This window comes from Dromaius novaehollandiae, chromosome 2, assembly GCF_036370855.1.
Source record: "Dromaius novaehollandiae isolate bDroNov1 chromosome 2, bDroNov1.hap1, whole genome shotgun sequence".
NCBI classification, from domain to species: Eukaryota; Metazoa; Chordata; class Aves; order Casuariiformes; family Dromaiidae; genus Dromaius; species Dromaius novaehollandiae.
The window spans coordinates 91,388,189-91,460,277 of NC_088099.1; the positions used below are offsets into that span (position 1 = coordinate 91,388,189).

The 72,089-nt window shown below is 39.4% G+C and overlaps 1 pseudogene; it reads left to right on the top strand.

Moving 5' to 3' along the window:
• Positions 1-12,233: 12,233 nt before the first annotated feature.
• On the top strand, positions 12,234-53,390 carry LOC112992508 (glutamate decarboxylase 1-like; annotated as a pseudogene).
• The last annotated feature ends 18,699 nt before the right edge of the window (positions 53,391-72,089 follow it).

Here is a 72,089-nt window from a genome sequence, read left to right on the forward strand (position 1 = left end):
CCTCTGTAGAAAAGGTACTGCTCATAAATACACTGCTCATAATGGAAATGGGAAAAGATGCAGCAGTAGAGACTAGCATTGGTTGAGAGTTACAGTTTAGCCAAACAGTCTGCCCATGGAGGAGAGTGGGAACTTAAGTAAATTATCAGTGAACTACTGCAGCAATAAATTAAAATGTTTTAGGGAAAAGTTAGGGTTAAAATAATTTATCTACTTTCTTGGAAACTTTCAGTGATCTTAAAAGCTTTTAAAATCATCTGTAATGCTCAGTTATAATGGAGAAGAGAGCAGGAAAATTTAAACTGCATTTGAATGAGTCTGTCGCTCTCTCCCATTCAAAAATCCAAGCCTTCCTCATGGGTATTATGAAACTGTCATACAGATATCTCCGCAAGGTAGAAAATAGTTACAGAAAGAATGGTTAGGACCTAAAAGGTATGATCTTGTTAGTGTGTATGTCGTAAGTTACACAGCCAGGGTAGAAGTCTGCCAACTTTTCTCTTCTCTCTGCAGTGATGGAAAACACTCATGCCAGATGGGGGGGGGAAAAAAAACACTTCAAAAATAGCTAATAAAATTTGACAAATCACTGAGAAAGTAAGCAGGACATCTCTAAAGTATCTAGAAAACAGTGAGACATAAGAACAACAGACATTTTCCATTTCTCAGTGAGAAATCGGGCTCATTGAAAGAGACTGAAAAAAAAGAAAAGCAAGTGAAACCTTTTACTGAGTCAACTTTATTTTCCTTTTCATGAATAAGGAGTGAAGCATAAGTAAGTGAGTCAATATAGTCGTTGGTTTGAATTTGTGGAATACTATTCATGCCACTCGAGAGAAAGTGGCTTATGTTTCTTTTGATAGCATTTTTTTATTCTTTGCCTCATTAATGTCTGAGTAAAAGATGCTAGTCCTTTTTTCAAAGCAAAAAGTAATTGTTTACTAAACTAATGATGTTCCTTGTACCTGGCAACCTGTTGCTATGGTTTAGTGGTAAATATGTCTCTTTCAATACCTACTTGATAATGGATGCAGTGATATCACAGATGTTTTAAAAATCTATCATGTTGAGAAAATCTATCATGCTTTTGTATACAAAACTAACCAAAAGTAGATTTTTCCCAAAATTAGATGATTTGTCAAAGCCCTAAGGACTGAAAGACTTTTGAGGCTTCCAGGAGGCTTTATCTTCAGTATTTATGTAAATCTTATTGCCATAAATTTATACAGTTTTTAATATTTTTATCTTTATACCACCACAGGGGTGCCTATGTCTTGCCTAGAACCACAAAAAGCTACATCCTGTCTAAATCTAAAATTTAGATCCTCAAAAATTCTGCCATTGAACTACCACTTAAACTCTACAGGCTCAAGATCACCATGGTCCTGACACAACTGATCTGCCTGCCTGCCTGCGTATGCTAGGATCTCCAGGAACCTGTTCATGAAGGGAGATGTTTCAGATACCTCACCCAATTTCCAGCCACCTTAGTTGATCCACACAGTATTTTGGCTTTGGGGTATGCTAAGAATATAAATTCTACATGTTCAGCTGCGTGTAAGTCTGAAGCCAACTAAACTCTCCTTGCCCCTTCTTCACACTGCCCCTGCCATCCAGAGAAGCACAGGCATGGATTTCAAGACAATTGCTATTAAGATAAGTAAGTTTAAAGATGTCATTAAAGAACATCTCCCTGGCAATGACTGTATTAAAGATTCTTAAAAAAAAAAAAAAAAATCATCATTTTTAGCGCTCAGAGTCAATTGGGAAAGTAATGAAGCTTATTATTACTTTTAATATGACTTTAGCTCTGTGCAGGTAACTCAGGTTATTTTTGCATGATCTGTATTGCTAGAGTAGAAACTTGGGTCTATTCCATCCTTTTAAGTTAACAGAATCCTAAAAACTCTTTTGGACTTCAAATTTTTCTGTGCTTTCTGATATAGTGAAATGATATAGCAATGAAGAAAGAAGAGAAAGCAGGTAGGTGATCAACTTTTGGTGACTGATGTTTATAATATACATTACTTACTCTTGCCAAAAATATCCCAGTCAGTTGATAAGAAATGTACTTCTCTTTTTTTTTCAGAAAGAAAACATATACATTCCTTAAGCAAAATGTATTTCTGAAAGTCAGTCATATATCTGCTGGGTTGCTATTTGAGACAAAACTCTGAAAAGTCCAATAGTACCCTTGTGTTGAGTTGTACTTTTATTTGGTTGCTAAACTTCACTGCTTACTGTGGACAAGTTCAGTTCTGCACTCAATCTCTGGCTAAAATTGCATCTTTATTGCTTTTTTGACTTTGGTTTTCAGTGTTTATGACCATTAAACAATTTTTTTGGTGACTTTCCCTAGAGAGAAGTTCCAACTTCATTAAACTTCATGATATCATCTGATGAACATTAGTATTAGAAATATGCCCTGACAGAATTGTCTAACCACTTAATGAGAAAGTTCCCCAGCCTTGCTTGCTGCAGCAAATAACTCCTGCAAAGTTGTCATTGTTCTACTGAAGTAAGTTAGAACAGAGAAGACATGAGTACACATATTTTATGAATAAACAGTGTGTGGAGCATGACTATATCTTGCTTGAGAGCATATGGATGCTTCCTAACTCTAAGCATCTTAGATGCTTTGACTTGCCTTCTGAAAGCTCCACTGCCTTTTGGCTCTTTCCTTATTCAGTCATGTCAGTAAGATGAATTAAGTTTTGACTGTGTAAAGTTGAATTAAATTTAGACTGTGTTGTCCCTTCCAGTTCTTTGCATTATTTATTTATTTATTGAGAACAGATTAGACATCAGTGTTTTGTGCCCACAAATGCCAAGACTTATTATATGTGTGTGGTGTGGCACCCATCACTGTGTATGCAGCCTAGGAGCCCTGCTTATAGACCAAGCCCTTGTTATGTTGTACAAACAGAAGAAACAAACCCCTCTGTGCTTTGCCACCAACGTAAGTTATGGAGAGAGAATTTGTGAAAACCAGCCACGTGCAGGCCTGTCCCTAGACTCACTTTGTTCGATTTGTGCTGAGTAATTTGCAAAAGGAATTTCGTTTAATATTTGGTGACTCGTAACAGGAAAATAGTTTAATTCCATTGAAGGTGTGGTGATAGCCTATTATTATTCTTGATTATTCTGGGCTGCAAATCAAAAGACATTATTTTACTTAATTAATTTATTAAGCACCCAGTCTGTAGAAACAAAGATACCTTTTGGAATTAATAGGGAGTTGAGGTAAAATATCTTAATGTCTTTAATCTTGAAAACCACATCTGTGTTTCTCCCTGCTGCAGTGAGAGTGCACTTCTGCATTTGGCTAGAGCTGACCAAAGTTTGCACTGCTGCTAAAAGGGGTGACCCTGCTTTCCTCATCTTCTCCTCAGCCCTGTGTTTCAACAGTGCTGTAGTGAAGCAAGATGAGTCAGCTGCTGACCCCTGCAGGTTTCATTTCTTTTCTTTTTCCTTGGAAGAACTAGCTTTTGGTGCTATCAGTGATCTAATCTGACTTGCTGCTGGTGTCCTGGTTCCCTGCCCCTCATGGGCTGGTGCCCTATGCGGCCATTGAGAGAGCGCACTCCTCCTTTCTCTTTTTCCTCCTGCTTCCCTTGCCAAAAGATTCAGCCCTTGCATGCTGAGAAGGCTGAGATGAGATTTAAAAACAAGTCCTCCATGCTCTGCTCACCAAACTACTGAAAAAAGGAAAGATGCCACCACTTTGCCTGCCATGTGAGCTTGACACAGATTTTTTTCCTTTTTGAGGAAAAAAAGACATAGGAGGTTTCATCTAGAAAGCAGTTCAGGGTTGAGTTTTTTTCCCCAAGGGAAAATGTTCCTAAATCCATGGGGTGTAGACAGGAGGATTTAAGGGGGGCTATGTTTCCTGCTCATCATCTTAAACAGCTGTGTGCACTGCCCATCACGGACTATTGCCTGGTCCGAGTCTCATGGCGTGGGCAGGCAATATATCAAACAGAGAGGTGCGGACTCTGCTACAGTGCGAGGATTGACACCTTTGATAGCACTATGCTGCATGGTGTGATGCTGAAATCTTTTTTTATGGGCTTTACTGTCTCTAAGGGCTGAGTTTTCCAAGTGGTGCTGCTAAGTTTCCGCTGTTAGCAAATGTGCCGTCAGTTGGAAAGCGGAAGTTAAAGGCATGGGACAGCTGCATTGCTCTGAGAGTGAGTAGAAGATATAATGAATGTATGTATGAATCATTACAAGGAAAGAAAAATGGAGCCCTTTTGTTAATTTAGGCAGCCAGAAGAACTAAAGACATATTTTTCTTTAAAGAGTATTTCCACAGCTTATAAGGAATGAGATACTGAAGCATAAATTCATACCAAAACTTATTCTCCTGTACCCAAAGAAATCTGATAACGAGCCTTGATTACGTAGTTTAAGTCAGAACTAGAGACAAATCAAACAGATTTACTGCAAAAATATGGAGGATAGATTGCAAAATATCACATAAAATTCTATACAATTGCAGTAAACTGTGTTTGCACAGTTCTAACTTCAGCCATATGTTTACCTTCTCTCCATATACATGAAATAGGTATAAATAAGTTTATCCTTTTTTTCATCTGCATCACTGCAGTTAAATGTCTGATTCATGGGCACAGTTATGTTGTTAGACTTGTGGCTATTGCCATTTGTGCCTGAGAACAGTGCTACAAAATTTGAAATCGTAATTCTACATCACTATGTATATAATGTTTATATGCAGCAAAAAAAGTCTGCTATTATAAAACACAGATTTCAAAGAAATTTGAACAATCTTTGACTTAGAAGTTGAAAAACAGAAATGGAAATTAAAATCCACTCTGAATTTCCAGACGACATGACAAGCACCCAATTATTGAATTTTGGAGTTGAAGAAATTCTGGCAGTTGCTACAGAAGTTGCTCTGGATCCTGTATGTCTGGTTTTCCACGGACTACCAGATTGACCAGTCTCATTGTAGGCCAACATTAACAGCATCCCCAGTTGCTTTTTTTGCTTACATTCTGCTGGTTTGGTGAAGCAAGTGCTAGGTTACTTACCATAATGTTGTTGTTTCGCAATCAAAAACTGCTAAGAGGAAAGGAGATTCAACTGTCCAGTAAGGACTGTGGTGCTGTTGTGACAGAGTGAGGAAAAAAAAGTCTTGATTCTGTTCTTTTAATTATCTTAAAAGCCAAGTGACATTAGCTGCATTCCTTACCTAGATCATGAAAGCAGAACCTGAAGTTCCATCAAGGCTAATTATTTAATAAAAGTTCCTGTGAATCAACCTCGTCTGTGTAAAACCCAAAACATCAAAGCTATTCGATCATGAAACTAAACGCATGGCCGTTTGAGGAATGTAAGACCTGTTCTTGATAGCTTTTCAGTTATTCCTTTATCCTTAGGTTTTAAGCATTAGCTCAGCCTGGAGGTTAAGCAGATCCCAGGGCTTAGCTTTTGTTCTTATTAAAATAAAATAAAAATTTTAGCTTAGAAATAAGAACAGAAGAATGGCCCAATGGGCAAAAGTCTATCTCACTATCTTGCCTGTGCCTTTTCTGTAGTCTATGTTTAGTAAAGAAAATAATGCAGGACAAGCTTGCAGTGATACCCCCTCTAGCATAATTTGCCAGCTTCCAGCAACCTTCAGCTTGGTGACTTCTCAAACCACAGGTTGCATCTGTGTGTTTAACCTGTTCCCTACCTCACAGCTAGGATTTCATACTCATAAATCAGGTGCTCTGCCATGACACTACAATCCTTCTGGTTCAGGCCACCCTGTTTTGCAGGGTTCAGCAATCTCACCTGAGATTTTGTGGGGAGAGGGGTGTTGGTTGGTTGTGGTTTGGAGTGAATCAATCACTAGTCACTAAGAAACCAGCGACAGTAGCCTCACAGCACTTCTTAGTGACCACCATTACATGTGACAGAGGAGGAAGAGTGAAGCATACTGTGTGTGAAGATTCCTTTTTCCCAGTCTCTGTCTCTGTGTTTCATTGCTCTTTGCAGTTCTGCTCAGTCTCTTTTCATCACTGTTATATCCTCCTCCTTCTCAAAGCTTACCTGGAAACAAAATTTCCTTTCTTTCCATCAGGCAAGACCTCAGACAAGTGTATTTTCTAAGGTGGTTGCTTCAGTCAGAAATGCCAAAAGCTGCCAGTGATGTGGAAGCACTCCAAGTTCCTAAGACAGTTGTATATAGCATTGAGGGAGGCTAGCCAGGCCTTGGAAATCTCTTCCCACCCGTGGGAGGTATCTTTCCTCCTCCTTCCCCTGTAAATACAATCAGAGGCATTTCCAGGCACACAGCAAGAGAGAGAGGATGTTCATCTTCTGTGCCCTCCACTTCTTCTCTTGAAAGTACAGCAGCCACTGTGGCAGCCACCTCTTCTGAGAAGTGTGAGCATTTATGGATACTCTCCATTTCTTGCTGGGGCAGGCTGAACCTCTTCTGTCATTGCTGCTGGAAAGGGGAAATTATGAAGGAGTGGTATGTTGTTGTATCCCTGGACAACTGAGAACAACTGCAAAGCAGGACCAGCAGGGAGTTAATCCTCCACTTCTCATTCCTCTTCACTCCACTCTCTCAAAAGTGGTCACTCAGCAAAACATCCATTCACTCAAGAGCTAGGTTTGTGCTCTGTCACATTTTTTTATGCCAGAAATAAGTATAACATATTTATGAGTGCTGCAAAAATTCTTGTGCAAAGGCCCAGACTTCTTAGCCACGTCTTCGCCTTTCTTTACTGCTTTCTTTTATTCCTGTGTCTGTTTATTTGTGAAATGGATGTATAGGGAGAAACTCAGCAGAATATGCACAATCACTAAAACTGTCTCTAAGCAGCCTGCCTGAGCAATTATAAAACTTAGTATTGATTCATGTGTTCTCCTCATTTCTGCCTAGACTTGTTACCTGCTAAGAGTGGCGAAAGCATCACAGAGCAGTTCTTGCTCAAGGTGGCAGAAATTCTCCTGAGTTAAATTAAAAGAACCCATGATGGAAAAAAATAAAGTTCTGGACTTTCATTGCCCCCATCAGCTTCCTGAAGGTTTGGAAGGGTTCAGCTTGGAGCTGTCTGACCAGCCAGAGCCTCTGGAACGAATACTTGTTGACTGTACAGACACTTTAAAAAATGGAGTTAAAACAGGTAAAGTAGCAAAATCATACATATCTCACATTGTCACATCATTTCATGGACATATGTAACATTATTTGATTCATGAATTGGACTGGATTTGTACAAAAATCTGGGTTTTACCATATATGTGGGATATTTTTGGTTGCAGTAGTATATTTTCAGTAATGTTCATAATGTTCCGAAAAGGTTTTTCTGCTGTAGAAGACATTTGATGTGAAGAAATGTACTACTCTGGGACTGATTAATAGGTGGGAGGAGTCATTATGTCGTGTGATTTTGAGGCCCACATATGGTCAATGAAGAAAAATAAACTCCTAAATTAGGTACTCTAAGTATTACTTCCTTACTTAAATGCTAGAGTTTCATATATATGAATAAAAGTCGGAGGGGAATGTTCCTCTTACTCTGTCTTTAATGACAGTGTTATTTGAACCAGTAAAGCTTTTGGCAGGACTGGATTGTTTTCTGCTTTATTTCATCCCGCCCCCATTAAAGCATTATTTATGAGAAGTTTAACTGACTTCCCATGTGCATTTTTTTTCCTCTATATCTTCAGCTAACCTGTGTTTACTGATACGGTATTTGCAGAGGTGTTAAATGGAGTACTTTGAACTAGTACATTCTTAGATTTGGAGATGGCAGTCCAGGAAGAAATAGAAAGTTGTATAACCATTTGCATTTGTTCAGCTATTTAAGGCCATCCATATGAAGTTCTGCCTCCGAAGATGCTAGGTTGTGTCTGAAAATCTGCCAGACTGAGCAACTTCAGCCAATACTTGCACAAAATCATGGTGCAGATAGTAAATTTAGTTGAGTAATTTAATTTTAATTTTTTGAATGGTGCCTAATGCTTTACACTCTCATTATATCCTTTTATCAGTGATGTCTGTCTTTCTCAATGATAGCATGAAACATACTTTTTCTTGTATCCCATATCGATTCCTATGATTAACCTTTTCACAAAAGATAATAGAGACTCAGCTGAGCTAAGTAGCTATTACATAGAGTCTGGTTTCCTTGCATATCATTTCAGGACACCCTCGCTACTTTAGTCAACCTTCTAGTGGCCTTGACATTATTGGTCTAGGAATGGCTCACAGCTGCAGCGAATACTAACGTGTATGTACTGTGAATCCCAGTCTTAGGTAGCAAGCCAAATCATAGCAATTATTCCAATTTCTTTATCTTTCAGTGCCTATAAAACCAAGTTGTGGTCACACCTGTCTTTCTCAACAGCGCTGGATACTATCTGTTTAAAGAGTTTCTTGCTTGTCCATGTTCCTGCTTCTTCTCTGCTCACTAAGCGGCATGCGAAAGCAGTAGAGGAGAGTATCCCTTGCCTCTGACAGGGCAGATATAGCCACGTGCAGCTCAGAGCAGCAAAAGTAAAACAAAAAAAGAACCTAAAAACACATGCATACGTACATGCATATATATATATAATTTCTCTCTCCAAAAATAATTTGTCTTCGTAATATTAGTTTCTGGTTTATCAGAAAAATATTTTTGGTATAGGGCAATCTTTTCTTTCTATACTTGAAAGATATTTGTACTAGATTCCTTCCCCCCCCCCCCCCGCCCCTTTCATGAAATCATCATGAATAAAAGGAAGGGTTTTTGTCAAAGATATTTTAATAGTATTCAGGACTGAAAAGACAGCTTTTGAGAAGTGGGGAAAGAGTAAGAATGGACAGAGAGTGGCCTTGAATGCATTAGCAAAACTATTTTACTTGGAGAAAATGAGTAGTGCTAATAGATAAGATAACGGGGAAGAAAAAGTATAAGATACAAGTGTGTTTATTTCAGAAAAGAAATCACAGAGTTAAAGAGAAGAACTTCAGTAGTTGCCAAGGGGAACAGAGGGAAGAACTGGTTTAGCTGAAGTACCAATAGGATGTTCTGTCCTGACTATAATTATATCTTATGTTCTGAGGCACGTATCTCAAGAGTGGTTTGTAATTTATGGGAGAGGGAAAGCTGCCTATATTTATATTCTTGTGAGGTTCTTTTTTTTTTTTAATTTTGAGATGCTGGAATAAAGTTTTATATTCATGGAAGTGGCCAGTGGTTTTCAGGTTTTAATAAATGACATTCCTACCTCCGTTTCCCAGTCAGAACATTCTTTCAGCTCTTCGCTATGTAGACAAAAAATGGAACAAATTGGAGTGGAGAAATGTAGATAGTTATAGCATACATAATTCCTTTTGAAAGGCTGGCTAGAAAAAGAGCTGTGCAGAGTGTCTATGTGCGATAACATTGTTATCCTCTTTAAGACTGGGGATGTGGCCATTCTATGTAGCAACGTTACCGTGCCTGGTATTCTTTAAGGGGATTATGAGGCTTGCCTTCTATGAGACCTCTTCTGATTAATATCAGATGAGGACTGTAGACCCAGTCTGGTAATTCTACTCCATCATATCTTTTGATCATGTAAGTAGTCCTCCCTCTGGAGTTGAACTACTTGTATTTGCATGGATTGAAAATTGGACTGAAAATGTCTCTCACTTGCCTCTTTTAGACCATACCGTAATTTGCGGGGTGGGGAGTGTGATGGGCCACATGCAATGAAATAGTAGGTCCCACTTGGTGCATGAACCACCATTTTTCATTCCTAATGTTTGTGATTAAATTGAGTATGTATTTGGCTGGATCAGGGCCAGCCAAACCATTTTTTATAACTAATTTGAGCATCATTCTGACAGTCTGGCATGCAAATGAAGTTTATTGCTTATTAACCTACATTTTTGTATTCTAGTCAAATTTGGCCATATGCAAAAAAATTGCATGCAGAAGGCAAAAAAAAAAAAAAAAAAAAAAAACCCAAAGCCCTCCAAAACCAGAATTTTGCCTGAAGTTTCAGAGATCTTCTTCTTCTTCTTCTTGTTTTAAAACTCAGCTTCTGATTTCTGTCCTCCAAAGAAAATTCCTATTGCTGCTTGTTACATAAAGGCTGAGGTTATTTTGGTCTAGTTTTCTGTCAAGTTGCTTTCAGTTTGGGTGGTGGTGTGATATATTAATCCAGGCTGGTTAGAGTGGATTATAACAATTTCCTTTGACATTCTGAGCCAAGCTTATAGGACCATTGTTTTACAGACTTTGGTTTAACTAGAAAATACCTGTGCATCAGTGTCATGTCTGGTAAATCAAGATTAGTTGTAATCATGAATTTTAAAATAGTTGAAATGTGGAAAGCTTACACGAAGTTTCATTTAAAACCCTCTTAGGCTCTAGTACTAGGCAATATTGCATAGCTATACCTTATAATCACCTTTCTCAGAAATTTATTTTCTGGTAAAAATCTGTATAGTTTCCTAATCTGATAAAGCAGCTTTTTGCATGTTATATAATTCAGTTTTGCCAAACACAATGTGTAAACCCCTTCTTTATGGGGAACAGAAAACAACCTGTGAGCCTTTCTGCAAGCCCATGTAAATATTTAAGTTACTTGCCAGGAGTTTTGTGCCTGATATCAGACTTGTTCTTAGCTGTACGATGAACTCAGCTGGTACACTCTGATAATGTCCATGTAATGAGTGGACCTTATTAGTCAGTATTGGTTTCCTGCCTGTCTCTCTGCAGCTCAGTTTCTGTTAAAGAATCTTTATCTCTCTGAAGGGGTTGCTGTCACGCCCCCCCCCCCCCCAACTCCACAGGGCCTAATTTGACAGGACTGTAATTTTACCTTAAATCAGTACTTGATGCTTTGATGATATCGCAGTCTCTGGGTTTCATTTTGGACTCCATGCAGAATGTCTCAAATGTGATGGCATGATACAAAGACTGCGATACGCAGTCCAGTGCTAATTTTGAGCACAAATAACTTGAAGTATGACTTTGAAATGTTGGAATGTTTCAGCCCACGGGTCTATGGTTTAGAGTTTACTCACACATAAATTTAGTTAATTTAGTAGTAAAGATCTGAATGTGAACTACTGGTTTAGAAGCAGTAGGTACAGTCCCAGGCTGGGCAATGACCCCTTCACATTTCTATCTATAAGAAACTCAGTATCTTTTGTTTGGTGCAGAAAGGCCACTAGTGCTCTGTGGTCTTCCCTCCATTTGCTTATGTTTCTTCTCCATCATGAAATACTTTCAAAATAAGTTGTTGCTTTTTACAAAAAAGATATATCTAGGTTTACTTATGAAATAGCTCCCGTGTTCACTATCACGGAGCAGATTCTTTGGAAGAAAATGCATGAAATGTTTGGGTGGAGCGAAGTTGAAACGGATGGCATATTTTCTCCTAGTAAGCAGAGCAAGGTAATTACCGCTGCTTATAGATCATGTCAGCCTGGAAGTCTTCCAGTCCCACTGAAGTGAGAGAGCCTCTTGGTATCTGGATCAAGCTCTAGAGGAGGATGAGTTTTGGAGAGGGCAAAAAAAGTTTATAATAAGTTGAACTTTCATTTTATCCTCAAAGCAATCAGCAACGGAACTTTTTCAAAGGCAAATAACTTCGGTTATATTGTTTTAAAATATTATCTATTATTTCAATATATAAATTGTGACAACTGAAATGTAAGGGCAGTAAAAATACTTTCTCAGCCTAAAGAAAGAACACAGAGAGAAGTATCTCCAGTCTCCAGATTTGGAAGTATTATATTAAACCGTCCTTCAAATTAATTATCAGAAATCAGCCTCAGGAAATGAAACAATAAACTTTGAAAAGGACACGAATGACAGGGACAGGGACTTGGGCGCAACTAATTCCTGCTTCTCAGTGCTTCCACGTTCTGTTAAAAAGTAGAGCTTGAGGGTGAAGGAATAGGAAAAGGGCCAAATGGGCCTGCAAAGCACAACTGTCCAAACAAACAAGCAAAAAAAATCCTTTCCTCCCCCTTCCCTAGACTGTTGGAAAACTAAGTATTATCATAGAAAACTAAGTATTATCAAAACTGGGGAAATACAGAATGGGCTGAAGAGTGGAGAGGAAAACCTCTGATCTGATGTCAGCTGGCAGATTACACAACTGCCGGCAGACCGAGTGGGAAATGTGGAGAGGAACAGTCTTTTGCCTCCCAAGAAACTCATACATGGTCAGAGGAGACGGTTTACCCTAATTGAGGGAGGATCTTGGCCCTAGATCTCCATGATGTAATGTGCACCTTCTGCGAAGCAAAACCTACTCAAAATTCAAATTCTTTCTGTCATTTTCACACCATTACGTGGGACCATATCAAACTGTGCAGTGTTTTAGAGGCTCGCTACAAGTGCTTCCCTGAGGTTAAGACTAAAGGCATGGCTGCACTTCTCCAGGCTGTATTGTTTCTTACACCGCGGCAGTGTAAGAAATGCTGTTACACTTGCACTGGAGCGCATGACTTGTGATTTCTGAGAATCCCAAATGTTTTCCAGTATACGGAGAAAAGATCTTTAGTGACTTAGGTCACTAGGGAACCTCAGGGCCCACATTCAAGCCAGCAGTGCTGTGTACTTCTGAGTTGCTTGGACTGTGACGTTTAATGGCATTTCAGTATCTACATGCTACAAGTATTTGGACCTTAGATGCTTCCTAACCCATACCAGATGGAATAGGGGAGAATATTGTCTTCATAAACTCTAGAAATTATTGTTACTGGATCCCTGAATTGAGCCTCTTTTCCTGTTTTCGACTGCAAGGAAGGGAAGGAACAATAGCCTCTTGCTGACTTGTCCTATTAGCAAATTATCCTCTAAGGGAGCACAGATAGCTGCTTGTTTTTTTGTTTTTTTTTTTTTAAACTAGTGGTGTAATTTTGACAGTTTCAGAAAGTAGGAAAAAGAATGCTTAGTCCTCAGACAAAGCCAAGCATTTCTATTTTCTTCACAAATAAGAATATCATGAAGCAGCCATTTGTTTGAACTGAATATTTCTTTGCAACAAGGTAGAACTGTTAATACTGAATTTGAGAATTCTAACAGTAGACAAAACTGTTGAATTTGACAATTTTTACAGTAGAAAGATATAAATACACTTCAGAATTAAAATTATTCTCAAAACAAAGTACTTGATATCAGAATATCAAGTACTATCAGAATTGTTTAGCAGCTTTCTTTTCAGGACTTTTCTTCCTGCTAGTAAGGAACAACTGCCAAAACTGTCAGAAGGTCGTGAACCCAGTGGTATCACTGAATCTTCGTTTTTTTTCTTTCTTTTTGCATTTTCAATAAGAAAACCATCAGCGTTCTGCATGTTTAGAAAGAGAAGGGCTCAACACCTTGCAAGGGAGCAGTATGGACAGCCCAGCCCACCACCGCAGGGGCAAGGAAGGGCGAGCAGAGTGTGTGAGCAGGCAGCCCCACTCGTAGCCACGCAGTGCGAGCTGAGTACTGATAACGCACGTGGCATTGCTCTGCCAAGCAGGTGCTTTGCCTAAGCCACGGGTTCTTCGCCTTGTGTTGCTGCTGCAAGTAAGTTTAAAACAGCTGTGTTCTGCAGTGCTGCTGCCATGACATGCAGGTGCATGGGGTAAAGGTGAACATCACGCTGATGGGTGGCATTTGGCTGCAGTTTGGGATGTCACTGCAGAGAATGACAGTCCCTCACTAACTGCTTTTCTTTCTGTCACTCTGAAGGTATGTAATGAAACAGATACCAAGCTTTTTCACAGTTTTAGTTTTCCTCTTTAAAGTCAAGGATATCACTAGCCAAACAAAAGCAATGCAGAGTAGCTTAGGTTAATCCATTTGTATACTTTATGCAACCCCCCCCCCCCCATGTTTGATCTGAGAAATTCCAAATTGTTACACATCTCAGTGCTTTTACCTTAGGCTTTAGGACTAACTGCACTAACCAATACTCCAGTAACCAACCACTTATTTGACATTCATGGTACAAATGTTGTCTTACTACTGTAATTTAAATGGTTAATGACATCACATGGATATACAATAGTTTTGCTCAATAATATCATCTTAGTAAATCACAAGTGACATTCCAAAATTGTTCCTGTATTACTGGGGGAAAATGGTTCGTAAATTGCTAAGTACCCTGCTTAAGTAAATTATCTACGGTTAAATGTATCTACGTGAACTCCTTATCATCAGAGTGTATTTCTAAACCATTTGAGGACAACTTCTTTTGAAGGATATGTTGCTTTTCTTGCTGAAGGCACAAATTGACAGGATGTTGGTAAATTTTAACAGGGCTCTTGTTTTTCTCTGGCATCCTAATGGAACTGAGTCATGCACAATATATTTCTTTAGGCAGAAAGAATGACTGAGAAGCATATACCGTATATAAATAAATATATACATATATATGCACACTCTCTCTATATATACACACACCCCAAATATCTTTTGTGAATGTACAACCACACTTAAAGCTCCATCATAAACTTTTTGTTCTTTATATTTAAGAGCCATTATTCACTAAGGAAAGCAACAGCAGTTCTTGGACTTGGGACAGATAATGTAATTGCTGTGAAGTGTGATAAAAGGTAAGACATGCAATGCCTATCAGTAATGTTGTGTTGCACTTAACTTCCTTTGATGCAGCATGTCTCTGGCTGTGTTTCCTGGGGGGAAATCCCATTTTATAAAATGAACTCTGAATGCCTTCAATGAAATTCACTGTCCACAAAAATAAGGTTCGTGTTTTACAAGCTGATTTTTGTAGATCTTTAATCAGGTCTTGCTCTGCTCAGTGAAAGTAAAAATAAGTGTCTGTTGTGCTGGAGAATGAATGCAGTTAAAAGGACTGATCGGACTCTTCCAGATATATTCCCCAATCCCAGAGTGTGTTTGCCTGTGGAAGATGGTGCTAACTGGTGCAAGTCAAGGCAGCAGAAAGCGGTTTAGCAGGAGAAGGGGATGCAGAGCTCTTACCACTATCTTCTGTGCACTGGGCATCACGTTGCTCAGCCATGTCAGGAGCCGTGTGGGGAAGGAAAACAATGTGAGAGACGATAGGCTTGTTTTTTACACCAGCCTTTCCATGGGTCTGATAATTTTCCAGCTGCTCCTGCCTGTAATACGTTAGTCTTGTGGGGCAGTAGCACATCAAGAGTTTGGGGTAGGGCGGGAGCTCAAATCACCCTGAGTGCCTCCAAGGGGGTGCAGGCAGGAGTGCGAGAGCCCAGTGCTCGCTTTCCCTGACAGCTCCGTCCAAAGAGATCTGGGTGCATGGGGGAATATGGTGGGGGACTGGCCTCTTAAACAACTGCAGCCTTGGCCAGTCAGGCTTGACTGCCATTTTCAGTCTATCTGAACGACTTTCATTTTAGACCTTTCCTGTTTTGTTTAGAAGGTGGGTTTTTTTCCTTCTTACTGGAATGTGATTTTTTGTCCTCTACATAAGAATAATGGAACAGATCAGGAGAGGTTTTAAGGAGAGGTTTGCAGATGTATTTCTTTTCTATGCATTGCTCTAGGAATGTGTGCAGGGCCACAGGGCACATCTTTTTAGCTCTGCTTCAGACTTTTTCTTGTTAATAGAGCATTTGGGCTGCCTGTAGCTGTGCAAAAAGAAAAACAAACAAACAAACCTGCTACTGAATTCTTTATTATTTAGTGGTATTGACAAAATGCAAACTGGGGATCTTGTGGAGATAAAACCTGCTTTCTTCTAGTGAGAAGCAGCATGAAACAAAGTAAGGAGGTTTTCTGTTTGTTTTTAGCACTTACATAACAGATGCAAAGCAAGTGTTTGAGCTTAAACTTTGATATTTTTCTCCGCATATTTTTTTCTCACTCAATGCAATGTGTTGTGAAAGCCCCATGGACCTCAGTTCATAGCATCTGTATTTAAAGAGCAGCATTCCTTTCTGTCCCTCTCTCTAAGGATTAGCATCTTTTGTGCTATTGAAATATTAAGATTGCAGATGCTTAAAAGGGCCACTCCTACACCGGCACCCACACACATGCTTCCCTCCTCTTCTCCCACTGCCCAGAAGTTCAAGACATTGCCAAGGGCTCTGCTTGGCTCCTTGACCCTACTCACTCACAGCAAGGCAGAGCAGACTTAAGCACTGCCAGAAAGTGCATTTCTCCGTGTTTGGTTTCTGTGCAACATGGAAGATGGCCATAGTTATATGACACAATGCTGATGCATGGTCATATCATGAGACACAACATTGAGATTGAGGGAAGGAAGGAAATTCAGCCCACAATGGTGCTGTCTCTGTCCTTGGAAGCATGAGGTGAAGGGATAAGTATCACTAAGATGTCTGGGAAAAAAATATAGTATTTCTTGTAGTGCTTCATTTTCATATTGCTGTCATTGTTACACTTATTTTTGAAAGGTCACAAATATCTGATAGGGATTTCCATAGGGGAAATATTAATGAGGAGACTGGCTGCAGCTTATGAGGCGGTATTTCTCACAGTACCATGAGAAGCAATGCAGCAGGTGGTGGGTTGCTAAATGCTCCAGCTCCACAGCACCCACTGGATATATATGCGCTGATAATCCCCACCGGTGACTCCCTGGGGCAGGCTGTGACCACAGCCCAGCCTGCACGCTCTGGTTTCGTTCTGCCGAATGAGATCGTGTGAGTGATGTGCCGGGGAGGCCTGCTGCACTCTCGGCAGGTCGTGTCCATGTGAAGGGCTGGGGGCTCTGACCTGGGTCTGGGCACCCCAGGCGTTCCCTGACCTATAGGTGATTGCAGACATCGAGCAAGCCATGAAATGCCTGCAAAAGGATCATAAGGATCTCCATGCACAAACATCATACAATCACCTTTTTTAAAAAGTTTAGGTAGTCCTGGATGAAAAAGGGATGAGAAAAATGATCTTGGCACTCAGGTCTTTCTCTAGTACTATTTTTCTTATTTTTCTCACTGTTTTGATGATGAAATTATTGATTGTAAAATCTGCAGATGAGATGAACTTAGTAGCGTAGTAAATAATAAGGAGCACAGTTACAGAGCACTATGAATAGTCTTGGGAATCGACTCTGATACCTGATTTTCTGCATATTTAAAAAGTAATCAAAACAATAAATGAGATTATTCTCTTTGTGTGTGTGTGCTTTTTCCCACCCCCCTCCCCATATTTTTTTACAGGGGGAAGATGATTCCATCTGATTTGGAGGCAGAAATACTGAAAAATCAAAAGACAGGTTGTTCTTTTCACTCTCATTTTTAACGTTAATGTTGGGTTGAATCTGACAGATCTGAAATCTGGCAGCACTAACTCATATGAAATTGCCATTGATACTGATTGTAAAGGACAGAGCAGGATATATTTTCCCCCGGGAAATGATAAAATAACTTAAAATCTGTTTTTGAAGAGAACAAGAACTGTCTGTTAAATCGTGTCAAATTCTGGCCTGCTGTTTCAGCCAGCTTTTTCCAAGCGGAAAAAATTTGAAATGCTTCACTTTGATTTATTTTAAAATGAAATATTTTGACTCTGTTGGCTCACAGCTAAGGTATTTTTAAAAGTAACTTAAAAATAAGTATGGTACTTGAAGCTTAAATATTTTGTGATCTGAAACGACGGCTTTTTTTGTTGAATTGTTTTCCACACTGCTAAAAACTTGTGGCAGGGCAGAGGGAATCAAGAAAGCTCAAAATAGGTTCTTCAGATGTATTGTTACCACAGCAAGAATAGGATCTACATCTGCAAAAGCACTTAAGAGCTTGTAGTTGCACTGGATAGCTTCTGATCAAAAGCAGTGAAAGTTTTCTTATGGATGGCAATCCTTCGGTTATGTCATGTGGCATATCCTACCTTGGGATGTATAAGATTGTTTTACAGGTAAAGAATAGAAGCAGCTCTACAGAAAAAGTGACACTATATTGTTGTTTTGATTCTTTTTTTGGAAGATAACCCTTTATTTTCCAGTTCAGTCTGAACTGGAATAGGAATTTTAGAAACGGGAAGAGATGGGATAGTAAAGAAAAAATGTACTTAATAGTAATTATAGAGATAGGTAGTGTTAGAGTTGTGAGGAAAGTAGAATATGTTTTATGAGATGTTTTTTGAGTTCATGTGGACTTGCACAATCTTGTATAACTTTCAGGGTCATATCTCACTTTATGTCAGTGCCACTGCTGGTACCACCATTTATGGAGTCTTTGATCCCCTTTCTGAGATAGCTGACATACGTGAGAAGTACAAACTCTAGATGCATGTGGACGTAAGGCTTTCTGGAAATTGTGCTTGGAATTTTTCTTATAGGCTTGAAACCTGGAAACAGTTCTGTAGGAACCGCTTTCCCAAGTTTCCTGAGATTACGAAACAAATGGCCTATTTGCATGAATGGATGCTGTTGGGAAAAAAAAATATGTAAGAGAATATAATCTTTCAACATAGGTTATTATGCTTGTTTACAAAAAAAAGGGAGGTTGCCTGCACTCATGCAGTAATGCAACACATGCAACTTCTAAGGTCATTGTTTTTGCACCAGCTCAGCTAACTCCAAAAATTAAACACACCACCCATGCAGCATATAACTTATGAGCTCCTGATTTAATATCCTTTTTTTCTTCAGAGTATCACATTGATATCACATGATATTACCCTCCTAATTCAGGACATTTGGCATCAAACAAACTGCTTGTAACACAGTAAGATTAATTTTGCTGCCTAAACCAAATTCTTCATGCTGGTATAAATGTGTGTGTGGCGGGGGCTGAAGTAGCTAGTTTTGTTGTGGGAGTTTTGTTGTTGCTGTGAAGTAATATGAACAACTACAATTTTTACCTTTAGCCAACAAAGTTGGTATTTTGATTACTAAATAGTCTGATTTTTTTCAAATTTCGAAGTTTACAGGAGCTCTGGTTTATCAGCCCTTCCTCAAAATTTCTAGATAGATGCTGTAAATAGGCTTGCATGCCCAATATTAGGAAACCGTTTGAGGGAAGTGTTGGCTGTTGTGCTTAAAAAACAGCTCAATGCTGATGTATGTAGCATTAATTTCTTCTGTAGTGTAATGCCAGTATAATATAAGTATACTAAACTGACTTCACTGAAATGGCTACGCACGGTAAATATAACCTAATTTCAACTAAATATGAAGAGGATTTCAGTGTAATTATGTGGGAAAATTAGGAGACTTCTGTTCTAGAGCAACCTTGCTCTGATGGCTGCAGTTTCGCACTTTAGAGATGGGAGGTCAGGCTATTTGAAAAGGGTGATTACAGTGAATAAAGAATGCAGCATGAATATAGGGGCAAATTCATTTCTTACATCCATGTAACTCAACTATTTGTATAAAGATCAGATTTACCTTATGATGAAATTGTGCCTTCACTGAAATCAATAAAACATGCATGGACATAAAGATGACCAGAATATAACCCTTAGTCTTTCTGAATTCTTGTGGTGGTGCCAAATCCTATTCATCTTACTGATGCATTAAACCATATTGAAGCCTGAGGGGCTATTGGTATAACTAAGGCTGAACAAAATACAGCCTGTTTATTACCTGCAATAATAAATGCTAGAATGGCATAGAAATCACTGGTGTGGTGCAGCCCTTTATAATACTTGTTATATGTCAGGAACCTACTCTGTTTTTTAATATATCTACTTTGTCCTCTAATTGTGCTGGGGGAAGACAGCAAGCTGTGAGTTTCTCTTTTCCTTTTTTAGTTTCTCCTACTTGACAACACTTGAATAATTCATTGAACAGATTATGTTTCTAAGATGAAATATTCAATGATGGTTGCATCTTTCCCTCTTTTATTACGAATGTAAGTCAATCTTTTTATGTAGACAGCATGGGGAGGTGACCTGCTGATGTCTAGGAAACATTCTTTTAAACTGAATGGCATTGAAAGGTGAGCACAATGGCATTGTACATTTCTTTTTCATTCTGAATAGATCATCTTTTTTCTCTTTTCATTCTCACCACTTTGCATCTGTTTAAATATCTCCCAGCTTTCTTTCTCTCTGTCATGAGAATTGGCCTCTAAGGGGAAAAAAAAAATCAGTCCTGCCCCCCTAAAAAAAAAAAGGAAAAAAAAAGAAAAAAAACCTCACCCCAGTGTCTCTCTCTGATTGCTCTGCCTTCTCACTGCACTAAACTTTTCTTGAACATCTCTTTCATGATGGTCCTTTTCCTGCTGTAAGCTGCTTTATTAAGCTTCTGCTTCTGCTTAAAATACCCTGCAATAACATGTTTCCTCATCAACACTCTGCTGTCTCTTTTTCCTTCAAATTTCTTCTCAGGAAGTGCTTTCCTCTTGAGAATAATCTCTTCTCATTTCTATACCCTCACCTGTTATCCTGTGTCCTTGACTTAGAATTGTAGGCTTTTTAGAGTATATTTATACTACAGGCTGCAGAGCTATACAGACATATATGCAACTAGTTTAAATCCCAGAATCAGGACAAGTTAGCCCATGGCAGTCTGGTGCTGCTGAAGAGAAATTGCTTCTGCTGTCAGATTAGTTTGGGGAGTCCATACCATACTATGATTAACAGCATGGCCATGCCTTATGGCACAAATTATGTACTATGCAAACTGGTGGTTGTATATAAAGGTTAAATAAGCTTCTGCCTGCATGGGAACAATGTGGGGTACTTAGAGATGCAATCTTTAACATCTGGATAGTTCTTTACATTATTAGGTGACTGACATTGCCCACTCTGTTACTTGGAATCCCCTCAGCTGACGGGTGCTCCCCTTCAGCGCGCGGCCCTCCTCGACCATGAAAAGGTAACATGAATGGGCCCTCTCTTCTGTCAGAAAACACTTTGGACAGCTCTTCTGAGTGAGTATGAGGACCAGTTAATGTTGGAAGCATGAAACCTCGTTTACTGCTTGGACAGAAGCATCAGGGCAGAGAAAAAACAATTCTTCAACTATTTCTTCCTTTTGAACTTTCTCATAGCTTGTATAGCTAGCCTTGTCCTCTGCCATGCAGCTTATGTATCTGCAGAGTTTCCTGCTCCAGAATCATGGTGCTAGCAAGCGAAGAGGCTTTCCTATCCTGCTGGTGTCAAGTGCACTTTTGAAACATGTTCTTGGGGGCCTCTGTGAGATCCTGTGCCAGTGTGCCTGCCAGGTATACACTGGAGAGGACAGATGTGCAGGGACAGTGATCAGATCCACTTGTCAAGGGTTTCAGAGAAACACTGAATACTCAAGAAGAGCATAAAATGGGATGTGCGTCTTTGTGGGATTCTCAGTCGCACAAGAAGCATTATTTTGTTAATGAATGGTTAGCAAGTAAAAATGATGTTTTTGGATCCAGTTCTGGATTTCAGAAGACTCTTACCCGAGAAGGAGCAAACATGTTAAAACTCTGCAGGTTAGAGTAAGCCTGGCCTATATTCACATGTGAATGTATAAATTTAGAGATTTAAATTTTAAACTCAGAGTTATTATCTAGTTTGCATGCTACAGGCTACAGTATTTGAGTTGACGGTCCTCCAACAAATCCAGACTTCTTTTTCTAAGCTGTTGAAAACATTTGGAAGTACACTGAATGCAAAGATTTGAGAGGAGATCGAACACATCCCAGGGTGTAGAGAACCGGCACTAAACGCGGTTTTGTCCTGACGTTGCTGCTGCTGCTGCAGAGCCGCCGCTGCCAAGGCGCATCGGGCAATGCCGCGCCGGTGCCCCCGGGGGCCGCCCGTGAGGTAAACAACCTCGTGCACATGCACGGGGGGGGGGGAAGGGTGCGAAAAGGGCAGAAGGCCGCCTCTAGGGCAACCGCACATCTGGCACAAACCGCACGTACTCATTTGCCATCTGCGCATAAGCAGGAGACCCCCAGATGCCCCCAGCCCGTTTCTGGAAGGTCCCGAGAGGGCGGACTGCGCGTGACAGCTAATCTGCATGGGAAGTGAGGAAGCACCTCCCAGAGGCGGGGCAAGAACCTATAAAAACTGCAGACTGTGTGAATGGGCGGGGGGGAGTTTGCTTGCGACTACTGAAAATCTTGAGCGACGGCAGCGGAACATCATCGGCCTCGGAGTGGTGGTAGCTAGCTTCTTCTCTGCTTTTGCAACTTTCTCTGTCTTTTCCCCTTACTCTTTTTCCCTCTCTCCTTCGCCTTCCCCCCCACCTTTTCCCCTCACTCCGTGGAAAATAAAGTTAAAAGGTTGTACGATATTTGACTGGTTTTGGCGTCTTAATCTTGTCCTTGGGATCGTAACGAAACCCCCCCCGATATTGGGTCGGGACACAGGGTAGGTGTTGTTGTAAGTATTGTCTCTTTGTATACATCAGAAGAGCAGGTATCTCGCTTCTTCCTTCTTTTCTTAAAATACTATCAGTGGAACCTACCCTTCCTTCAACATCAAAAGTTACTTGACAAACTAATGCATGGCAAGCAGAATATGCCATAGTAAAAGTTATATTATCTTTTGTGCTGCTAAGTACTTTAGTACATTATGCAGAGTGCAATACATCTGAAAGTTTTATCTACAGGGGAAGTCAGCATGCAGTGCCGAAAGGTGTGCTCGTTACTTTTCCCTATTTCCTTATGCAAATGGTTCTCCAAATTCTCAGCATGGGGTAGCTCTCAAAATGCAGAAACCAACATCTTATGGAGATGCTTGGAGCCCACACAGGGAATGTAGCATGTCGAGTTTTCCATTATTTTATAGCCTAGCTAAGCGCTCACTAATTTTCTCATGTAGACAAACAACAAGCTAATGTTGCTGTGGGTGCATTAGTTGTAGAGGTTTGGGGCTCTGTAAATATTTATTGTTTTTAACCTTGACGTTATATGACAAATGCATTCATACATGCAATGCATCTACAGGAAGCCATTATGAAAAGTCAGCTGTTTGCTTATTTGGTGGATAGGATTACTGTGTCATGTACAGAGCTATAGAAAATCTTTTATCTTAGATTTAAATGTCTGAAAAACAGATATGGGGAAAAAATGTTCATTTTTGACATCATCTGATGCTTCCTTAAATGTTTGATTGGCTGCTAGTTATCATATTTTTAAGTCAGAAAGGTCTTCCTAGTGTCTTGTTAAGTTTTATTTCTCTCCAGTCTGGGGAGGAGTGATCAAGCAGAGATTTTAGTCCTGCTTATTCTCTTTTAAACTGAATGTTCCTGAAGAGTTGTTTGCACGTATGGCATTGCAAAGTGACTGTCATGTTGCTTTACCAGGTTCTTCTACAATCTTGTAACCGGATGTGGGCAGACTATCTATCTGTTCCAGCCAGATAAACAATATGATACAGTGTTTAACACAGAGGACAAGACAATTCAGTGTGGCCAGCGTGTTGATGTCTTCAAGCTTTGGTTGATGTGGAAAGCAAAGGTAAGAAGGGACTCTGAAAACACAGATTTATTCCAGAAAGTCAGCCCTGGAGAAGAGGACAGCTGTATTCATTTCTCAAAATCACTGATATGTGTCATAACGAATGTTATGCTGGTGGACAGCATTTTAGAAAGTTATATATTGCAAATAGCATATAGATATGTACCAAAAATTAAAATGTTCATTTTTCCATAAACAGAATCAAGCCTTCAAGGGTTTAGGAGAAAACAATAACTTACTTCCCATTGTTTTTCATTGTTTGCATCTCCATCAACATTTTTAAATGAAGAAAAGGGATGCTTCTGCTATAATTATAAATGCCAACATTTCACCCAGCAGTCTCTTCGTGCATTGCTTTTGTCCTTTTCATACTAGAAATATCTTGGAGAGTGGAAGAGGAGGGGAACAAGAGAGAATACCACGTGCTCAATGTCATTTCTCATCCAGATCTGCAAACAGAGGAGGCACCTATCAACTGCCTAATGAATGATATTACTGTGACTTTTGTAGTAGAATAACATCACTCACTTTAATTGACTTGCTGCTGACTGGCACATTATGACTGTGACAGGCATGTGAACTTATGTCTGCTCACATGAATCCTGACTCTTTTGAGGATTGATTAATGCTGTTTAAAATCTATATCGCCATTCCCTCATACCCTCCATACTAAATTCAGTGAGGAAGATGATGAATTCTCTCAGTTTCTGTTCATCTCAGGTCCTTAAATTGATGCTATACAGTTCAATTTGTGTTGCTTTGTTTTCTAAATGTGTCCGGTCTTTAAAGCTTAAAACATCTTGTCCCTTTCCTAGAAAGGGTGTTGCCAACTTTCCTGTTCCAAATGTTTCTGCATAGATATAGAATTTGAAAGAAGACTATAGTATCTACTCTTTTGAGTTAGATAAAATAATGTCCCGTTTGAACTAATGTATACTGCAAAAAGAAGATGATGATGTAAATGTAGGATATAAAATGTGCCCACTTACGTTTTTCATAGTTCAATCACAAGTAACAATGACTGGCACATTTGTGACAAGCAAAGTATATCTTAACAAACCAACAAAAAGATAGTGGATGTCTGATGCTCTTTTTTCTGCATAGAAGAGACAAGCAATCAGGTTGTATTGTGATGTATAATAAGATAAAGGAACATTTAAAATTGTCATTCTTATGATTTATAATTCATGAAAACAAGTTGGATTTGCAAGGAGAATGAAGAAATGATTAAGTCAGGAAGTATAACCACGGTCCAGAATCTTTGAAATACTACTATATTAGCTAAAGGAGCAGACTTCTATTAGCAACTCAATGGGAAATTATCAGTTGAAAGGCAAAAACAAACAAATGGACGCACATCACTGACAATCTAAAAGTTCATCCCAAGAAAAGCCCATCCTGTACATGTATTAAAGATGATCATTCAGATTTCTTATAGATTGTGTGTTACTGTAACAAAACACAAATGTTTACTCTAGAAAAGGCATTATTTCATAACAGAGTTTTTACTTTTATAGAGCTATCACTGGTATATTCTGCATGACAAAGTTCTCAGACCAGTGTAACATACATTTTTCATCATCACATCTATTCTTATAGAATTTATAATGAATGTCTATCACTGCTCTGGTCACTTCTGTAAATGTGTTGATATTCACTAGTGAATGTTAGGCTTTGAGACTCTTACCAACACATTCCTTGAACTTGCAGAGTAGCTTTACAAGGAACTGAACTCAAGAGAAAACTTTGAGCTTGTTTTTGATGACAAAGTAAGTATTGCGTAATGGAATGTATTTCTAATCTCTTCTCTCTACATACTGTTTTGCTTCTTCTGTATTCAGTCACATTATACTTTCCTTTTGTCATTTCACCTGTTTAACTGAAGCAGGCATTTTGCGGATGAGCATCAGTCCTACTGTACTGATGAGAGTCCTTATGGTAGATGTATTTCTTGAAGGAACCAAATACTTTTTAAATCCTTCTTCTTATTCATCGAACACCACTGCTACTGCAACTAAGAGCAGCAAACCAGATTAGAGTGTGGGTTATTTTTAGTGGTCAGTTGGGAAGAGAGAAGTGACTGGGGCCGGTAAGGTATTGATTCTGCAACATGTTGACCAGAAGCTATCATAATATTCTGTCAAAGCAGAATCAAATAATTTATTAGGGTTTCATTTATTTGTAAAGGTTTCCTTGGGAGAGCAGGAAGGTGCAAGGGACATTATGTTGATTAGACTTACTATTTTTACAATATCAAAGTAGTTTGAAAAGGTAAAAACACTTCCTTTGGTGTGTTGAATTTTTTCACTACTTTATAGTGATGTAGGTTTAAAATATAAAAATTGGCATTAATGAAACAAAGCACTTCCATTTAACCCTGGTCCTTTTTTTTTCCTGATATTTTTATCCCAGGTGAGAGTTAGAAATAGGGGCTTGTTTTTGCTGGCCTGCTGAATGACTCATTTTTAAAATGTTAGCGCTGGATGCAAAGTGGAAATTCCATTTGCTTTCTGTGTCTGGCACTCTTGGGTCCGCAACCTGCACAGATTTTAATGACAGAACAGCTCAACAGGTTCTGTCTTAAATATCTGCTTTAATGTTCTGCTTTATAAGGAGCAGAGTGTGCAGCATTTTTCAGGAAGAAGTTTGAATAGATGTGCATTCCTGTAGAAAACAAGCATGATGAGGGTAACAAGTAGTCTTGATTTGTGGTAATTATCAGCCTTGGTCAGAACAAAAGCTCTCTAGATACTGGGTAGAATTGCTGAAAAGTACAAGTGACTTAGTACAGATCATGCAGCGTACTGCACAATATGTGCAAAGTCCTATGACTTCAGACCAAAGAGCAGAAGAGGTTTTTGTTGTGATTTGGGGTTTCCTATACAGGGAAACAAACTTCTTTGGTTTCTGAAGCCTGAATTCGCCAATGTATGCTTCTGGTACATCCCACCAAGCCTCAAAGGAAGGCCAGATGGACCAGAACGGACGAAATTACTCCATCAGGTAATGTTTATAACATTATTCAGACAATCTGGAGACTGATAAGGAAATTAGTGGTAGCTGTTAATAGTGTAACTCCTTTTGTTTGCTTGAGCATAACCAGGATTAAAATGTAAATGTTTGAGTGATGTGCAAAGACAAAAAACAGTGTAAGTGTGGAACTGGACAAACCCAAAGATAAACTCACGAATGTTTATTCTGAAGAAAGTAGAAAAATAGCTTTGGAAGTGTTTGTGGTAGTGGAAAGCATTAATACCACAGGAGCAGCATGGTTCTGAAAGTACATTATACCAAAGATAACAAAATTGTGATGTGCTGATACAGCCACAGTCTCCTGTGACTTTGGTCCTATGTTCGAGTCTGAATCATCCAGCCCCGTTGAGTCTCTATCTGCATTCCCAGAGTGGTCATAAGGACACCTGCATGTGTTTTTCCTTCAGCAGAGGACTGCGAGAAAAGGACTAAAAGCAATTTATGCCCTTTTTCTGTGTCCCTTTGGTGGAGAGGGGAAGGAGCAGGGGGAAGTATGTAGCTTCTGCCTTCTTTGGAGCTGCAGGTGTCTGCAAGCATAGGTATGAAAATTGATGTAAGAAGGATTGTACTGAAGTGGGCAAATCCTTACTGCAGTGGAGTGAGATAGCATCTCGATGTCTGCAGTGTCTCCTATGTTTGTTTAGCCATTATGAAAGGTTCTTCTTGGGGTTTAGGACTGTCTGAGAAGGAAACAAACAGTAACCTGACTAGTCACAAAGCTGTAATATTAAAGTATGACAACTGAAAGCGATAGTCCCATCAAATACTCCTCTGATAATCCTCACAATGAAACCCCTGCATAAATCTTTCATCAAGTGATTTCAAATCCAGGGACTTACAGTCCTTACTTTTGTCCTTTCTTGTCCCCCTGCCTTTGCCTTTTCTTCAGACGAAATCCTTTCTGACTTCAGTAAAGATCACATGGCATTTGTACCTATGCAGTCAAAGTAATACATTGGTCTCTTCCTCCCAAGAAACCCTTTTTTCTGTTGGCCCAAGAAACCCTTTTTTCTGTTGGACACATCTTCAGGAAATGTTTTGATCTGGATTGAACTGCATTCTAGCTTATATTGCAAAATCAGGGATAAAGGGGAGAGAGAAAGGGAGAAATACACCTTCCCCACCCCCTTCAGCTTTCCTGAATGGCACATAGTCACCAACTAAGAGCTGGATTTCTGATTGTGTTATAACTTGCATGTAAGCGGAGCAAAGCATTGTGCAGACCCAGAAGTAACTTGGAAAAAAGATATATAAAAATGAATGTGCTCCCCCAAAGCCACTGCACACATAAAGTGTTGTGTGATTAGAGCAGTTCAGACCAGTATGTACATCCTTTAGCAATTACTAGAAAATTTGCTGTAAAATGTACTTTGGAAGGCTATTAGGGCTTTCCCAGTCTGTGGACTAAATGATCTAAAATGCGTGTTCTCTTTTCTAATTTTTATTATGGTGTGACACTAGAAGCAAATAAAATCAAGTCTTCCTACAAGGCACTATAATTGAATTAGATAATTTCTAAACGTTTTTTATTTTCTTAATTAAGGATATTTCCATTATAATGGTCTAATGTCTGTAACATTCGTTTAGCATCTACGTTGTTTAGCATTATACTGAATTAATTACTCTTTTATTCCCTAAGCATTGAGTATTTCATGTAAGCATAGACAGTAGGGAATCTAACAAATGATGGAGCACATCAGAAAATCACATTTGTATCTGAAATCTTTGTGTAACTCAGTTTCACCTTTTAGTTCATTAAATGAAAAGGTAAAAGCAATGGACTGAAGTGATGGGTTTTAAGTAGTATCTACGATTGGTTGCAGCTCTGCTATACTGAAATGCAAACTGTTTGAGTAGACAAAACTGCCCACATGAATGTCAGAAGAGGTGGTGGTTAGTTCCTCATTTCTCTACACCATTAAGAATGAAGGGATAAGGCCTCTTCTGAGAAATTCAGAAACAACTGTAGTAACTAGGAGAGCTGCTGTGACTCCTCCTTAAGCCAAAGGACAGTCACCAGGAATGAGACTACCAAATACTCGCTTCTCTCACCAGGAAGAAGCTTTCAGTTCCAACCCCGTTCCTCTCATTTTTTACTATCTGCTGACTGGAAGCCCAAAATGTGACATTGTAAACATTATGGACACAAATATTCAAAGGAGCCTCATGCATGAGTGCTATAAATTTGAGGTATGTTCATTAATTAGCAGAGAGCCATTGGCAGATAAATGAATCTAAGTGCTTCTCCTACTTGAAAAACGCTGCTCTATTTCAGGAACAAAAAGCTGAAGACGCAAAGACATTATAGCATTTTAAAAAGACAGGTTTAATCAAGTGTCAAATGAATATCCAGGGAAGAGAAATACCAGAATAAATATAGAAGTTGTGTGTGTGCTTAATAGAGCTTTAGGTAGTTTGGAGTTATAACTAGAAAACTAGCAATAAACTACATTGTTAATTGTTTTTTATTATACATTTCTCTTGATTGCTTTTCTCCTGAAAAGCATGACTGCAGGTTTTCTGCTGAGTGACTGGCAGCCAGTTAATCCAGCCCCCAAATGGGGGGGCAGAACAGCAAATGCCCAAAATAAAACTACGCTTCCTATAGAGCTTGCAGCAAATCAAGTCTAGTCTGGAGAGAACTACCCTCCTTTTCTCCCACATGAGTCCTGCAGACATCTGAGACCTGAGCAGATCATGCTGAGGAGGACATGGAAGGAAAGGAGTGGGGTGGCAACCATATCCTTACCCTAAAGCTATGGCAAAATCTAAGGTAGGCATGACAAGATGGTAAGTGCCAATTTCCTTTTTATCTTTTCAGCTTCCCTGCTGCTCGAGGCTGAGGACCATGATAATGTTTATAGCCCATTTCAAGCAACTGGATTTACAGTGCTACTCAGGCTCCTCCTTTCCTTTGGACTTATGCTTACATATTGTCAGAATTGGCTGGAGACTTCTCGGCAGTCTGGGAAAAATCAAATAGTGCTGCTCCAAGGCAGAAAGCAAAATAATGGAGGGTTTGGGGAGGGCGGGGAAAGGTGCTTTTTCTTTTTCACTTTATCCTTGAGCTGGCAAATTTCAGTAAGGTGACAGCAGCAGAAGAGGGGGCCAGAGAGGGAAGCAGGAGCAAGGAAAGTGTTGATGAACTTAGTAGTCCACAGTAAAACCATACGAAGCTACTCTGTAGCTTTAATGTCTTTCTTGCTTTTCCAGTTGCCAGAATAACTGTGACACCAGTGCTTTGGTGCCCTCAGGAATCCAGCCTCCTTTAGGTATACTCCCTGTCCTTTCCTGTTTTCTCTTTAAAACATCTTCTGCAAAACTCACCAATTTTGACCTGACCAAATTATCTGCCAGTAAAGCTTCCTTTCTTCTCTTTCTTTTGCAATATATATCCACGTATTTCTCCTCAGGTTCACACGTTTCACTGCTGCAGGCTTATCTAAGGAGAACATAACAGCAGCCCTGTAGGGCAGTCCATGTATTTCCAGTGTTGCTTGCCTCACTGAAGATTTGCAAAAATTGTGATTTCCCATGAGATTTGGAAGAAAGTTATCAGTGTACAGATTTCTTTGTACTGTAAAATTACATGGCTATTCGATTGCTTCATTGAGTCTCCTTCTAAATATTACAGTTATTAGAGATGCTGTTGTTTGTTTTTGGAGGCTGTTATTCACCACCCTCTTAAGTAGTGATACATGCACGATGTGCAGTATGCACACATAGTTTAAGCTACAACACTTGTGTTGTAACGAACAGCAGTAGCATTAAATGATAGAAACCAGTGCTAACAGAATTGTGGCCTCCATCCCCTGAACACTACTGTAACTAGCCCTTTCCCAGGCTCATTTTAATTTATTCCGTCAATACAGTTTCAACTACTTCCTTTGGGACACGATACCATCATCATATGGTTCTCACCCACTAGGGGCTTTTTTCCTGATCTTCTTTGATTTGTACAAATCCTAGTACTGTCCTTCCCTCCCCCCCTTTTTTTTTACTAACCTAGTTACTAGGGCTTTAATAGCAAGGGAGCAAATTAAATTTACTGAAATAGAGAAAACAAACCTTCTGTTTTTTAAACTAATTTAATTAAGCTTCTTAATAGGAGACACCTGAGAGATCAAGATGACACATCACCCAGGGGCTGGAGAAAAACTTATCAATCTCTCACAGATCTACAAACAGTAAATCATTTCTAAACTAGTTTCCAAGTAGAGTTTTTTTTTTTCCTGCATTGCTAAGTCCATGGTTCTCTCAACTTGGATAGATTTCCTGGCAAAGTGCTGTTTCCTGTTAAAGATGCAAGGGGTCTTTAAAGAGGTCATCTCAATTTCTACAGGACCACTTGCTGGTTAGTATGTGCTTTCAGAATACGAAGGAGAATACTGTTTGCATGATGTGCATTAAGGATAGTGATGAAAGACCAGTGGGGCTCTTTTAAAACTGTTGACTCTTTTGTAAAAATGTGTAATGATTTTTGAAGGCTATATCAAGGGAGAATAATAAGCAAAGTCTTTCTAGCAGACTCCCATCTATCATTCTTAAGCAGCAGTGAAAACTTTGCTCAGAAACTTCCTTTTAATTTGGATGTACACTTGCCTTTTTAAGGATGTTGATGTAGATGGTTTCAGTGCTGCTCTGAAGCCTGCCAGGCTCTGACTCTCCCTCGCACTAAAGGAGTCCAAACTGTAGTGGCAAACAGAAAAAAGGAAAGAAGAGAAGATAATAGCCCTATGACAATTATAAAGATAGCTCTCCATAGAGAATTTTATCAGCTCTAAATGTCACTAATATCTTCATCTGGCTTAATCTCCCTCGGGATGCTATCAGCTCCCTTTCTCTTTCAGCTGCTTGCATCTCCTCCTCCAGCACCACTGTTTCCATCCCTCTCTACCTCCAATTTCTGTTCTCCTTTCCTTCGAACCTTCTCCACCTAACTCTCACCTGTCACATTTGTTCATGCTTCACCTCACCTTCTGTGCCCCTCTCCATGCCCTCACTGAAGGCAGCCCCAGATTGTCCTGTAACACACCTGAGTGAAGAATTGAGGAGACCAATCTTTGAGCAGTAGCTTTAGGGACTTGAACCTTGTCTAGTTCTCCAGTGCCTCCCCCCACTCTTGCTCGTGTGCTGTAGGTGTTGGGCTACTGGCACTGCAAGGGTAGCTCTGTTTGGCTCAGTTCTTTCTCCAGACCTGAGAAAACTTTCTGGTGAAGGCACTCTTAAAATTTCTGAGAGGAAATCTAGCTTGTTAGAATAATTTATGACCAACTCAGGAAGCTCCACTGGAAAACACACTTAACCAGATAAAGAGCTGGCACCAAACCAGAAAGCAACCAGGATCCCTTGGAGGGAAGTTCCCTACAAGAGCCATCTGCTCAGGAAGACACTTCTTCCCAATGCTTATTCTCTAGGTTATAACAGCGTCCAGGGAATCTGAAAGGAATTGGGATCACACTAGCTGGAGCAGCTAGTAGTCCAAAGAGACACAGTAAAAAGTGAAAGGAGAAATGAAGGCACAAAAAGCAAAAGCAAGAGAGAGAAGGCAGGCAGTGGATCAGAAGCAAACATAGACTTTAAGCAGGAAGATTATTTCCCTGAAGCTACACACCTTACTGGTAATGAGGCAAGATGGAAAAAGAACCTTTTCTGCTTGACTAGACAACCACAACTACACATGAACTGTTTAAATCCCATCAACATGACCCTGTTAATTTGATTCTTTAATAATTTGATTGATAACTAACCAAATCTACTTGTGGCTGTCAACAGCATGCTACAGTGCACCTGAGTATATTAGGTTGCTTGAGACTGCTAATCTAGTAGAGAAAAAGACTGATGTCAGTCTTTAACATGGTAATATCCATTACATCCATTCATGCTTTCCTAGAAATCTGTGTAGGAGGTGAAGCCATGTGCCTTTGATTTGTGTGTTTAGCATTTGCTTCCACGCAGTCTGCAGAGATCTCTGGGACCACTGGTAAAGAGCGTTGTTGCCAGGGAGCACTGGTAGGAAGGCAGGTATGAAGTGGGTATGTGTCCCATCATTTTAAAAAAAAAAAAATTTGTGAATTGAAAATGTACTAACCATGCCTGTATATTCCAGAAATTTCTTCTAACCACTTGATTTCTTGCTTAAAGAACATTTTTTAGTGAAAATTTATTTTATTAACCAATATTTTAGCCCTTTAGTTAGTCACTGCATATCAGGCTGACTGCTAGATTTCAGTCTTTCCCAATTTGCAAGGGATTGAAATAGCTAAAAATAGTTTCTAATCACCTTTTTGTTTTTCACTTTTTTTTCCTGATTTCAGCGCTCATTTGTAGTCTGTCCTTGAAAACCTTTTTAATGTTGTTAAACACTTCCCATACTCTGAGTCCGAGACTCCTCTGAACAATTTTATTCACCATAGTTTGGTACCCTGGAATACTCCAGATGAACTTAGCCATTCAGAAAACTACCCAGTGAACTCCGTCACCACCATAGTGGATTTTATTACTGCACATCCTTAAGAGTGAGAAAAAGTAGTGGTTTACCAGCTTATTACTTGAATTAGCATCCGAGTACTTTTCATCTGTGCCTAAATACCAACCGGAAAAGAAAAAGTGGATTCCTTCTCCTGTCTGCCTGTTGCTAGGCTCATTAATTTCAGTAGGCAGGACTAAGGAATGGTCTGTTCAAGGGAACGATACATGCTGTTAAAAATGTTTGAAAGATTTTGTCTACTCACCTGGAGTTTTAATGTAATCCTTCCTCTTTTTGGAAATTTACATATGTGAAATGTTGAAATGCTGCTGTTGAGCAAACTAATTCAGGTCTCCTGTAATTCACTATGTCAAATCCAAAATATATTTTTCCAAATGCTGGATTTTCACTAATAACTTAAGTTTGCGATATGTTTTTCTGCTCAGCTCAATTCCTCCAACAATAAAGTTCTAAATATCTGGTTTAAAATTAAAATTTCAATTCTAAAAAATTGAAATTAAGCTATTGGCAGAATATGTTCTGTGAGTGAAAAGAACAGAGACACTTGTGTTCAAATGCCAGCAGTGGTGATAAAACTAGATCTCAGCCCAAATTTCAAAAGTAATGGCTTTGGGCACTTTCAGGTTTGGAGGTACTGGAAGCTTGCCTCTGACAGACTAGATTTTCAGTGCCTTTGGAAAAGACAGATATTTTAAAGCATATCAGCTTTGATACTCCACACATGGGGGATCTTGCATTATTAATCACTCTAGGAAAAAAGTATGTTTGCATTTACCAAGAGACATATTCATCCAGGGGTACATTTCTAGCAGAAGAGCTGTCTGTTCTTTGGGCAACAGCAGGGAATGTGAAGGCGGGTGGTCAATGGCAGGAAGCCAGCAAGAAAGGGATGGGATCATGTACCAGGGATAGAAATATGTGGGTCTGAGTATGAGCAGGCAGGGGTACGTGGTGTCAAACCTAAAGCAGTCTGGCTTCCAAAAGAGTGAACAACAGTGACATGAAGTAAAGCTGACTGGAGACTATTTTTATCTGAACAATGAAGCAAACCGCCTCCAGCACAATCTCTAGTTTACTCATTGTTCAAGAGCAGGGACATAGTCAATGCAATTTCCATTATACTGCCCAGAAATAAAATTGGTAAATGAGTCTTTCACCTCATAACCCACAGCAGCTCTGGCTGCACAGCACAGAGCCCAGTGCTGGTTCAGTACTCCGGAGGTGCTTGTACCCAGCCAGGGTAGCATTGCTCCCAACAGCTGGGCAAGAAGAGCTAGGTTCCAGTCCAGGCTTCCTGCTGTGTCCAGTCTCTAAAGGGACGCCTACTGGGAATTATTCCTTGTGAGTGCCTCCACTCTTGCTCTGACGTCCTGTGGCATAAGCAGCAGAGAGTCATTCCTCAGCTTGATGTCCTGTGAAACCGTCTCTGTAGTTACACAGAGAAGTCTTCAGCTCCTATCTTTCACAGCACCTTCTGCTGACTTGCTGGGAGGGAGCTTGAAATTATGAAAACTTTGTATTTTATGTCTTAGAAACAGAAAATAAGTCTGGAAAGACTTTGAGCAGTCATGTAATCCAGCCCTCCAGTCTTCTTAGTGCTGAAAAATCTTGGAAGAAGGCTGATGAGGAGCTGTCTGGGAGGGTTGCTAGCTACAGCTTGTATCATATAACTTTCACCTGCCTAAAACTCATACTTTTGTGGTTGAAGATCAGGAGATTCCAGGGACTGCACTAGAAGCTGCTTAGTACTTCTGAAAGCCAGGCTACAGGTTGTGAGAAGATCCCCGCTCCTTACTTGAACCTTTTCAGAAAACTAGTCTGAAGTTTAATTCAGCATTTCTCTGCTGAAATAGTTTAGGGGATTTTTGCAAGTACCTTCTGTCATTTCAATGAATCTGAAGTAAACATAGGCCTGATTCTATGAAATACAGGCTTCCTGGAATTTAGAGTCTCTCTGGCAATGGGGTGTAGCAATCTTAGTTGCTGAACTACTTCTGAAAAACCTCATCTATTGTCCCAATTGAAGAAAGAAAGAAAGAAAGAAGTGGATAGACAGGAAGCATTACCTGGAATTTTAATCTAGGAATACAATACTCAGTGCTGCTGCAAAAGTATTTAAGGAACAATTTCCCATGAGTGGTTTAGTTTTGTTGGCTTGTTCATCAAAAACAGAGTTCTGTGCTTTTGTGCTGTTGATCTAACCATGTGATAGTAATTTAACTGCTTTATAAAGCAGTCTCTAATATGCTACAGTATAATTCTTAGAAGTTGAAATAATGCAGCTGTAGAATAAAATTGTAACTCTGACATAAAACATTAATGGAGGCAGAGCACTTTTCTCGTCCAAGTTACTGGTGTTTCTCATACATCTCCAGAAAGGCCTTGGATTACCAAATGAAAATGAAGCTGTTTAGTGAGCTTGTTTTACTTCATTAAATCTATCTTAGTAGATGTGTTATATAAATAACAAAAAAAGCAGTATGATTAGCTTCCTTTGCATTACACCTCTTCTGGTTTATTTCCTTCTCAGTAGAATTATCTTTTAAAGAAAAGATGAAGCATTCTGAACTCACAAGTCTTTTTCTATATGTGCAGATATTACTGCCTTTATTTAGTGACCACTACCTCTGCCAGGCTTCCACCTCATTCAGGGCATGACTGGGCCATTAATGTGGTGCTTTTGATAAACCACTCTCTTCCAGAAACCTCATATTTGAAAGAGTACATGTGGTGCCTTGCCTCTAATCTCCAGCCAGTGTGACAGAGCAAAACAGAGGTTGGAGGGTTTGCAGTGAAGGAGACTGTGGCTTGCACGCTGAGTGGCATGGACAGACCCAGCCCTGGCCTCAGGGGGCACAAAGCAGGTGTAAGACCTTGCACGGTGCTGGAGCTGGGTCCACACAGCCAACACTGTAGACAGCGAGGAAAAAAATCGGTGACGGACAGACAGCTGTTGTGCTAAGTGCAACTGGCATCCAATTGCGTTGCGTCAGTCTGTCGAAGCACAGCAGTGAGCCTGACGCAGTTTTCTATGCCCTGTGTGAATACATGCTGGGGACTGTCTTTGCCTTGCAGGGCTTGCACACAAAATAGGAGAGAGAAGGGATGGAATATAAGACAGTGGCCCAATAAGCGTCAGTCTTTGGTTCATCAGGGAAAGAAATCTGGATCCTCTGGACTTCCAGTTCAGTGCCCAGGGCACCAGAGCCCCTCACCCCACCAAAACCTCAGAACATTATCCTTGCTGAAAAATCAGTGGCTCACCTTCCCATGGCACTCACTGACTTGCACAGCCTAAGTTCATACTGGAGAACTGACGGGGTGTCAGTCCTGCATGACTCAGTTTTCTCTGCAAGGTGCTTACAGCCATTAACCCCACTGCTGACTTTTTTTTCCTACAGCATGGGAAGGACAGGAAGCTTTAATATCAGCTTTCTAGATTCATTTTTAATTATGGCCTCTATGTCTACATATAGCTAATCAGATATCCTCAAAGGCTGCACAGAAAATGCCCAGTCAGGAATGAAGGTTAGCCAGATAAAGGTGAGCTATTGCATTAGAAGTCAGCCTTTCAAGAAGGTTAACAATATTATTTAAATGTCATCCAAGTTAAATAAGACATAGTAATGGTTACAATGTAGTGGTATTCATGCACCTCTCAGCTTTTGTAAAATGTATATAGTTCATATGGGGAGAGTGAGCCTATTGTTTCTGTGATAATCAGATAAAATTTTGCAGGACCTCATGCAACCTAGGTCTGGATACAACTGGATCGAAGTGTGTGCCCTCTAGTGATGCTGGAAAACTTCAGGACAGTAAGGCTGTCCCTCATTCACCCTCCCTTCCCCTCTTCAGGATCAGATTGGGAACTGGAGACTTCATCTGCATCAAAAGTACTGACAATAGTCTTTGAGCCTTGGGCTCCCTGGGCACTCGCTGCTGTATTACAAGTAGCTATTAGAATGGCAGTTCTTCCCATAGAGAGCTAAGGGGAGTTTAGAGGACAGTTTCCCTTTCCCATGAGTATATAAATATATGCATTTATATATATGTATAATATATATGTGCATATATGTACTTATATAACTATATATTTTAATATATATGCGTGTATATATAAGTTAATACGAAAGAATCAGGAGCGGTAATTAACACAACTGGTGATTGCTTTTACCTATGTTTTAAGCCATTGTACAGTATTAGGCTTTATGAAGGGCTTGGGATTTTCTTTGCTCTGTTTTGAGGCATAAAAATGGTTTGCATTTTGAATGGTCTGGAGAGGAAAAAGAGGAAGGGAGCAGAAATAAACAATGATAATACTAATATGCACACTTCTCCCCTCTACACCCACTTCTTTTTCAGCCAGCTCCTCTGCTGAGTATATGATAACTGCAGAAACCTTGCTGATAGGTTAAGCAAACATCCAGCAAACAAATAGTTTTGGAATGGTACTCATGACAAACTCTCTCTTTTTAAATTATGCATTAGCAGTATCCAGGACATTATTTATGTAAGTTGTCTGTCCCCAGCATTGCATGGTAAATAAGTGGCCAAAAGGGTTCACTGCGTACGTGGGGCTGAGATGGTCCTTTCTTTTTTTGCGCATGAATATTCTAGTCCCTGAAAAAACACCTACTTATTTTAGTGTCTCTATTTTACTGAGGTAGTTCTAACTACATCTAGTCCTTCAGTGATTTTAAAATGTATGCTCACAGCCCTGGGACTGCCTGCAGCTGCTCGCATCAAGATGCAGACAGTTTCCCAGCAGCTAAACTGCTTTTAATTAATGCACTTGAGCCATGTGTTCTGTCAGTTCCTGCTTCGCCATTTAATGTTATGTGTATTTTATTGAAAAAACACCCTCCTTGCTGTTCATTAGTCAACAGTAATTTACGGAGGACATGAGCATCTGTGACAAATATACAGCTCCAGAATACAGCTGCGCTAAGTTTGGCCGATACTCAAATTCAGGAGTTTGGGGGATTCGGCAGTTCATTTTTTAAACTAATCCAACGGCAGCTCAGCCTGAAGAAATCAAGCATCTTCCCTGACCATGTATCATTTTGGGTGCTTTGCTACAGCCAGCCGGGCTGGCAGAGGATGGCAATGCTGACTCCATTTCTTTGCTTAGGAAGGCTGGACGGCTTGGTGCAGAAGTACTATAACTGCTGCGTGCGGTGCTCTGTGCTTGCTGCAGGGCGCTGCTGCGTTTTTCGCAAGCTTCCACATGGTGGAGCAGACAGCTCATATTAACAAACTTTGCATCGGGCTGCAGGTGGAAGAAGACCTGGCAATGTTAAATTTGGAAATGTCCTGCTAACCAGCTATGGGACTGCGGAAAGTGCGCAGGGGCACTGGCTGTTGGACCTCCTCCTCTCTGTGCCTTCTGGACACCCCAGATCCTCCTTGCAGATGCATAATACTGAGGCTAACTTTCTTGGAGGAAATTTGGTTTCATAAAGGGAATGCTGGCACTAATTTCTGTACTGCTGAAATTTCACTTCCACTTTTTAAAGCAGTTAAACCTTAACCCTTTTCTCCCAGTTTTCTCTGTTGTTCTTTGAATAATACCTGCAAGCAAGTTGGAAAAGAAGAAGTGAAATAAGAAAGTTCCTCTTCTGTAAGTGTCCAGGAGAGGAAGATGAAGAAAAAATTTCCATCTACTCCTCGAAAAGTTGGGAGGTAGGAGAGACGGGAATGCACCGAATGGAGGCAGTCTCCCTATCTGTAGGAAGTGAAAGTGTCCTTTCTAGATATTCTTTTTGTGGTGTTGCTCAAAAACCATCACATCAATAGGAGCTGCTATTGAGTCACTCCACTGCAATGTCACCGTGTACTGACGCTATTCCAGCAAACAAACATTGCACACTGCCAGCCCTGCATGCTAAATGTGTCTTGTGTGTCTCTCTCCCTCAATGGTGATGATCTTAAGGGTTGAGAAACACTAATTTGTCTGCTCTATCTACTGCCATCCTTCATATGCTTTCACTTCACATGAACTTCTCATGTGCCTAGGAATAATGGTGGGTGAGAAGCATATTCTTCCTTCCAGGAAAGGCTTTTAAGAGTTAAGTTCTTAAGAATATTTCTAAACTGCTAATAGAAAAAAAGAAGTTGAATCAATCAAGTTGTTTTGATTTTGAAGTATTTTTCTGTTGCAATTTCTTTCCTGATATTAATGTACTGAAACGTCTAGGCAAGAAGTCGTAGGAAAAACAAAATACTTCTTTTTGCAACTGAGAAAATTGGATGCATCAACTTTATTTTTTCTTTCAAAAAATAGGGATTTTTTTTTTTTACTCTAGAGACTCATTGAAAGTCATCTTTTCCCCATCACCAGTTTTGTCAAATCAAATAAAAATGTTTTGGTAGAAAATACCTGGTTAGCTTTCCTTAATATGTACAGCCACACAGAAGGCAACTGCCCTGTTTCTTCCCCAGCTGTGGGAGAAGCTAGAGAATAATATTGTCATTAATACTTCAAAATATGTGGGAGGAGCTAAAATAATGCACTGCTTGGTTGAATTAATACTGAAATGCACAAACACAAAATTGTTAAACAGAAGGCATTAAAAAAAAATTAGCACAAAAGCTAATGTATGCTGGCTGTCTAGCCAAAGACACTTGGAAAGTGATATTCCTCTGGCTCCCCAGCACCCCAGCCCAAGGGAGCGGACCCTGCTCCCAGGTCAGCTATCCATCCAACCCCCCAATGAAGCCAAGGCCACGTCCCACTCTGTGGTTATTGCCCAGAGAACAACTAGAGCACAGTGAAGAGGTTTGTCTGGTAAGGCTGGAACAGTTTTCCACCATCAAAACAGTCCCTCCAGCCCACATCTCATTCCCAAAGTGCCCCTGTGGGGAAGGGGCTGCTTGGAGCACGCTTCACCATTTTCCTAGTGACCTGACGGCAGGTAGAGACTGAGCATCTGTGAACTGAAATCACAACTCTCAAAGTATACCGCTCCATCTTAAGGGATGGTTCAAGTGTTGTAACAGCTCTTTTTAAATTTAATTTTAATTTTAAGGTAATATTTAATGTACCTGTTATTGTCTGCGATTAGCAATTTAATTTAGAGATTATTAATACTGCATTGTTTAGGGGTGTTAGCCTGAGTCAAGCTTCCAGCACAAGTCCATGCTCAAACTAAGTAACAAAACCAATGTCTGTAGATCTTCACTGTGCTGTGTGAAAAAATAATCATTATTAAATAGCTGGGAGATTAGAATGCTAAAGAGAATAGAATGTGTGCAATTGCAATCTCCAGAGCATCTGTGAGTACTACCTGAAATGTCTCATATTGCCATTTTGATGAATTTAGTAACGAGGGTTAAGATACCATTGTTTGGTTTGGAGTCATCATGACAGAGATGTAGGTAGAATCACCCTACCTATCTATTTACATTTCATGTCATATAATCAGCTAAATGACCAAGTACATTTGAAGAGGAAGCTGGACTCCAGATATTAGGAAGAGTAAAATAATCTATGCTATTATTCTGTTTAATTAGCCTTAAAATCATTCAACTATTTTAAAGAGGAATGTGTTTTTTGATTAAATATATATATATATATATATCCAAAATCTTTTTAATATTTGATCTACAAAGAGTACACAAAGGTAATTTGTTGTAAATGGGGCACCCAAGACCCTGGCTATGTGCCCCAGCTGGGACCTGACCCCATATCTGAATGGCAGCTGGCTCTTCTCCAGAATGCCTCCTACCTGGGAAAGAGGCCCAGATATGTGGGCCAGAAGGGCTCCAGGGTGCTCTGCAGTCAGATGCTTGATCTAAATGACTGGCAGATCAATAGCCCGTCTTCATACCACAATAGCTGCTCTTAATACCACTGTGGCACCTAAGTGGTGGAAATTCTACCACTGGGATAAGTCAGTAGAACTTTTCTTTAATCTGACTTTATACTGTGTAATAACTATACAACGTTCAAGACTGTTGATGTATTTATTTAAATGAAATACATGTACCAAGTTACAATGATTGCCAGGAAGCCAGTGCAACCCACAGACTTGTGTTACAGTTCAAAGGCAGTTTGGTTTATTTAAAGAGGAAAGTATTTGAAAGGTCTCAACATTTTTTTTTTTTTTTTTACACATTCAAAAGAAGATTTGGAAAATGTGTGCACAGAGGCACAGGAGGGAAATAGAGGCGGAGAGGAAGGATTCTTAAGACACCTAAAAACCTTTATTTACAGTCAAATGAAATAGTTCAATTGATTTGAACTTTCCCTTTTGAGTGTATATAGGAGGAACAGATGGATGGGAAGGTGGGAGACTTAAGTGGTTCAGCTGGTATGAAACCTCCTTTTTTGAGCGAGCGAGTGGGTGGGTAAACTGGTCAGAGAACTAAGAAATCTATTATGCTTCTACAGTTTTAGCTATTGTGTATCCTGCTAGTCTACCTGATGTAAATAACGGAAATGATCAAGTACAAGTTACTTTGCCTATAGATAATGCTATGTTGTGCTCAAACTTTAAAATGCACATTAAAATATGTACAGTCACTTGCTGAGAGAAAGAAACAGCAAATATTAAAGAACACTCACAATAAACTTTGAATTTTCAGTTCAGAGTAAGTACATAAAAAAAGTTAAGAATGTGTTTAAGTCTCTTTGAGGCTAATGGAACTTAAGCACAAACTTAAATCCAAGCTCACAGTTTAAGGCAGAATGCTAAAGACATTGTCATTTGCACCCAAGGTAGGTGTCTGCAAAACCTCAGCACTCTGGTTGCTTTAGGGAAAATGGTTAGTTACAAAGTGAAACTTTGTAACTAGAAAAAATTCATTTGAAAATAGAAATTATTGCTTGAGCAGAGGTAAATCTTTTGAGACTAGTACGTTTCTTTCAGAAGCAAGCAAAACTATTGCTAAACTCACTTTAAATTTGAATTCTAGTTTCAATGAAAAGAAAGGATTGGAAAATGTTTCAAAAAATCCAGACCGTTATTTGAAGATTAGAGTCATCAAAATTTAACACAGATAAATTAAAATCAGACATATGTTTTGACTTGTTGCATTCAACTTAAATAATAGTATCTAGATTTATGATTCAGTAAAAAAAAAAAAAAAAAGACTCTTTCCCTGAATAAGTTGTCATGAATTGCTTTTTGTTACAGAAATTGAATTAAAAGTTAGTTACTGATAAGCCACTAGGAGACCAATTAACTTTGCTCTGTGGCTCAATTCAGAGAAAAAGTAAGAATTAAAAAATTTTTAAATGTGGAGAAGTGGGGAGAAGAAAAGAATTGAAAAGAAATAGTTAACTGATTTGCTTCTGATTCACTTCATATTTACTGTTATTCATCAGTACTTTTTAGATGGCTATTTTCATTATTATAGACATCATTCTGTGCTTCAGGAAAGATTCAACTTTCATACTGTGAGAGAATAAGTGGATAAGACTAAGGAACGTAATGTAGGTGTAAAATGGCCTTGTTCTGTGTAATAAATAACAGTTTTAGCACATTAACTATCTAGTTATTGCTCCCACTTAGACACTAGCTTATCCAAGTGCATCCACATTTCAAATCTCTGGGTTGAAGGGAGACAAAAATATAATAGCACCTGCCATTTTCTGTGTGATTTCATGTGTAGGTATAGAACTGGCATTACGATTTTGAAAACCAGGTTCATCTACAATCATCTGAGAATCTCAAATTTATGCTATAGATGTCATATATATATATAACCAAATTGCTTACTTTGCATACAAGGTAATTTTAGGACAAATATATTTAACAAAAAAAGAAATATATTATTCTTCTGATATGAACCTCAGCATTTTGAGAATTTGATAAAGTTTTCACTCATATCAGCAAAACATTGAAAATAATAGGCAGATAATGTGCAAAACACCTGGTTCCTGATTATTGGGATTATTGACTCAAAAAGGAAGTAAAGCTATGCCTATTATGCATATTTATAATGCTATGTCATCTTTTATACTCACCCCTAGACCCATACAGTACTACATATCACTTCAGAAAATTAACACTTTTTTTGCAATGCATGTGTTCTCCAAATAAATGAAAATTTTAGTAATTTCACTCAGTGACTGGTTTCACAGTATGACTGTAATATTAATGCCAAGTATTTCATGAAATATCTGAATGCTGTAGGTATTTTACGTAATGACCAAACAGAACAGTCAAACAGTGTAATACAGTACTTGTCGTGTCAGTCATTGTGCCAAGCGACTGAAACTCTGTCATTTCACGGAGCTACAGGTTATACGTGACAAGAAACAAATTTAGCCTCACTTCCTTGCAGTTTGTGTCTCAAGGTGGGTCCACTGCAGTTTTAGCTTGTTTCAAGTCCAGACTGCTTAGCCCTGCCTTGGTTTCACAGTCCCACTCCCGGCCACGTGCCATGTTGACAGTTGTGAGACTGCAAGGGAGAGGTGAGATGCTCCAGCTGCATCTCACTCCTACAAAATCCAGTGATTAGCTTTCAGCTGGATTAAGTCCCTCAGCCAGCCTGGCTGTGTAACTCTGAGTGTCAGGGAGTGAGTCGAGGGCTGCAGATGAGAGGAAGGGGAACTGTGGTGTTCAGATGGGGGTAGGCTGCCAGGAATCTGCACTTTTGGTTTTATCCACGAGGCAGCTTCCAATATCTGAGAAACAATGCTCTGTTTGTCTGACTCATCCAGGGCTGAGTCAGCCTTCATGGCTTAGCCACCCGTCTGGACAAAACAGCAGTCCAGGCATTTTGGGGTCTTGTACGCAAAAGCACCCAAATGTGAATAATGCAAACAAAGATGAAAGGGTTGCAGAGTAAAGTGCTGAACCTGCTCTTGTGGCAATTGTGCAAGAGAAATACTATATGGGACAGAAGACGATGCTTGCAAAAAACACGTTGCTTTTCCCAAATGACTTAGCTGTGCTTTTTTTGCTAATTTCAGCGTGAAATAGCCAACAAAAGCCACTTGCCACTCTATTATTTTCCCCCATCTCTTAATTATATGAAAACATCAGCACTTTGTTTAGTCTTTAATTAGCATAATCCAAGTACAAAGTTCAGTCTGGGCAAGGACACATGGATATTGATTATCTGTCCTGTCCACCATAGAGTCAAAAATCACTTCTGTGCTGTGTTTATTAATATACGTTCATAGCAATGGCATTGAAATCTATCATTGCGATTGACCCTTATTTTCAGGCAGTCAATGGCCATTGACCCATGCAGATAAATTACTGGAGTGAATTTTGCAGTTGCTTGCTCAGACTCTTACATCAATAGTTGACCTATTGAACACTTATCCTCTTTTTTTCTTCCCTTTTGCATACCAACAAAGTATGAACTATGCATGGAGATTAAAACAAACGTATAAATAAGAAGCAGGTCACTAATCATTTTCCTGTTCTCTGCTTGCGCAGTGATATATGGTACCTTTCTTATTTCTACCTGTTGGTGTCAGCAAAACATCCGTTTTGCTAACCTGAAACTGAGAGAGCAAGAACAGTATTTCAAATAGATGGTTCTTCAGATGAGGAGCATGTCATGCTGTGGATACAAAAGTTGCCTCTCAGATTATTTGTAGATATCAGTAAAATCTTCATAAATGATTAATAAATTATAACTTGGACTGCCACTTTTTGATCTTGATTTGAATCCAAACATCCTAATGTTGAGCTGTGATAATATCAGATTTTCTCTGTCCTACTGCAGACATAGTGACCTCCTCCAAAGATAGGGTCTGAGTCTGGCCCTTCCCATAAATTTTGCGTGTTCAGAACCAGAATCTTAGTTTGATCCAGCTCTAACTGTTTGAATAATTTCTTCTGACTTGGAAAATGAGATAGTTAGCTTGCTTCAGATTCTCTTCTTTGTTATAAAAAATGAATTGCAAAGGAAGGAACGCACAGCAAAACCTCTGTGCCAGTTTATTTGTGTCCTTTGTGTATTTGATTTGAAAAGGGCATCACTTTTAGACAGCTTCAGAACTGTCTTCAGTTGTTGTTTCAGGAGGCAAAGAGGGAGTCTTAGCAGGCAGGTGGGCTGGTCGTTATTGTAAAGTGCAACATGTAAGTTCAAAGATGCAATTTCAGTGCAGTTCTAGTGCCACTGAACTGGAAAATCTCTGATTTGGTTTTAGCCTGTTCACCCTACAGTTACCATTTGGAGGCAGAATGGTGAGTTCAGCAGATAAGTATCATGCTTGTTGTGTCTGAAGGGTTTATTATTAAATGGCATGATTCTATACATGGCTATGTGAGTTATTCACATCTTTTCTTTCAGTTTCAGACAAAAGTAAAAGATTAAGGCTAAATGATTTTTTTGACAGAACTGCAAGGCAGGTTGTGACTATGTTGTTCTGCCCTTCTTTTATACACTGCTCTCCCTCAATATCCGCAGTGTCTGTATCTACATTAGTGTTTTGGTTCAAAGCAGTAGCATAGTTTTGAAATGAAGGCTCTGTTTGTCAGGGCTCTGAGGACACTAACAGGCCTTAATGGCTCTGACCAGCCTCAGCTGGGGCCTCCACCCACATCCTGCCCTGGGAGCCCAATTTCACCTCAGCCCTGGGTCTTTAGTCCTTGTTTGAGCTGTGCTGTAGGAGTGCCTATCTCCAGTCCTGCCTCCTGGATGCATTTCTGACCTGTATTGTAGCCTTGTTGCCAGTCTTGTTTCTGTCTCTCTCTCCTGCTGCTAACAAAAGGCTCTTGAACCAAGGGTTTCTCCAGTGGCAGAGGAGAATTGTGTGGGAAAATCAGAAGTCTCTTGATCTTATGACCATCGCTGGCTGTAAGAAGGCTAATGAGTAATGCCATGAATACAAGAAAGTGAAAACTATGCTCTTGGAGACCTGGGACAACAACTGCTCTTTGTAAGAGACCTAGCAAGTGTTTCTCCTCACTATGTAGACCTACAACAGACTTCCAGATGGAAATATACATGCTGGGTCCCAGGATTGCTCTATCGGACAGGCTAGAGGAGGCTGTGTATGCTGGTGTCTCTCTAACGTCCCCATCTTGGGATGAGTCAAAAGACCACTGTGCAGATACATGCAGGGATGATCCTCTGGCCTGTTCCTTTCTGCAGTCAGTACCAGGAGCCTCCTGTGGAAATGTTCCATGCTGCAATCACAGTAGGTGTGATGCATTTCTTCAAATGCTTTTATGGGAAAAAGGAAGGATGTTTGTGAAGCTTCTCAGAGGAGATGTGACATATGTTACCAGTCTGACTGAAAGGGCTGTTATACTTTATAATGCAGTTCCTCAGAAGCTGTGAGAGAAGTCTTCTTCATAACGATTAAACAAGTCAGAAACCATCCATTGTGTATCCTAGCTTAGTCCCTGTTACCAGGTAGGCTGCACATGCAGCCTTGCCACTGTAGTGCAGCCCCCCTAGGCTTCCCTGCCACAACTCTGGCATGCATCCCATCTCTCCTCCCTGAATGTGGTGGATTATGGGCAAACAGCATGGTCATGGTCATGATGCCACACACAATAGTATTGCAGATCCTGTCTCTATGCTGTGAACAATAAGAACAGCAAGGTAGCAGGATGCCAGGAAGAGAGTGGCTGAGAGAAAAGCCTGAGCAGTAGGAATCAGGGGTCATGGGGCTGCACAGGACAGCAGCCTTTCTTTTAAATGCAGGTATGCGCTCATGAAATTTCATGAGAGGATGGCGAAGTCAATGACCTGCCACATCCCAAAACTCTGTGCCCACGGCTGGTTTTCCCATGTCCCAAGGGCTCTACTCTAGGTTTGTCCCCTTAACCCAGAACCTCTGAGTGACAAACACCAGCAAGGACTTCCAGAGGGCTGTGCTATTTGTCTTTTTCCTCAGAGAAAAAGAGGTACTGGATGTCAGGCACTGATTCATTGAGAGTGTTCTGCAATAGCTGCTGCAGCTATGGATTTAGGGTCATTCCACTGCCTTTACAACATTTTGCATCCAACATGGTCCCACTGTGGAGTGAGCTGGTGGGAATGCTTCCCAGGTGAAGAGAGCATCAAATATTGTTGTGGCTCTGAAGCAGGTTCTTTTTTTTCTTTTTCTTTTTTCTTACTCGAAGCAAGATAGAGATAAAGTGAGGGACTCAAATCCTGTCATCTTTTAGTCGATACAAAAGGTATAAGGGGAAAGAATATCTGTAAATTGGGGCAATTTCTACTTGACATTTGCTAAAGCTATCACTGCTAGCTTGAAAGCTGGATATTCAACAGATGGTAACTATCTGGAAACCTGTTTACTAACATGAGCAAAGAAGCAGAGGAAAAAAACCTTAAAGTTTTTAGTGAAGTGTTGATTCAGATATGCAATTCTGAGATAAAGACTAACAACATAAGAACAATACCAAGTAGTCATGTCTGTTACTGCACAAAAACATGATATAGAATCCTAAAGATTAAAAGTAATGCTTCCTTTTTGAGATTTGTATTCATAAGAGGGAATGTGAAGGAGGAGAACTGTACTTACAATAGCCAAGTGAGAAGCATAACAAACTATCTTACTCTTCTAGGATTTTTTTTAATGCTATTACCTATGGTACTTGATCACTTTCTTTGCAAAATCAACGGAAATTTGCACAGAGAACTCAATGGAGACTCTGTCATAACTTTTGGGGATATGGGTTCCCTTATTCCCTTGTTTCCCTTGTGTGTATTCACATATTTGTCTCTCTGACAGTCCTTTAATATTCAGTATTAGAGGCAGTTATCACATAAAAAGTTTCAGTCCTTCCATCTATGAATGTGCATGAACTAATACAATACCCCCCCTTATCTGTCATACAAAATCTGCATAAACGAATGATTCTTGCTGTGAGGATCATTTGTAGGTACACACTTGCGTAAGTAACAGTTTGAGCCATACTAATCAGGTAGCTAAATCATGAAGTGCTATTATTCTTCCTCGTTTGAGTGACTCATGTAGTTAAGTATCACAGCTTTTAGAAATCAGTATGATAGAGGGTTTTTGTTGTGGTGCTTCCCTTCCCTCTTCCCCCCCCCCCCCCTCCTTTGGCAAAACTAGAGTGTAAATGTGTAAATCTTACTTTTGGTGAGTATTTGTGTCAGGAAACAGGCACATTTGTAGGAAGTGAACATGAAATCGTCATGGGCACAGTACAGTCACAGTTTATTTTACACTTCAGTCAAATATTTGTGGAGGAAATAGGTCTGCTATTTGCTCAGCAGAGCAGCTAAAGAATTCTGGTAGATGAGAGCTAACACTGCTGTCCTTTCAAATGTACTGTGCTACCTCAAGGGACCACAAGCGATCAGGACCTCAGTTTGCACTTCATCTGAAAGACTGCTTCTGGTATTTGAGTACATCTGTGTGTGCGATAGTCACTCAAAGTAGATGTGAATGGCAGAGCAAGAGAGAGCCAATTTAGAGAAGAGAGCATTTCCTACATGTTCACCATTATGCCAATTACTTTTGTCTGCGTTGGGTTTTCTTTGGAGATTTCCTAGAGAAGAAGTGAGCAAAATCCATTTTCACCGCAAACTTAATACAATTCAAGATGTTTCCCCTGCAAAGAGGATAAAGTACAACTGGGTGTCCTAATCAGAGTAAGTACTGCATAATTAGTCTTCCAAATGAATGTTTCTACTCATCACGATGACTAAATAACTTGTTGAGTAAAATTCTTAATTTACATAACTAAAAGCCAACAACAGCTTCATCTCCCTTCATCTGATTATGCTCTGGCTTTATATTCACATTTCATTGGCCACCTGCCATCCTCTAAAGGATAGGAGGTAATTAGAACCAGTGATAGTGCGCTACTGTTATACTTCTTATGGCACAGATGCAGTTGGGTGCTATTATCATATCTGGTACAATTTTGTGGATAATATCATTATGCCTTTGCTGCCCATAAATTTAATTGGAAATGTGAATCAATTGAAAATGCATTTTAATCTCTGCATCGTAATACATTTTGCTTAACATAATGGTACTTCAAAGTTTTAACAAAATATGTTACACTGTGTGCAGACAGGAAATTCTCTGTTGCCTCTAACTGTTCTGTGAACATATACGTATGCACACAAAACACGTCACTGTGGTAAAATAATCTACTGTACAAAATGCCCTAGCAAGTACACTGAAGTAATGAGAATTGATGTTATAGAATAATTATTACTGTTGGATTCTGATTTCTATATTGCATTTCACACAGACCAAGTGACCATACAGTAGGATGATAATTACTACAAGTAATGAGACTATTTACATACAACTATCTCTTTTAAAAATGACAAATATTCAACCTTATTTACAGGTGTTCTGTTTCACTGTGTTATTTCTCATGCAGGTACTACACAATAAGAATAACAAAGCCTGAGGTAAAACAGACTTCTCTGCAGAGAAAATAAGTGTATTAGCAGGGAGATGAGAGTTCATTCAAAGAAGCTCTTTATTTTTTTTTCATCACAGGAACAATTTCCTTGAGGTGTTTAACACAAGGAATCAGTGATGTAGTTGAGTCAAATGTTCCCTCAACCCCCCAGAACTGAAATTAATCTGCATTCAGGATTCTTGGATAAGGAAGGATTCTCCCTCTGCCCTCACTCCAAACAATTCCTTATACTTGCTGAAGTAACACCTTATAATCAATCACTCAAGGCAAAGCTTCTGAATATTCCCCAGTGACCAAAATGGCCAGCTGGCCCCATCTGGCATTGCTAGGATGCAGTTTGTGACCTACTTGTTCTACTTGGGGCTGGGTAAGGGAGAGAAAAGGGGTAATTAATTGAAGACAAACACTACCACAGGAAGCTTGTAACTACATAAAATTTGGCCTCTTCAGCTTGCAGCTTTAGTCTTTTATTTGGTCTGCCGACTTATAAAATCACAGAAGTAACTACCAAATCAGGTAGGTTAGTCCTAGTTAAAAATGTTCTAACATCTTAGTTATACTGGGGCAATGACAACTTAAACTTTTTTTTGAACTCCAGGGTTGGCTTGTCCTGGAGCTTATAGTTGTACTGCTTTGATGGTTAAGAGTGCTTATCTCCCTTTTTCCCTAATCAGGGAAAAATGAAAGTCCTGACCTACCTGTGAAACTACCATCTCTTTCACTGTCCATCACTTCAGATCAGTTCATGGCTTCTTTCTATTGGGCGGTAGCACACAGTATGACAATAACTGTTATAAACTACAACACTTCCCTTTCTGTTTGTTCTCTGGATTTGTACCATTTCTCCTCTCTCTCCATCAGCCTTTTAAAATTCCACCATGTTTGTTACCAGCACATACCTTCTAGTTTTAGAAGTGTGGTGGAAATGTACACACTATGTACCACAGCAGATATTAGTTGTCCTTCCTTCTTATGGGATCCATTATTTCTATCTTACTTCGCACTTCTCAGTGCTGACAAATCATACTTTGATATTACAGAGGATAAAGTTGGTGTTAAGTGTGCTTTTCTTAGAATATTTTCTGCCTTCCTTAACCACTTTGGAGTCCTGAAATGAAAAGGAAAAACTCCTTTAGATATTTCAATCTCTGGGAGAGATGTAGGTCAGTTGTCAGTTCACTGTCAGGGTAAAATGTTGAATATTTGACTATTTTGTGTGGAGTAAAAACTAAACTTTGGAAAATTCCATCCTTTTTCACTTCAAGTAACCAAAAGCAGGATTACAAATTCATAATCTGATTTCTTCCATAAGCATAGATCTGCAGTGTAGATTAATACTGGAAGGTGATGAAAAAACAGAAGCTCACACTTTACAGTGAGTTAAGAAAAAACATGAGAAAGAGTGTGCTGAAGTATTATTGTTTTTTTAAAAAAGTAAGATTATTCCTTCTAAACTAATGTTTTTACAGACACAGCTGTGATGTATTAGGAGGAAAAGAGGTACTGTGTCATTTTAGCCAGGTTTTCAAGGTGAAATGCCAACACTGGCATTTGCTTCAGGTGTAGCACAAAGCCTATGGAAGGATTTTGTTTTACTGATACTAAAACTAACAGTCATGTGCAGGAGGAAGCAACAAGGAAATCTACCTGGAGTTAGGTTCAGAAAGATATCTACTGGGAGCATGAAGGTGTGTGCTGTGTTTGTGGTAAGGAGAGAAAAGTGTGCTGGATATGGGGAAAGTTACACAGGAGATGCGAATTCCTGCTCTGGCTACAAAGCTGATAGCTTAGCACATCTTTTGGGCTTATTAGGAAAGAGTCATTTAAACTGTGGTTAAGCTGCTGCTGTTTCCATTACTTTGGTCAGCTGGACAAGTCATCAGTGTCTGGAAGGAAAATACAGGGGTGGGCGAACAAAATACTAATCCTACATATTACAGGGGCATAAATAGTACCTATTTACTTGGCTGTACATTGGCAATGTTGAACAAAGCTGGAATAGCTTCCATTTTATGGATTTTTCCCATCCCTTCTCCATATCGAGGGTAAATTTCATCCATGTAGTTTGTGCACCTGTTGGCCAGGATAAACAACTGCCCTAAACACATTCATAGCCAAGGAATTATTCTTTCCTTTTGCTGTTTGGAGACTTTGTATTTAGTGGAGGCTTCTGATTTATATTAATATTTTGTGCACCTTTCTCTGCTTAGTTCAGATCAGTGTATTTATTCAAGTACTATACTTGTCCTAAGTTTCTTCTCCTGTTGATCACCTGACTTCCCTTTGAAAGTATCTTAGGGCTTAACTGATGGCTAATCACATTGGCAACTCTTTATTCCTTCTATACTTAATGTGTTGTCAGCTATATAGTCATTTTTCTTTTCTTTTACTTAACAATCTGTTTTGTCTCACTTTTACTCTTTCCTAGATTTATTTTTCCCATTACCATCCCTCTTCTTTTTCTTCTTTCATGTTGAAATCAAAACATGTTATACCTTCTCGTATCAACATTCACTTGCTTAATAGTCTTTAACAGTGTGTGCTCTTCTTTTAGACAGCTCAGTTGATATGTTTTGTCTCTGTGAATCCTGGCATAAAGAACCTTTTCTGATCTCTTTCCTTTACTGTAGCTGCAGTACTCCTCTAGGTTTTTCTTTTCCTTTCCCATAGGTTATGGCTGTGCAGTTGCTCTGCACTCTTCATTTTGGTATTTAAATTGTCTTCTCTTCCATTTTGTCTTCCTAGTTGAATATTTTACTCCTTTTTTCCTTCACCCAGTAATATTACATGATCTGCCATTTATCACTACCATACATCTAATTAACCTTCTCCTTATGGATTTATGCCACCTTATGGCTGAATTTTCCACTTCTGATTGTCCACATACGTGCATGTAGCGCTCTGTACATAGATTTTAAAAGTTTAGGTATGCAACACGTACTTGATTTGTACCTGCTGCCTTTGAGCTTGCATGAAGAGTAACTACACAGAGTAGTTACTCTGTGTATCAACTACATAAGGTTTTCCCTCTGCTCCCAAAGATAATAGAGTGCAGATCTTCATTATAACTGACAGACCTGGATAGCTGAACTGTTGGTTTGCTTGTTTTTTTCCTATTATGTGGAGAAAGTGCTGGTGTGATACAGAGCTGCTGTAGTGATGTTACCCCCAACCTTTCATTCTGCCTTTGGCGCAGAGAATGTCTTTGATGAAAAGGGTCTTAACTATGATTTTCCTGACTTCAAGTAACTTCAAATTTCTGATGGAAATAACTCTTTGATAAGTAATGGAGCTGGGGCAGACAGGAATTCCCTAGGGATTGACAGTTTTGGCATGAGGAGTTTGCAAAGATGGTTTAACAGTATCACTCCCTCTGAACTTCTATGAGTATGTAGTTCAGAAATGGGACTTTTTCGGTGCCTAAATATTTCAAATTTTTTATCAGCTGACAAAGGAACTTGAACTTATTAATAAGGAAGACACTGTCAGTAATGCCACCCTGGCCAACAGCATAAGCAAGTATCTGGCTTCTTCGACATCTGTTTCTTTGTTTATTATAGCCTATTTATCTGCCTTTTTTGAATCCCCATTCCTGTCATTTCTCATGTCTCTTTCTTTGAACTAAGGTTCAAGCCTTGAGGACATGCAGTGAATGGTGATTAGTGGCACTTTTTTCTTAATGTCACCTTCAGATCAGTGGGAGTTATGGGAGGGTTGGGAGATTTTGTTCCCTGTTTTTGTGCTGTTGAGCAAAGACTTCTGAAAGAAAGATTGACTTTTGTTGATTGTGTCCGTGTACTTCAGACCCCACGTGACAATTTTCTCCTGTATTGAGAAGCTGATTTGCAAAAGTTTATGCTTTCATAGAGAGGCCAGTATATTCCTAACCAGGCATAGTCTTTATCACACCGCATCAGTCTAATTTAATCTTCTTCATCTGTACTTGTTAACTTAAGTTTTAAGTTTGTCTTTTTAAGTCCCTACCAAGTTCAGTGAAATTTCCTGTATTTCTTAGTGGTTTGAAAAGGCATTGGATCATGTGCGTAAAGCAATCCCCTATAAAGTAGTCAGCTGGGGTAAAAAAGAGGGCAGTGGCTCAAAGGACTCAGCAGAAGACTTCTTGGAGCTGCATGACAGTAGTAGCAGACTTTTGCAACAACTGCTGGTTTTAAACGAATCTGATGGCAGGCCTTTCACTGGCAAACCTGCTGGCATGATAAGAGCTGACTAATAGTCAGCTACAGACGATATCACCTGCTTATATCTGAGCTTCCTACCAATTGACTGTCATATTGCACATGGAGATTGTAGAAAATGGCTGTAGCAAATAAACATGGTGTTCTCAATGGTTTTGCTCAGTCATGGGACTTTCCTACGTCAGAGATTATTTATTTATTTATTGTGGTGATTGACCATCTGGTGACGTGACTGTCTCCTGAGGATGAATTTAAATGGTGCTGTTCCAAGGAATATCTAAATTTAGCTCTGTCTTCTCTAGATTTGTTCAGCCAAGTAATGTGTTTTACATCATGCCCTCACCGTTACATTTGATGAATGCTTAAAAAAAAAAAAAGACAAGGAGTAATGTTCCTTCTCATCTCAAGATGCCATCTGCTGATGTTTTCAGCTTTGGTATCAAATGATTTTGTTTGCAAACCTTTGTGTGGCATTAATGAGATCATGTAATTAAGTCCCTACTAATGTCCTCACAGATTTCTCCTACTAAAAAAAAAAAACACTTGTTTTCAGATATGAGCTATGTAAAGAATTTTTTTTTTTTTTTACTTTTGTAAATGTAATTCAAGGTTAATAACTTAGGTTTGCAGGACTGTAAAAGAAAGTCTTGCTTCTATCACTCTTTTTATAGCCTCATGGTAAAATATTTGCTCCAGTTTTCATTCAGTGCTTAGTACATGCTAGTGACATGCTAGTGGTTTTGTAAAGAATCATTTCTGCTGCCTGTTTTAACAGATTTCTGACCTGTGGCATATCTGCTTGGTCAGAAGGTAAGGGCACCAGGCCAAAACCCCTACTGAAGATTTACTATGACGCACTGTGATGATTGTTCAACTGCAATGGAACACTTACTATAGTCACTTTAAAATATTTGAATTGTAAAGTCAGCTTTAAACTGAAGAGTTTTCAACATGTACAAGGATTCTCTGAACCATAACAATTCCCAAGGCTTGTTTTCCGGAATGTTATGGAAGACTTTAATGTGTCCCACAAATGAACCCTGACTGAGGCTTTCAAAAGGCATGGAGGAGTTCTACTCAGATATTCCACTGATTTCCTCACACCTCAATGTATCCTGCTGCCACGGTGCTTAGTTCTTCACAGAACTCCACTCTGTAGGGTTTCTGCCAACAGTCTGTCTTTCATCAGTACACCTTTCACTTTCCTAGCTCAACACTAAATCAATAATGAACTTCTTCAATTTGTGCTGATCTGGTGCAAAAGCACAGAGCTCCCTGAAATAAGGTACATTGGAAGTTGGAAATGTAAGGTAACCAGTTTAATCTAGAGAAATTTGAGATACGTCTCAGTGGTAAAGCTGTATATTCTGTGAACACTGATAATGAAAAAGAATTAGGAGTGGTAGTAGACAGTTGGAGAAAATACAAAATATAAAATGGAAGCAAAAGGCTTTTGTGCACCACATCCCAGAGCAGAGTTCAGAAAGAATAAAAAATGAGCCAGCGCCTTGAAAGACTGACATACTACAGCTAAACACTGTCAGGTTAAATACAACATAATGTAAAACTAGATCAGGCACAGAAAATGAAGTATGGCAGAGAATTTGCAGGTGAAAGGACCAGAGGTGATTTCCCCTTTCAGGTCTAACTTAGATTCTATAATCTGGGGAGTCTTCTTTTACTTTCATTCATTAGTAGGAGCACTCTCTACTCTATTTCTGGGCCATGAAGTCAGTGGGAATATGTTGCACTGAGTGGCGTTACCAGTCGCATGGGAATGGCAGCCAGAGCAGTAGGAACCCAACGTTTAATTTCTTCTGTGAGAATTGTGCTCTCAGAATGGTTTATTGACTGTTGGGGCTTGTCTCTTTAGTGAATATATCCTTCATCTGGCAGAGGTCCAAATTTGGATCGCAAAAAGCTAAAGATCACATGTTGAAGATAGGGAAGCATAATAACTTTCAGGAAGGAAATTAACACTGTACGGGGATTCTTGTCTTTGATGTAAATAACTTTAATAGGTGTGAAGAGCCTTGGCCTTTCCCCAGAAGCCTTCCCCATGGAGCGCCGGAGAAACCTGACTGCATTGTCCGAGTAACAGTGTGGTTCTTCCTGTGCTTCCTGGGCAGTACAAGCAAGCACTGTCTCTTGGTAAGTTTAGATGGCAAGATTGTAACTACCATCTGTGCCCATGGAAGGGAGACTGATCACTTTGGTGTGCTCAGGACCTATTTATTTTCTAAAGACTGGGAATCATTGTCATTGCTTCTACTATGTAGGCCAAGACTCTGTCAAAGCTGCCTATGGGACTTGGAGGCTTGGTTTGCATTAAAAGAAATGGCACTTGGGTATTCAAGTCCTTGAGGTGACATTGAAAATTTCTGCCTTGGCCCATCTGCTTCTCAGTTTTCCTCATAGGTAAAAAAAGAAATGGATCAAAGGACACTCATGACACTCCATGTCTGATGTTCGGACAGAATGCTTTCCTCCACTGGAAGCTGCAGAAGATACTGAGGTAACATAGAGCAGTGTGTATAAGGAGAGAAATCATCTCTTGGAGGAATAGCAGAGCTAATTCACAGCTTTGGAGCTCTGTTTTTTTGATCATGCTCAAATCTCTACCCTTGTGGGGAAGGGCTGCATGAGGAACATTCTCATGTGAGGTCTGATGGCACGCAAGGCAGTAGAAAAACTGTCCTCTCTGCCATGACTACTAAGAAGCTAGCAGTTATTCCCCCTGTTTCAAGATGCTATTAAGATTTATGTTAATGTTAATACTGTATAAAGATAATGTTAAAGATGTAACATAAAGATATTAAACCAAGTGCCTTATATTCTATTATTAATAGGCTAAGAGAGAAACTGCAGCTTTTTAATTCATTCACGTAACTTATGTATTCACTTTGATTATAGAGACATAATTAAGATGGGTAATTACAAACACTGTGTTTCCTAGTAAGATATTCATGCAGTAGTAACTATGGTGTTTTACAATATCAAGTTCATATGTAAAGAAAACTGTTTAGTTGGAATGATATCACTGGAACAAATTTAAATTCTCTGATAAGCATGATTATTCCTTAGTTGGATGCACATTATCTAAAAGCCCCTTTTGTCTAGGTAATGTAGCTTGGAATGTTGTCCTGTCCCAGATACATTTGCTCACAAAAGCTGAATATACAAGTTTAACTACTTCAGCTGAAAGTGTTTTGTTTTTACATTTCCTAATTAAATTTGGGAAAACTGCTGCTGAAACATCTGTCTTAAAGTGGATCTCATAGAGCTTCTGACCTGCTGCAAAATCTCTCTTTTAGAAAACAGCTCCTTAGGCAGGCTGAGGTCTACTTCTAAAATGACAAAAAGGAAAAAGGAGTTTTCAATAGGCAGCTGGGTGAGTTCCCCTTGAATTGATTGTTTTATGCTGTTGAATTTTAAAATGCAATGTTAATAGTATATTAGGTGCTGGACATGCTGGAGAGGTGTCTTTGGTATTTAAATCAAAATAAATAAAATATTGACTTAGCTGAACTCAGTAGCCCACTGAATTAAGCTGAAGCAGTATATTCCGGTTTTAAACAATACATTTGCAGGGATTTATTCCAGTCTAAATCAATGGTTAAAACTCCCCACTTTCAATTGATTTGGTACAAAATTGTGTGCGTAGACAAAACCTGTGAGGTGCTGTTATACTCCTCTGAACCTTCAGTAAGGTTTTTACCTTTCCTTGAACACTGTAATTTCCCATGTAGTTTAATAATTTCTTAGTACACTATGTGGTTTTTCTTCTAGGCCAGGGCCTGGGAGGGGAGGGTGGGACAGTACAGTGCTGTCTCTGCTGCAGCGCAGCAGAACAGGGAGGGAGATGTTCCTCTCGGTCCCTTTATTCAGAAGTCCAGGGTAGGATCCTGAACACCCGCACCCATTCCTGAGCCTGACTTTGGCTTGAAAATTTAAAAACAACTACAAAAATAATGGAGGACAAAACATTTTCCTGTACTTTTACAGCATATACTGACTAATAGTCTGCACTGCCCATTGATGCAGAAGTCCAGGTTGGTATGATTGTAGAGGACTCAAGGTTTCTTCTGTGGATGTGAGTGGAAAGCTTTCCCTAGAGGATGTCAGTTTTCAAGGATCCAGTAGGCTGTGTGTAGCTGGCTCTTAACAGCTGTGACTTGCTTATGTACTGAGCATGCATTTCCTGACACCATATGGTACCTTGAATATATATCCTATTTTGCTGATCTATTTTGTAATGAATTACCATTCCTGGATTATGCACTGTGACCCCGTTTATACACTTTTATTCACAGCATGTAAATCTGCCAATTGAGTATAAGTATTATGTTAAAATTCAGTGGAAAACATAATATGCAAGTGATTCAAAGAAAAGAAAAGCCTTTATTTCTTTCTGGCTTTGCCTGGTTTATAGACAGATCCTAACAAAAACAGTCCAGTCTATATTGATCATGTCTTAAAATTTCAGTGTTATTCTTATCCATTAATTGAAGTATATATCCATATGTAATGGATTGAGTAAAAGTATATATACACACACTGAAAGTAATATACTACTTGATCTGTTGAATATAGTCCACTTTTAGGAATCAGATCTGAATCTCAAAATTCAGGGCTATGTAAAGCAAGGACTTTTTTTTTTTTTTTTTTTTTTTTTTGGATTAGGTTCAGCTTCTATCCTAAAATAGCATGAAATAAAGCACAAATATATTGAAATTGAAAGAAGCTTGCACAGTAATTAGCAGAAAGCACAGAGGGGCCCTTCCATGGCTTTTTCAGATTTGTTTGGAATAGTACTGGCTTATAGACTTTTTCTTCTTCTTTGAAGTGAAAAAAAGGTATCATGGCTGTGATCCTGCAGCAGCCCACAGCTTTGAGCTAGATCTTGAGTACCTTTTTAAAAGTGAGGTTCCTAGCCATTGAGATCAAATATAAACTAGAAAAGCAAACTTCTTAAAAGGCAGAGAAAACACAAAGTGAGATGGAAATAGAAGGGGCTTATCTTCCTCCCATTCTGTGTTATTTCACGGTGGGTCCTTTTCTCCAGCCTTACTTTCAACCCAACAAGTCAGTGGTTTCCTGAATCACAGTGATCGATATGCAGCCTGGCCTGTGTCTCCAGGAAAAGCCTTACTTTCTGTCCTCTCAGAGATCTGGCTCTGTGCACACTCTCTGTTTATCTGAGGAATTTCCTGGTTTCTGCTGGGTGCAGCCTCTCTGCTGGCTGCCCTGCTTATAATATCTTTCCCCACCCTCCATCTTTATCCATTATTTCTGCTTGAGCAATTAGCTTAAAGAGTTTAAACATTAAGTTACAGGTGGTGCATTAGATGTTCACATATAAAGAATCAAAAACTTGTCCTTTTTTACACTAGATGTTTCCAAATGCTGAAGTCCTTATCAGCTATGCCAAGGACCTACCTACCTGAAATCCCTACTGTACTTGCAGTGTGCCCATCAGACCAGAGCCAACTGAGCTCCTGATGGGAGTGAGCAAGGTGTCTTGGGAACACAGCAGCTCTACAGTCAGATGAATATACGAGAGCACATGTAGCACTGAGCTGTCTTAATGAGGCTACAACCCTCTAGCATGCCTGGCATTTGCTACCTATTGATGTCTTTTGTCTTAGGGAACTGCTTGTGAACTAACATAAGACTGGAAAATGCCAGGTCACAAATACCAGAACTTTATATAGAATTTAAAGCTCACAGGGAGAGAGATGAGAACAGCTGATTGCTGGAATTTCAGAGCACTCATGTGAGATTTGGAAGGCCAAGATTCAGGTCTGCCCCAGTGCCTACACACACAAATAAAAGCCAATTTCCTACTCCCACTTTAGTGCACAGAATTTTTTTTTGCCTCTTATTTGAAATGAATGAGGCCAACAGCAACAATTGCTGTGCCTGAAAGAAGCAGTTTCCTGCCTTAATCATCATGGATTTTCCCCTTCTTTCTCTTTAAAATTGAACCCTGTAATTAAAATGCAAATCAATGCCATAATGATGTAATAATGTGCAGGTTAGTCTGAACCATAGTGCTTAACTGTTGGGGTGGAGGTGGATATATCAACTATAAATATTTGGAGTTGTGCATTCCAATTACAGCAGAATGTCAATTCCACTCCTATTCAGTAGTTACTGCTGAGTATAGAAATACACATTTCATCCTCAGGTGCTTTCTTGATGCAAGTATAGCAAGTAAACAGCTATGGTAAACAGCTACAGTAAAAGATGATGTTCATTGGGAGGAGAAAATAATGCCTAAACACTACTATTATATATTTTAAAATGGTATATAAGTTATCTTATCCTATTTGAAACTGTCTTTCAATTTATAAGTAAAATTTCAGCAATAATTTAGCTTTGAGCTGGGTTTCTCCAACTCTTGTTGGTTAACCACATTTGCAAAAATAGGCTAGTTCAGTATAGTTGGTCACTTAAGGCAAAGTTACCCAAATGAAATAAGGGCCAGATTAAAAGAAAAAAGAAAAAAAAAGAAGAAAAAAAGTTTGGATTTCTCACTCTACAGACTCCAAGAATCTAAGCCTTAAAGTGATGCTTGGGTATGTCCTATAGGTTGTACTCCATCCTTCCCCCTCACCCCACTGAACAACTACAATTCCCCAATTCCCTTTAAAGATATGCTGAATGTTTAGGACACTTCTCCGAAAGAAGAGAGGACACTACCAGGGACCATAATCATGGCTATATGCGCTTAACTTCAGGTAAGGAACCTTGAAATTTTTTCCAAGGTTTTTGCTATCATTAATTTACACAATAAGACAGCATTTTAATTTAACTAGATCAACTTAACGCTTCAGTTAGTATCATGCAAATGAATTGTGATTTGCCAGAACATTTTCCACATGTCAAGTATTATTCAAGAGTAAGATTTATTAGTAAATAGTAAACAATTCCCACCACTGGCTTCATTAAAATTGTTTTCAGCTTGGAGGGCGTCTTTCAAGAAAGACACAGTTAAAAAAAAAAAATCTGGAATCCAGACTATTCAGTTTAATCTGTATTTCCACACTGAACAGACTTTTTCTTCTGAATCTTTGCTTCCGCGGAAGATAAGAGATGAAGTATTGTTCCACTGTTTAAATGTTGCAGAATTGTTCTTTTTAGTCTGGTGAGTCAGCTGAAGCAGAAATCACTAAAGAGATTGAAGGTGAAATTGTTCTTCTGATATGTGGGCTAACTTGTGCAAGTCCTGTACATATGGAGACAACAGACCTTGGAAAAGAGGAGAGTTTCACTGTGTGCTAAGGGTTTTAGTATCCCAGGGAGCAGTGGAAGAAAAAGAACAGGCTCCCTATCCTGCTGTGTTAGGCTCAGGTTTCCGATGAGAGAAAAGAATGATAAAAGGAGTTGGTGATCCAGATGAGTCTGGTGATGTAATGTCTCATCACTGTTGCTAGTGCAGTTACTAAGATGACTACTGCAACTATGAAATGAAATCTGGTCAGTATGTTAGTTACCAGTAAGTTGAAGGAAATTCTTTTCTGGTTGCAAGTTCACTTGCATTTCGGATTCCTCTGCTATTTAGGAAGCTTTATCAAATGCTCTGGTCAAACAATTTTCAGAGTGACAATTCTTTTCAGTCTCTTCATTCTGATTGCTGTCTTTTCTCTGCATCCAGTGTTTATTGTTGGTTCAGCTTGGATGCCTGAAATTTCTGAAGCAGAATAATCAGTGGTGGATAATGTGAGTAACAAATACCCTTGTTCTCTTGTGAGCTTAGGCAAAAGAATGTTCACACAACACATTCTTACAAACAAATCTTTATTCTTGCATTAATAGGACATTTCAAATTAACTGGTTTTGAGGCTGTCCCATTCACAGCATTTAGGACTCTCTTGGGTTGGATTAAAGATTCCCATAGTGGTCTTGGGTTAAGGATTCTCATAATGATGATTTTGAAGTGATCTTAGTTGTCCTGTCTTCCCATGTTTTTACATCTTGCCAAATCTCTTAGGCAAAGTCAGAGGTGGTTTGTCCTATAATATTCTTTTGGGAAATGGATGAAGGGAAGCTCATGTGTTCTGAAAGAGACTGAACCAAAGTGATTAACATCTGAGCTAAAGGACAGAGGATGCCTGTGAGTTGCTTCTCTAATTGTACATTCCTCTTCACAAAACTGGAGTGCAAGCTATACAGTTTTAGATGATTTTTTTTAATTATCATTTTTCAGTTATGTATGAACCCATATCCCTATGGGTAGCATCTGTACACATTTTTCAGTTATGTTTGTAGTTTTCTCTTTTCCTGCACCTCTGCAATTATTTAATTCTATGACAGCATTGACTTTATTGAATTTATGCCAATGAATGTTAGCTGAGGTTTTGGGTTGTACAACTTGACACTACCTTAAAGAAGGCCGTACTAATTAGTTTGAAGAAATTGTGTTGTCCATTAAACTATTCCAAAGGCGTGAAGACTTGGAGCTTCACTTTGCCTTTCTAAATGTGGGCCCAATCTGTTATTCTATATTTGTATTGCAAAAAACAACAACAACAAAAACCTCCAGTGAATTAATTATACATTATGCCAATTAACAAACTCTACTTTGAAAATAACATTCAGCTCTGAATTGTGCATTCTGAAAACATCTCCCTGCTTCTATATTACTGCATGTTATTGCATTTACATTTTCTATGGCAACATTAACATATTGAGAGAACCCAAGCATACAATGTAAATGACAACGATAAGAAAAAGGCAGTTTCTGTGAAGAGGAAAGAGTTTTGGGTGGCTTTTTAAATTTATTTTTGGTAAGATAAAGGAGAGGGAAGTAATACCACCTTCCAGGTCAGGAGTCCCAGACAAAGAACAAAAACAGAAGTAAAAGGAAAAGCTGTTGTAGAATACATGACTACTTTATGCTTGAGTTTGCCTATTGGCATACCTAAGCAGGTCTCATCTAGACCTGATGGATTCAAACGGCAGGGAACTGCACTGAGTGAATCAAGAAGGGAAAACAGAATTGCCTGGAAGGAAGATGCTGGTACAAATCAAAATTCAGATGATCTTCAGGCTTTTATGAAAGGCTTTTACATCCATCCTAATCCTTGTACCTCTTGAACTAAATTCGGACCCATATATATCTTAAAATTTAACAAGGAGATTAATGTACATACAGAGACATTTAAAACCTACATGAAATATTATTTCAGTAGAGTCCCTCTTTATTATCCAGCTCCCCCTCTGGACATCCTGTAGTCCTGCCGAGTCATACCTCTGAGGTCAGTGGCACTATCAGCTGTAGTGCAAAGATGCTATGTTGTCATGGTGCAGCTCAAGAATGATGCAAGGTCAGGTTTAAGTCTCTTGCTGGGGTTTGCAAGCAAGATATATGGGCAGCAGAGCAAATCTGCAATAGAGAGAGATGAATTTCTAAACTAATTCCAAGCTCTACTAAAACTTTTGGAATGCACTGAAGTCACTGTGTCTTCCTGTGATCTTAAGTGCTTGAGCTTACTATACCAAGATGAATGCCTCAACTCCCACAGACTTCTGCAGGGCAAAAGAAATGCTTGCATCCTCCTTGTAAGTCACTGGGCTTAACCAAGACAGGAAAACAGAGATTAGATATAAATTTGGTTACAAACTTTTGCAAAGTGTTCTTGACATTAAGTCTGATGTGGCAGTTTGGGTGTTTTTTCATGGGTTTTTTTTTTTTTTTATGTTGCTAAATTTTCTGATCAGCGTAGTCTGTATTAAATGATGAATAATGAGTGGGTTGTCACCTGAGCCATCGTGAGACAGTGACTTTAATAGAGGACTTTGATAGTAGTGATTATAATGGAGAACAGGTTTTCAGTGCAGAACTGGATAGATCCAATTTAATGCTATTTAATGTATTGCTCAATAATTGGAAAGGGGATGTAGATGTATTGCTAGTAAAATTTGCTGATGTCACAAAACTTGTAGTGGTAAATAATGACAGTGGCAATTACTCATACAAACTCATCTGCAGAGTTTGTCAAAGGGTCCACTTTGCATTTGGCAGTGTCAAAATTCATATTCAATGTCTGCATTTAAGGAAAAGGACTTACTTAACAAGTGAGGCATTGTAACAGTATTCAGTCTTCATTAGCACTGAAAAAACTTTGGGGACATCGTGAGCTAAACGGGAAAACAGCACAATGTGAGAGGCTAGTGAAATGCTATGTCAAGATGATTAAACAAGGATACATCAGCAGAGAAGCAAAATATACTTTTTGATGGTGAGAGTGATTGTTTTGGAAAAAATTTTTCTAGAAAAATTTTCCATCCTTGAAGATTCTGAATCTTTCTAGAAGATGTGCTGTTATTCAAACAAACTGTGGCAGGGGCAGGCCTGATGCAGAAATAACTGTGTAGGGCTTGCATTATGTAGGATGCGAAACAAAATATTGATAGTGCTCTCTTCTGTCCTTCAAATCTGTGCAGGCCCCAAATCTCAACTCTCTTACAGCTTCTTACTGGAAAAAGTATTTGTATCAGACAATAAGAAAAGCAAATCAACTAAAAACAGTAATCACTCAGAAGTACTGGTCAAGGATTTAAAAACCCAGTATCATTCCAAATTGGAGTGAAATCTAGACGATTCATTTAGGTCCAGTGAAACAGTCGATTATTGTTTGTTTATTTAAAAGCTGCAAAATATCATTTAAGAAGAAAGCAAAGTAAGCTCAAAATAAACTGTCTCATTCTGAAAGTGGCAGAACAGTTGTCCTGACATTATTATTAGAATTATTTGCCAAGTTTCTTCTTTTAAAAAAAAAAAACCACAAAGTCAACTTGATTTTACAGAATGTTTGAGATCTTATATTGCTGTGACATGTCTTTCTGTGAGACTGAAAATTCTAACCAGCTCTTTTTGTACTTTTTAAATCTTATTTCTTCATCTCTTGATGAAGAGTAACTCTTGAGTCTTCCTCTCCATATTTTTTTTTCCTGTTTTGGGGAGAAAATGAAACATTTACATTCTATCTAGTAGCAATAACATATCATTTTCTTTTTTATATTTCTATAAAGAGATCGGCTTGTAACAGTGACACTACTTCCAATATTGATTTACATTGTCAGTATTTGGTCTAAGATATAAGTAGTGTAATGGTCTAGATTCTGCAACTAAGACACCAAATTACTTTGAAAGGTAAACATCAGTGAGTCGAGCCCAACTCCTATATGTTTTTAGATCAAGTTGCCAGTGGAACTCTAAGTTGACGATTAAGGCTGAGCCAGAGGGTAATTGTTCCATTCATTACACCAGCTTTGTGTTAATGGAAATCCAATAACTTTAATAGATTTCCCTTTAGTTTACACCAGTCCAAATGGAATTAAAATCAGAACCCAACTGTTTTAAAGAAAAGAATGACAATCAAATCTATCAATCTTTTTTAGATTGTTTCCAAAGGGAGCGATAGCCAAGGTACCACAAGCTAAAACTTCCATCTGCCCTAATCTGCAAGCTCTTATATTGCCCACAAACTACCGTAAATGTGGCCATACTGCAGAACCACTGGATGGCCAGGGTGATTCTGGTGCCTGGAGGTGTCTAGGACTGCCCTTAAGAGTGCTGTAAGGACCAGGCAACCAGTGGTTTCTTCCCTGGCATTGCACGCTCAGGATGACCTGGAAGGCTAGAAGAGCATGAATATCAACGGCAAGAAAGGTGACTTTACAGAACAGGGTAGATCTAGATGCAGTATTTAACACTTTTCTTATGCCTGGCACTACCATGCTTGCACCTACAGATTAGTTAATATGGTCACCCCTTTTTTGTAAGTATCAAACAGGGTTTTAATGTATGGGTGCGCACACTCAAATGCAGTGGATGCAGACAAGCAGGTGAAGTCCTGTGGCTGTGCATAGAGAAAAATGTTTCTTCTTTTGTCTCTTTAAAATCTATGGACTTTCACTTTAAGTTACCTGATGAGCAGGAATACAACACTATATTTGGAAATACAAAGACTGATGGTGTGTGGAGGAAGCAAGAAAATCAAAAATTCCTCTCCTTTCTACAGGAAGATACAGCTCAGGTATGGAAGTCAGCAATTCAAATAGATAGAAACACTAATATGTTTTGATTTTTTCTATGTATTGCAAATACATCTCATAGGGTTATTTTCACTGTGCCATCACAACAGCATCAGAATGGGATCAGCCCATACTGTACAGTAACAGAAAGCTTAGCAAAAAACTTTCTTGTGGGTCTTCTATTTAATTCTATTACTTGCATTTGTAAAAAGTTTTTTCCATGTATCTTGGTATCTGTAAAAGGCTTTTTCATGCATTCTGAAGACATTTGTCTGATCAGAATGATATAAAACTTGCCCATCTCTGTAGTGTTTTTTTTCCCTGAGTTATGGAAATGTCCAGGAGGGAAAAATAACTCTATTTTTGCCCTCCTTTTCCCCCTCAAAGCAACAAACAGAAGCGAGAGGAGGGGTCCTTGCTTCTTCAAATTCAAATACATTTTGCCTTGACTTCACTGGAAGCAAGATTTTTACCTTGAGAAAACAAAATATCAGCTGATATACAAATAGTGAAGTATTTGGGTTGCTGGTTACTGTCACTAGGAATATGTGAGATCCCCGCCCCCCCCCCCCCCCCCCCCCCGTGATGTGTATTTGCTACAGAGCTGTGGTCAGTTATAATTTAACTGAAAACTTGGACTCTAATCAAATGATGTATCTGAATCGTAAGGTTTTTTTTAAATCTTACCCCCCCACACCTCATTTATTTTGTGAAACAAAACTGCTGTTGATAATTGTTCAGCTTCAATTTTTAACATCTTTTATTTAATATCACCAAATTAGGTCATAAGGAAAGTAAAATCACACAGAATATATAACATAATGGTGCTGATCTGGATATTTTTAGGGCAATCTTGCAATAAAGATAAAATTCTGTGGATTTAGATGTTCAGCAGATGTTAGCCAGCATCCCTGAGTCACCGAGTTTAAATCAGGCTAGGATCTACCACAGTAAATGTCTGATGTGTGGAATCTCCTTTTTCTGGTAAATGTCACTTATTTTCAAGCACTTCTATCGATCCTATTTAACTTCCATAATTATGAATTTAACCCTTCTTATTTTCTGCCCTTCTCTTTTTCATAAGATTGCTGGAGATCAGAAGTACCAGATGGGAGTCAAGAAGTAAGTGCATCACGTGTGGTGGTGGTGGTGGGGGGTTGTTCTGAAAAAACAGTTAATGGGCAGAAGCTTCATTCAAAAAAAAAAAAGTACAGAAGCCTACTGCTCTGTACACAGGATTTCATAGTCTGTGCTGCTTTTGGTGTGCCTATGGTATTTTTGTCACCGAAAGAAACTGCCATATCTTATTTTGAGGCAGTCTGGAAATTCAACTTCGCCTCCATAGTCTCTTGCAACCAAGTCAAGGGCTCCATTTTTTTCTTTCAATCTTGCTGCTTTTGTCAGTGCTTTTGTGTGAGGATGGTGGTTTTTCACTCTGATGCAAAACCTCTCTTGTAAGTGGTGCTCCAGAACCTGCAATTGACACTGTGGTACCAGAGCTCTTTAGAGCACCATCTACAGCTTAATTCAAACTGAGGGGAAAGCAAATAACAAAAAACCTCTTTATACCTTGAAGTATATTGTGCTAGACTGTCGTGTCCCTGAAGATATTAAGCTCATTTCTACAGATATACACAGGGCTACAACATTTTTGGTGCCTAATCTGAACAAATGTCTTATTGGTGAGTACTGTCCCTCAGTAATACTAATGCCATAGAAGAGTGGTAGGATTCAGCTTTGCATAGGTGCCAAGCATGTAGCTGCACAGCTCATCAAGGCCCTCATCAGAGTTTAGTCACTTGTGCTCAAGGCTAGCTGTGATCTGGAGCAGCTGTGTGACCTTGGGAAAGTGCTGTGTGAAAAAGAGGGGGGGGCAAGCCTTGTTGGAGGCCTCTTCCCTATCCCCTCTTCTGCTCTGGAGCTGCATTTAAGCTCAGGCTCTTACCTGTGGTCCTTACCTGGTGCAGCTGTGCATATGCCTGGCCACATACCTTGCCGATCCTGACCTGATGGGGTTTGGTGACTTGACTTCCTGGCTTAATCTCAGGCCTGCCTCATCACTCTGGGCTTGCCCGGTGACCTGGACTGTTGTCTGAGCCTGGCTACTGTCACAGACCGGACCCCCTTCACTTTCCATTTTTGGAGACCTGCAGTACTGTGCCCCGTGTTGAGGAGGAGGCTGCCCCGTGCCTATCTTGCTGTCACCCTGGGCTGCTAGCTCACCTCTCTGTAAGGAGCAGCCTGCTTTTGCTGCTGGCTGAAACAGCTGAAGTGTGACTGTGCTTGCTTTCTGCTGATGCTGAGTTCCCTAATGACTCCATGTCAAACCAAAAGGAAGTTATCTGGCCTAGTATGGTTTGGTTTTGTTCTTTTTCCAAATAGAAATTGCTTCTGAGAACAATAAGAAATAGCGAATAGGGATTCTGACCTAGTGTCTCCTTATACAAGGATTAAGACATGTCTGTGTATATTAGACAAGGCTCATCCTATTCCTGATTAAATATTCATAAATAGTAATTACTTGTTCACATTATAATATTTCCTGCATGTCCCAGCTAAGATTAACACTCCATTGTGCTAGGTAGTACACAAGTACAAACAATACAAGGCGTGGGGGGAAACAGACATGAGGAAGTAGAGGACAGAGAGGGCAGAAGGAAATACGTAGAGCTGATCAAGGAACAAAATTTTCAGTGTTAAACTTCAAGATTTTGAGGGGAAAAGCAAAACCATTGTTGGCAGAAAGCAGATGCAATTTACTTATTTATTTGGGTGGGAGAACAAATTGAGGGCTTCTGATTGAAAATCTGCTGCTCAGCATTTTGGCACACCCTCCTCTTGCCACCCCGGTGAGCTGCCTGGTTGTCTGGAGTTCCCCACTGTCCCTGTTGCTGAGCTGTCCGGCTGCCCACCTGCCAAGACAGGCTGTCAAGTCACCGAGGCAGATGGACTGCCACTATGCTGGTACCTGGTTAGCCCGGTGTGGTGATCTAGCATTTTCTGTTGGAAAATTGATCTGTTTCAGCTAACTGCAGTAAGTCTGTTATCTGAGATGTTAGGGGGAAATGGTAGCAGAGCCACAAAGATGAGTAAGTGTCAAGGAATAGGATCCAGACTATCCCAAGCACCAGATTCCTCAAGAATTATTGTCCAAGGGAGGGCTGAACAGCCCTCCCCAGCCTTTGGGCATCTGCAGACCCCAGCTGTGTCTGGAGTGAGGATAGGTGCAAGATGCAGGTATATACCAGCCTTTGGTGGGTAGGATGCATGGGTACGGTGTCTGGAAAAAGCCAAACATAAACAGGATACTGGAGCTGAGAGCATCATAGTATACCTGCCCTTGACAGTCTACATGAAGCTAAAAAAATTGTGTTATGGCTCTGCTGTTATTTTTATAGCACTGCTGCCTTATTTCCCTAAACCCGAGGTTAGTAGCTTTTTATAGCGTAAACTTTGAGAGGTGCTGTGACGGTGTTGAGCATATGAATCAGGCATTGTAGATGTAGCAAAAAAAAAAAAAAAAAAAAAAAAAAAAGTTCTACTTTTACTGGGATGCCTGCTGGTGGGCTACCCAGTGCTGATATTTTGAAGAGTAACAGTTAAATCAGCCCTGATCAAGGAATATAGTAACTTAGGAGGTTACACTTGCAGAACTGATGGTGTACTATGAATCTATTTAAAATAATTTCTTTTGCTCACCTCCCCTCTCTCTGACCTCTACCCAAAAAACAGCCAATCTCAGTCAGCCCTGCAGGGCTCAGTAGGCACCTGAGCCATGTATATGGCGCAGCATACTTGAAAATTACAATGAATATGTGAGGCTTTGTGAAAGAGAGAGAAGTAAAGCCAACTCTGAGGAATCCAGTAGAGACCCCTGAATGTATTCAGCTCCCACCGAAAGGTGCTGAACCTGGAGAACCTACAGAGAAAATGAGATCTTTTTTAAAATTTGCACAGTATGCTGAAGCTCATCTGAAGTGCTCAGTTATTTTACAGTCAGAGCCTGAAGAAAGCCATGATTGCATCTGACTTTTCAGGCTGACTTGTACACACTTTAGTTTTTGGGTATGTTAATATATATATTTAATAAATGCTTTTCCGTGTTTCAGGTTTAATCACCTTCTCATTATGCATGTATCTGATGGTTCCTTACAATCATCTACACCTGACAGCTCCTTACAATCATCTACACATTCTCAAGCCATCTTTTAATGTAAATGGCAAAACTCCGCTGAAGTCAATGGAGTGCTATCCATCTACACAAGCAGAACAGTCTTCCACCAACATTTATTGTTGTTATTTTATTTGCTTTTCCAATGCATGCGTGTTGAAAGGAATAATAGTGTAAACAATCTGAATTTATTATAGGTTCTATTTCATTATATTCCTATTCATTACACAAAAATATCATGTTGTATAATATTTATTCAGAACTGGAGAGATTGTCATCAGAATTACTTTTTAAACTATTTGTGCTCTTTATAGTTTCTCCTAGGAATCGGAGATTAACCAATTCTGAAATTACTGTATTCACAAAAATAGATCAGAAGTTGTGTTTTGATGATACAGTAAATCTAGCTGAGGGCTTGCAGTAATCAATGTAAAACATCCCACCCACATGGCCAAAAGCACTGAACAGGTATTAATTTGAATTCTCAGTTAAAATTTAAAAATTAAAGTTAAAATTCTTTTTTTCTTTTCAATGAGTTGAATGTATAATTTGGCTTTCCATCAGACCAGGTAGGGTCTGTCCACCCATGGCTTTCCTAAATCTAGAATAAAAACAAAGTCCTTATAAGCTGTAACACTTTTTCATTATTTCAACAGAATCATGTTCGTATGTCCATGCCTGATGCAGCTCTAATAGCTACTATGCTTAGCCATTAATAATGTCTGAAACAAACTAGAAACTTTCTAGCTACCGTCTCCTTTCCTTTTTTTCTTTTCTTTTTTCTTTTTTTTTTTCCTCCAGCCAAACTTTAAGTGCAAGGAAGGATTCATTTGAATTCGGATCTGAACCACCTTTGTCTTTGACCATTTGCAAAATCAAGCTAATGTACAAAATCAAAACCTTTCCATTGTTTTCTTCTATTCAAAATTTTTATTGAGATCAATAAGGTTCTTTAAATGTGGTGACTGTAAGGCTAGACTGCTGGAGACTGACAAAACTCAGGTTACATTGTATTGTACAGATTTGTGAAGATTGGTAAAACAGGTATTAGACTACTTTTTAAATTAATCTGGATGGGAAAAGGGTATAAGACCAGTGGAAAATTGGGTGCTTAACTGTTAGGGTTGTTCTGAATGCACCTCTTAAACCTGATCAAACTTTAGTTCTTTGGAAAGGGTAGATTTACCTTCAAGGGACATTTGAATGTATTGGAGCCCTCAGAGAACCAAACTTAACTATAGATCAGAGCTGCCTGGAAACTCAGTTTTTCCTGCAAGTGGAAAAATGTGATGCAACAATAAGAAGAATTACTAGAATGCTCAGAGGCGCGGACATTTTCAAGTGTTACTCTGCTGAATTCCTGAAGTGACTCAGTTTTGTTAGTACCTATGTCACACTGATGGGTTAGGTCTACCTACAAAACATAATGGTGCCTACTGCTTACTGGAAGAGCATCTGACAGACCCCACTGCATAACAGCTGAGTGGTCAGATTGTTACTCGATTAGTGGATAGCCCATTTTCCATTTCATCTCATTGCGAGTCAGTTCAAACAACCATTTCCCACAAGAACCATGAGAGGTAGGAAAGCGGAGTTTTGAAGTAAGCCTGTGATCTACTTAATCTGAAGCTCTTTTGCTCAGGGACTTTCCCCAGAGGAGGCGGAAGAAGGAGGAGGAAAGATGAGTCTGTAGGGTAAGTGGAGGCTAAACAATGGTTATGACACCCTTCTGGGAAGGAAGATCTGTGGAGTCCGAGCTTCTTCAAGTTAATGTGAGCCTAGGAGCCCAGGTCTTCCGTTTACAAATGCCATAGCTCTTAGGTTGCAGCATGGATGATGAGCTTTAGCTGCTGTGTTTTGAAAGAAATATACTGGGAACCACCAGTGCCTAGCACAGGACTCCAGATCCCCAGCAGAAGTGAAGAGCCTCGGAGCAACTTGCTTCAGCAACTTGACCTGACAGCCAGGCCTGCTCTCTGCCCTGCAGAGGGAGGGTGCTGTCAGCCTACGCAGGCCATAATGTAGCCCCAAACATCTTGCGTCAAGATTGTTCTAATTCATTGGCTGGAGTGGTCTTTATGCAACCTTCTCCAGGGTATCTGGGAAAATTTAGGCAGGCATTTCCCACTGAATATGCTTTGCTTGAGTCCAGCCTACCCTCTCACAAATTAAGCCTGTACAGACTGGGGTTCTCTGTCGTTCCACATCCCTGCATAATCTTGACTCCAAATGCCATTCAGGATATCAGTTCTAGTGGAAAACTTCTCAATGGGATATGAGATTCCCCCCCTGCCCCCAGAACCTGAGTGAATCTTTAATAATGTTTCTCTTGCTTGTTGACAGTTTATGCCTATACTTCAAAATCTGGCTCTGGCTCTGGGATGACAGACAACAGAGCATCAAATTGATTTTTGGTGGTACCCCTCTTCCTTTTGCAAATTTTACCTATTAGAACTTCAGGCCTACTCCATACCATCAACTCTATTTTTGAAAACAATCTGCAAAATCATATGAGCAA